Source organism: Hyposmocoma kahamanoa, unplaced genomic scaffold, assembly GCF_003589595.1.
Source record: "Hyposmocoma kahamanoa isolate Upper Pololo Valley unplaced genomic scaffold, ASM358959v1 87, whole genome shotgun sequence".
Taxonomy (NCBI): domain Eukaryota; kingdom Metazoa; phylum Arthropoda; class Insecta; order Lepidoptera; family Cosmopterigidae; genus Hyposmocoma; species Hyposmocoma kahamanoa.
Genome location: NW_020654422.1, coordinates 4,277,492 through 4,340,848, shown reverse-complemented (window position 1 = coordinate 4,340,848; position 63,357 = coordinate 4,277,492). Strand labels below are relative to the sequence as shown.

Genomic DNA, 63,357 nt, shown 5'->3' with positions numbered 1-63,357 from the left:
CCTGCTATGTTTTTTTTTTCATTTGTAGTTTTAGTTTCAAAATTGTCAATAAATTTTAGACATAAATTTTCCAATGCCTTTTTTTTCAGTCGATTAGAATAACTGGCGGAACTGATATCCCATATTGCAAGGTGTTGTTCTGCATTCTCTATAAATTCTTCAACTCGATTTTCGTCCATCGAAGTTAATTTGAAAAATTAACACGTGCACCTCACTAACCATGACCATGATGCAATCGAGTGTGGCTGCACCGCGACTGTCGCGCGGCTACCGCGCGGTTGCAGCGCTTCTAGAAATTGTATGAAAAGTAACAATCGCGCGGCCGCATTTTACTAATTACATTAATGAAATAAAATTAGAAATAATTAATGACAAAACTAAATAGAATTTTAGGCAATAACAACAATAAATAAATATAATAACATTAAAGTCTCATTCATGATATATTTATATTAAATATTTAGGTAGGTACCTACTTAGATAGAATACTTACAAATTATATGCTTTGAAATTCGTATAGTTCTTAGGTACTATTTTCTAAAAAGAGTTTCTTTTAAACAATAAAAAGCTTTACTTTGAACATAGCTTTTAAGATATTTTACAAAAGCCTTTGTGTATCTTATGTTTTTATATTCATTGCGATCGCTTTGTATATTTAAATTAACATACATCGAGGCCTCCCCTGAATGGTATAGACTGAGAGTACTCAAAGAACAACATGTGTAGACCTCTATTGTTACGTTTCACTGTCTTTACAGGCGAAAAAATGCTACTACATTCAAGAAAGTAAACGAGGTTAATGTCAAAATCTTGTGTATAGGTAGTAAGGAGAGTTTAACAGGGAATACCGCGTCTCCCATTTAAAAATTCAAAGTTAATCTTTTAGGCCTGAAGTCATTCAAACATAAAACTAATCTACCTTTACTAAATAACTTGATAACATGATTATCACTAATATCAGGTTTCTTACCACGGTATGACTTCTTTTTATTTTCCCGATATTTCGGAACGTGACCATGGGCGTGTCGGGCAATGACTTACAATTATATGTACGTCGGGTCCGCGCTAAAAAGTGTCCGCACTTGTAAGGCGCTAAAATCGTATACAGAGCGCCAAACTTCGCTTTAGTCTTCATTTGTTCGACTGACAGCGCGATACTGCGATGACATTACAATTTAAATTTCGAATAGGTTGACTTGGGACATTTTTTTCGTGGTTTTTGTATTAGACCTTCGTCCATTTATTTGTAAGTCAATGGTGCCGGGTAAGAAACCTAATATTAGTGATAATAATTTAGTGAATAACCACGAAAGTCTTAAAATCTATATAACTTGATAATATTCCCAAAATCAAATCATAGGTACTCGTAGATAACCATTTGAATAAGGTAACGGATACTATCAATAATTTACAGGTATCTCAGAGTATCATACTCTGAGATACCTGTAAATTATTGATACTAGTGATGGCGAATCGAGTTATTTAACTCCGTCAACCCGAGTTACTCCTATAACGAGTCAACTCGAGTTAATTTTTTATGAACTCGAGCTACACTTTGTGAACTCGAGCTAGCTCGGTGGGTTCGGTGACCTTCGGTTACGCTCGAGTCGCGGTCGGCCGGCCGATCGAGTCCAACTCGGTGAATCGTCGGTTCGAGTTCTACTCGCGACTCGCTGTTGCACCGAGTCGAATTAACTCGAGTTAGCAGTGAAGTCTAAAGCCTGAGTTGAAACAAATACAACTCGTTCCATCGCTAAGGGTATCTCCAAGCATGCATGATTATAAAATAATACTTTTTTCTTCGTTCCGTTTCGAACAGGCGAATAGTTTCTCTTTTTCTTCAGTAGATATGTTTCGATTTAAGTCTTCAGTGTAAGCTACAGCGCGTCTGCGACCTTTGTCGGCGACTCTGCGGCGTATACATATTAAATACTAAATACATGCATACTAAATTTATTATACATATACGTGCAGACGACACGCGTTTACGGTGCGTAACGCGCGTCGTCGGCGCATTTAAAACACAAACTTACTAGGGATGTTAACGCATATTTAAAATAAGCTGTTTGCATGGTCGAGACCAGGTTGTCAGTTTCCGTACTCGCCAGTCTTGTAATTACTATTCATTTTGTCAGTTTTATTAATTTCCTCGCTATGTTGTTTGAAAGTTTCCGTTGGTCGTTAGTCTTTTATTGCTTTATGTCTTAGATTCATGAAAAATATTTTCTAAATGACAATCATTTTTATGTACTACCACACGCAACTCATTTCGCATATTATTAAATCAGCTCAAAGAACTTATATCCAAGCCAAAAATACCCAATATGTCAGCTGATAAGGTTTATTCCTAGATTACTATCTTAATTGAGGTAATATTAATTGTTTGTCTCGTTCATGACGTCATGCAATTGCCAAGTTATTTTGTGTTGTATCAATTTTAATTTTGAAATAGCAGTCAAATCGCTTAAATTTATTTTCTTTCTTTCGATGTAATAAGAAAACTACTTTTAAATGAGGTTTAATGTGTTTATCTAATATTAAGCTGGGCCAGAAAATGTACCACTGCGCGGACAACTGGGCATACCTATGGCGTCATGTAATTGTAAAACAGATACAACTTTTATTCAATAGCCACCATAATAGCCACAGTTTTTCTTCGCTAATATTAACGAAAGACAAAGATAGCGCTACGTAAGTCAATATATATGTTTTCTCTGTTTAACACAAAAATATCGTTTCTAGCGTTTCTAATGATTAGATGTTTTGCAATTTAGGTGGAACGAAATTCGAATGGACAATTTTATCCCGTTATATTTCATAATTCCGTTACTCAGTAAAGTGATTAGTATTAGTTTTGGTAATGTTGCGACGACATTCTAGTCTGCACGAGTTTGACGTTCAAGTAAGGGCAAAATAACTACGATGCTAAACATATTAGAATTTATTTTCCTAAGTTTGGCATTTACAGTTACGTTCACAGGAGTTTTAATTTCAAAATACGAAAATCATTTGCCCGCGTTTGTAATAAAAGGCTATAAATATGGTAATTTTGCTTACCAAGGCTCTGGTGGGAATTTCCTACAAATTATAGAAATTCCTAAAGCATATTATCGACATTTTTACCTATTTTCGTCAGTACTGAGTGTGTTCACATTGGGGTATATGTTTGTGGTATATTACTTCGACTGTGGTGTCAGCAGATATATACAATTTGTATTGAAGCTTTTATTAGAACAACATGAACCATCAGGTAAGATTTTGATAGAATATTTTAACATCCTCACTGAATTTTCTACTTACTGTGACAAGCAGCAATTACTTCCCTAATCTAATAATTAAGACAATAAACGTTAGACTTATTGTCACTTTCCTGGTGTGTCTAGGTTTTTATTTAATGTTTACACTCAGTGGCCCAGCCGTTAGCTGTGCGGCATTACTTGTTATTATTAGGTAGCTTTCAAGGCCTATGCAGCTTCTCATCACTGTGACCACTAAACTGTTCTATTGTGATCACCACTAATTACACTTCGGAGCAAGACCAACAGCATTAAAGAACTGAAAGACTTTCCTGGCTCCGACAGCTTTATGTCCTCTGGTTGTGGCCTGTGCCTTCACAGTATGGAACTTCATACACTACTGGGTACACTACTTTGTACACTTCAGGCGGGAGCACGTATAATATAAAGGGTTCAGGACCAATGAGCTTCCCTGGCATCAGCTTTTGCTACCTCATTCCCTCGATGTTGGAGTGGCCTGGAACTCAGTGCAGGACTACTTTATTTCTTTCCCTGAGAGTGTTGAGTATAGTTACAGAATTCTTTATATCCCTCAATGTTAGGGTGACTGAGCGGTTAGTTGAGAGCACTAGTCAAGGAGGTCCTATGGTCAACATCTGGTAGAATTGATCTTGTCTACACTTCGTTTTTTTTTACCATTAGATAGAAAAAAGTTTTGGGAATTTTGTCAGGGGCATTAATAAATACCATTAAACAAAATTCTCAAATCTACACAAAATTTATGTAATTATTACATTTCTTTTACTCATGTTATACACTAAAGATCAAATGAAAATGTTCTATTATTTTCCATTTAATGTGTGTAACCTCTGTTTCTTTTAATTTTTTTATACTGCAAGTTTTTGAAATAGGTTAAGTGTATATAGATAGTGCAAGTTTTTAAAATGGATTAAGTATGTATAGATCTGTAGATCTAGAAAAGTTTGCACTGTATAAAGAAACTTTTTATAAAATAATAAATTTATCATGATGCTGCAACGTTTTGTCTTTCTAAAGAAAAAGTTTACGATCACTGCTGCTTTGTTTACAGTAGTTTTTCCTTAAACTATTAGTACCAACGTGTCTTTGGAGTTATGGAAACTACCCAGAACACCCTGGACAGATCCATTTATTTCGAAATCTTTGTTTCTTATATTAATCACTTTAAATAGTTTCAAACCTTTTCATCTGACACCACAAGACCTCTGAGCCACAGAGGTCTTAGTTCGTACATTGAAGTTAAAAGTTATAGTTAAACTATCTACCACTTCAAGGTTTTAAAGTGATAACCTTTACATATGACTTAACTAGTTAAAATTCTAAACAACATTCTAGCAACTTGCGGTACCTTACCTTGGCGTCAATTATTGTAAATAATGAAAGTAGCTAACTCAATCCCCACAACCTTATTATTATTTTTACAAAAATATTCATCAATCATCTTAAAGCCTCCAATTAACTGCCCCAGTGGCCGAACAGTTACCATGCTAGACTGCCACGCAAGAGGTCCCGGGTTCGATTCTCGTGACAGGAGAAATATTTGTATGGCCTACACTTATTTCTCTCGTGAGTTTAGGTGTAATTTGTGGTTATCTATGCTTTTTTTATATTATCAAGTTGCAGGACGGACATGTCGTGCGCCTTATAGGAAGCTACACGCTCCCATAACAGTTGCATTGCAACTCCGAACTTTATATCGCAAAAATTTGAAGGGCACTGCCACTGCGCCTGTCACTCTGAGACATAAGTTTGCAAGTCTCATGTGCCTGTAATTTCACCAGCACCCTTACCCTTCAAAACCGGAACACAGAAATGCTGACATTACAGAAATAGGTAAGGTGGCAGCACTTCCCTGGACGAACTCTTTCACAAGGAGCTCTACTGCTAGTATCTATGTATGTCCGTGGCACCCGCGATACAGGGTTTCCCTAGTGTGGGACTACGATTATGTGCGCGTTATTATAAAGCTTATTTAATTATGACTATTATTCAAATATTCAATAGATTTATGTAGTATCTATTTAGGTAATAAAATGTTTTCCTAAAATAATTGTAACATGGCAGCATTCATTGATGGGTGATTTAATTTTTATCGTTTGTAATGTTACCTGTATACAGTAAATTAATAGGAAATGGCCTCAACATTTTACTTTTAGTTACACCTTACTTTTATTCAAATTTATATAATTTGTGTAAACACCAAACTGAGGTACTCTTACCCTTAACCTATGAGCGTGTATGAAAGCATTAACCTATGAGCATATATGAAAACATTGGTGTGGTGAAAGCATTGGAGGCGAAAGATGTTTCAGGATCGTAGCAAGTGGCAGACTATGTCCTATCCCGATAGAAAAAGGGCGTGAAGTGTATGTATGCATAAAAAATAAATATGGTGAACGGTATAATTATGACTCCGGGATATATTTAACTGCCTCCTTGGCCGAATTCTCGAATCTAAGAGCGCTTTCCGTGCTATTCAGAACATTCCGATTTAAACTTTCGATTCAGATTCGGATTCGGATAGATACCGTTATCCAACTGCGTTTACAAATTTAATCGGCGAAATAGATTATAAGAAAAATGAAAATCCTTTTATATACATTTACCACGTGGCCGAACGGTTACCATGCCGGACTGCCACGCAGAGGTCCCAGGTTCGATTCCCGGGCCGGGAGAAATATTTGTATGGCCTACAATTATTTCTCTCGTGAGTTTGGGTGTAATTTGTGGTGGTCTGTGTGTGTGTTCATGGCACCCGCGCACCCGCGACACGGGTTTACCTTAGTGCGGGGTTATGAGTGTGTGCGTTATTTATTATTCATTTATTATATTGGGTAGACATCTCAAGGTAAATTAAACTAGTTAGTTAATATTCCTTTTTGTAATCTGTTTCAGTGTCGGTCACGGCAGCCATCATTGCAATGTGTCTCCTCACAATGCAATGCAGCAGACGTTTATACGAAACATATTTCTTGCAAGTATTCGCCAAGTCCAGTAAAATGAATCTGAGTCATTATTTAGCTGGTATCATACATTACTTTGGATGTATAGTCACCGTTTTTGGACAGGCACCTTTGGTTCTAGGTAAGTTTTTTTTGTAGCGAAGTAGCCGACATAGCCCAAAGAATTGCAAAGATTTAGTAACAATGAGCGGGGCACATTGTTCGCAGATCATATAACCGATACCGGGCCAAAGAGCTGTCAAGGTACTGGGTAGACCACTCACAAAGTGGACTATTGACCTGGTGAAGGTTGTAGGAATTCACTAGATGCAAACAATGCGAAACAAAACACGTTTTGTGGCGATCTTTGGGGCACGCCTGTTTTCGGAAATTAAATCTTAAGTGTAATGCTCGACGTGCTCTTGACGCTACAATATGAATATGATTTTGTATTAGTATATACTAACTTTTTGGTGGTAATTGTACAAGTATGGACAGGTAAATAGATGTAACCTAATTTTTGTAGAAATCTCAATAATTTGTTGGTATACATACAGCAAAAGGTCCAAGTAACATCAATAAAAAACATAAGTAAGCTACTCAATATAAAAATATATTTTGACTGCTATTTTTATCCAAAAAACTTTGCGTTTCGTTTTTTCGAAGGCAGAATAGTCGTCCTAGGATTTATTAGTACGAATCTTAATATAGAACTTGTTATATAAAACAAAAAACTTTTTTTTAACATCTTTTGTTATCTGCATTTCAGACACACGACCTAAAGAAAAAGTAAACTGGACGGACACATACACAACAATACTCTCCGTGCCTTGTGTACTCGTATTTCTCTGGTGTTGGCAAGAACAATTAAAAACAAATATTATATTCGCTAACATGCGTAAAGACAAGAAGAGTGGCAAAGTGGTAACTGAAGACCATGGGATACCACACGGGAGAATGTTCGAGAAGGTTTCCAGTCCGCATAGGTTGTGTGAAGTGATCATGTATACTGTTCTGGTGCTGTTGATACCCACTAAAACTTTCTTCTGCATTTATTTGTGGGTTTTAGGCAATCAGGTATGTTCTTTATAGATTTGAAATAGTCATACTGTTCACCTGATAGATAATAGTATTCACCATCTTTTGCGATATTTAAAAGGCTCCTTTCAAATGCTCCATATAATGTAGTTTCCGAGTGATCGAAACGAAGAATCGATAGTGTCTTTTTATGTTGTTAACGAGTAACTTGAACGTCATCCAGAGGAGTAGCGACATATTGATACGATTATCGTGCTGATCGATCGAAATGAGGGATCGTCTGTATGTGAGGGCGTCTGTAAGGGCGTCACCTCGATCATCGAAATCGCATTTAGCTGGTCAAGGCAAAAGGCTTTATGATCATGTTATAAGACATGTAACGACGTTGACCATTTTCAGAAAGAGATAGAGAAAATGTTGCATGTTGAAATATTAAAAGACTTTTGATCGGATTTACTTATGATAAAATCGCAAAATATACTTTATTTGTGGAATAGCGCTGTGTTAGCCCAATGCGCGAACAGTTGCTTCTCATTTGATAGCCGATTCGATCCCCTGTGACAGACGTCGGCGATAAATTCGCGAAGTCTTTACTCAGCTTTCGTATTGATGTTTATGGGTAGTGCCGGCTATTCTTTATTTTGTTAGGATTAGCACCATCTATTGACACCTAGTCTGTAACACACAATGCCATCTATTAGACACGCATATTTGTCAAAGCTCAGAAAATAATTTTAGCCCATGGTCAATATTTGAATAATATTACAAGGAAAAAATCTAACTACTTATATTTCATGTTAAAGAGGGATTAATTGTTATCCACTATATTGATCAGCGCCATCTAGATGTAAGACGGAATATTGAACTTTTCCACAGTTACGACGTGTAGCATGGAGATTAGCAATTCTCTCGAGTCATTGGTCCATAGTAGAACTAAGTTGTAAAACAATTGTAGAGCCCGTCGTGGATTTTGTAAAGAAATAATTTAAAGTTACAGACCTAAATATGTAGCAATGAGCCCTCACAGACCTGAGGACCTGAGACACTGAGAAACTACAGACCGAAACTGAGAAACTATTTTCTTAAATTTTTTTTGTAATGCGTCTTTGAAATACATTCATCATGTAAAGATATAAATATTTCATTTAATTTATAATAATGAGTACCTACTACGATTTAAAAAAAAGGAATTTAGTTTCACAGTATTATTAAAATTGCTTGAAATGAATGAATGAAATGGTACCTGATAAAAGAGCCAAAACTTCTTTCCGTTGCATTACGAAGATTTAGCAAATATATGTTTTAATGTTTTTACAGCAATGTTTTAACAGTGTTTGACAATTATGATGTGTCTTATAATATAAGTCATTACTTGTGTACTCCGTCTCCATTTTGTGTAAAAATAAAAAAAACTGATTTTAATAGATATAACATGGATATAACGCTTATTTAATATATAATTTTCACTTGGACTAAATACACTTACTATGACTTAATTTCATATTATTCTCGTTTGTAATAATATCAACATTTTATATAAATATATTTTTATATAACAATCACTTTATATAATATATTGTCAATTTAGATATTTTTTACGAGCTGTTTACCTGTAGGTAATATGCGCCCCTTTCCTTTAGTAGGTTGGTTAGGTTAGTTCAAGAAAAAGCAGCTCGAGCCAGGGGGGCTACTCTCGATCTCCGTCTGACATCCGTCCGAAACAATTACTGTGGAAATAAGTAATATTCGACAAAATTAAAAGACAAGTATCCAGTATGAAGCTTCATTCGCATCACGCGTCTTTTCATTTGGTCAAGTATTGCTATTTGGCAGTAATTTTTCGGACGAAGATCGAGAGTAGACCCCCTGAACCGAACTTGTTTTCCCGTACTGAATCGATTCCAATGCGCGGGGCGAACGGCAGGGACACTGGCTTTATATCAGAATTTATTTTTTTACAAACGAAATTAAATCCATTCCAAAAACGTACATCGTATACTACACGTGTTCTATTTAGTTTAGTTAGTATAAAAAAAATCATCTATTAAATACGACGGTTTTCAAGTACAATTTTGAGGTAAGTTTATATTTCTTTTCTATCGTGAAAACTTTTAGGAATCGTGTTTTCACACCGTATATTAATCAGTGAAAATATGCTCAATTTTACCATATATTTTTTGCCAAAGAGATCGATTCAACACTTTCACTGTTATACGGAACCAGCCATTTGAGGTTGTATCGACTTAATTGTTATTTAAAATGAGTGCTAGGATTAATGATTGTTATCAAAAATGAAATTAGAGAATGTAAGTTAATATTAAACGTTCGTTGTATTAAGTGAATTGTTATATAAAACAAAAAATATTAAATGAGCGTTAGACTAAAAATATTTATATGATACATTCATTACACACCATCTTTGTTTTGTATTTTCAGATCCAAACGGCGATCCAGGCTCACGAATGGTATAAGAAGACGTTCAAGAATTATCCTGTTAATAGACACGCTATATTCCCTGGTGTTTTATAAGACTCACTTTTTATTTCAGCTAATAATAATATTAAGTTACAAATAATATTTACTTACATTTAGATCACTTAAAGCTTGAAATGCACTGAGAGCGGGTGCGGGTCGGGCCGCGGGTCGTGTGTTGTCGTCCATATAAATACACGGAATTAGACCCGACATGCGCCCGACCCGCACCCGCTCTCTACGTGTTTCACGCTTTAGGGATGGCTATATTTATATCAGCATTGCGTTTTAAGTGAACAAATAGAATGTTATTATATGTTATTATTGATACAAAGATCGAACAACACAAAGAAAAATTCTTTCGATCTAATTTACTTGAACCACGGGATGGCTTCTAAACATTGTGCCAATAATGAGGCTTTGGCTGTTGATTAGTCGGAAGTTTTAACACATGTTTATTTATTGTAAGCAAAATGTTCGACGCATTTATTGTTATAAATTTAAAGAATTTTATATTTTGTAAAACATATTTATTAAATATGTACAGTTAAGAGCACATCAAGCTTGACACTTTGGACTTAACTCATAGTAAGCGGCATTGAGTTGGATTTCAATCTTAAGTGTCAATAAATCAATTATATTGCAATGCAGCATTCCATTAATGTGTAATCTTTTTCATTTAGTTTTCACTTATTCGAACAAAAAACTGAAACAAAATCAACCAGTTAGTAAAAAAGATTGGTATGTCCATGTATGTACAAGATGAAATCGAAGCACCTACTTACTACTTAGAAGTACAGTCAGCATCAAAATTATTTGATCGTCCAGTGTTTAAATTTGAAATAAATATCTTTAATACTTTAAAGATGAACTTTCAATAGCTTTTAGATTAATTTAAATTTCGATCAAAACCTTAATTGCATTCGTACTTACAAACGTTTTTGTTAGTACACCGGCAATAGGAGACCTAAAAGTACGATTAACGTATCCAGCAGCAGTATTCGTACTATGGCACAGGTCATACCTGTCAGGGTTTCGATCCTAGTTGATCGATATTATTGCTTTCTGTAAGATGTGCTCACAGATGGGTCTATATTTTGTAACTATACCCAACTATTACTATCTCTCCACCATCTCTTAGTATCGACCTCCCCGACCTGAAAGATGTGCCCTGGTGCCAAACTATGGAATAGACAACACATGTCCATTGATAATGCCCATCAAAATTAGAATTAGAACACTAATTGCTCCCAGACCAGAACCAACTTAATAAATGATTAATACATAGATCGAGCACAAAGCAACAGTTCATTCGATCCGGCTGGTCTCAAACCAGCGTCTGCCATACCGTGACTGACGCTCTCCCAAGTGAGCTATTTAACAAACGAGCAGACCACGAATTTTTCTATATGCTTGTTGCCGTTGCAGATCTTTGTTTCTGGTTCCACTGGGATTTGAACCTGTCGTCAACTTACTTGTAAGGATAATGATTTCTCTTAAACTTCAGCATAGACAAGAGCAACGAGAAGAAAACGCATATAAGTAAAAGTCCAATACAAGATTGTAATCTTCGCAGCCATTTCTTTCCCGCTTGAGGTGGTTGTGTGGGTGGTTCTATAACTCTTACTCCACCTCCTCCCTCAATCACTAGGATCATGCCTACCGTTACTGCTGCATCTGATACACTGATTTAGGATAACTTTAAGATTATAAGAAGAAACACATTTCCGATTTGCTCCAATAAGAATAGTCTGGTATCTCTACCAATGGTGAAAAATCTTGGTACTCTTTGGAAGAAATAGATACTAATATAAACTTGCATTTTTAAATCTCGTTCTTTTAGAATTCTAGATCAAAGTCGATAAAGATTTTTCCAAACTTGGAGCATTACCATACCCCGAATACTCCATACAACGGTCGAAAGTTATTTACCTATTACTATTACATACAACAAGGCGCTATCTGCACACGCGCAAATCCCATTACCCCATTACGTTACCCATCACTTTCTCCTATAATTACGTTACGTAGTCAGAGCGGCAACATAGCGAAAATTCTAAAGCGAATCTGTTTTCTTTAATTCTATAATAGAATTCTAATAACTACACATGTTCATTAGGTATTTATAACGATTAGATAATATTTTTCATTAACTCACCAACTAGAATAATATTGAAGATTTATTTTAAAAATATATTAAAGCACTTAAAATGTTATATTTTGGACAGGTATTTTTAAATAAGGTAACCAAGGTATTTGAAATTGTGTGTTAAAGTTTATCATTACCTAGTTAATAATTAGGTATAAGTTTTTATCAACTTCGTTTCATCTTTCGGAAAAGAAACAGCCGTACACAGCACTATTCACGACCATTATAAATAGTAACGTACACTGATGTTTTATAATAACGTACAAGTTTCGTAACGAATAAATGAATACTATATTCAAATATCAAAGCCGTCTTAGCGCCAAAACGGCTCGCCAAGAGCCTTGATGCCTGCCGTTCAGTCAATGTATAGAGCGTGTGGCGGTAGGTATCTAAAACCAGAGTGTCCATTCTCGTTGCTTTTTTGTTTACCTATAGGTACTGCTTTAAAATGCCATAATATTATGCTACCTATACCTACACGAAAATAGATAATGGACTATGATGAGTAATACAAAAAGGATACTCGCAATAGCGACTACGTAACTCTCCGCTACATATTGTGCCCTTGATCTATTATAGATATAGTTCCGACCGTTAACAGTCATTTGATAAAACGGTGGTCTTCTCATATTATTCCATACCGGGGCTGAGACCAAATAAGAGCAGTACAAAATTACCAAAGTCGCTAACGTTTGTTTAATAAAGACAGCGAAGCTATTTTTGCGATAGTGAAAGTATCCAGTAATTATTGCAAATATTGTTATTAATGCTACCGCATAGTTGTAGTTGTGTTGGATCTGTGGATATTGGAAATCTGGAATGTACGTATGTTATATTTAACGAAGCGATTGGCTTTTTGTAATCTCTTCAGAAGTGTGACTTTTTTATATCACAATATTTTAATAATAATAATATTAATTCGTTTATTCGCTTAAAACATGGTATAACAAAAGAGACAGTGCCAGTACAAACAAGTTTCGCATTATATGAAATAGCACGCAAATATCTATGTCAATAAGATTACCAGAACACAATAATAAAGTAAATATCACAAACATGTCAAGTTACAAATTAATTTGGTCAGAATGGTAATCTTCAATTCAGACAGGTCATTACCCATCAATACGAATAAAAAGAATAGAAACTACCACAAATTACGAAAAAAAGTAAGCATCAGCTGTTCTTTACTCGTACCTACTCGACCAGAATGTATGGGATGGCGGAATATTTTCAGCGATTAAACCATAATTAAATGGTGATTGGAACCGCCCGGTAAAATTTAGAAATATAAAAACACACCACAGTAATGGAATCGGAACATAGTATCCCGGTCTAAATATTCAGCTATTCTTATTCTGATCCAGTAATTAACGCTCTCAGTAACCCGCGCTACTAAGAACGGAATAAGAATAGCGGAATAAGTGAATAATTCAGCGTAATCACATTTTGTTTAAGACGTCGATAATCAAATATCAACTCACTGTGCAACCCTTTTTATATCAGGGTTATTCAAGTTCAAAACATTTTATTTCGCCAATATTACAGCATACACGAGTCACAAAAATGAAGTGAAATAAAATAAAAACATTATAAAATACAATGCATTAAATTAAATTAAAATTATATCGCACTTGACAACTAACACAGTATTATCTCAAAAATGGCGTTATATTATATTTTATCTCAAAATTGCGTTATATTAATAATTAATTTCCAAAATTTTGCTATACTGATGTGTCATTCATATACGATTTAATTTCAAAGAGACAGGACAATACTGTCGCTTTAAAACTAAATAGGTAATATTAATATAAATTAAAGCCATTTTGAGATAATACTATAGTTGTCATGTGCGATATATTATTGAAAATTTATTGTATAAGAGTCATGGGTCTCAACCGCTACCACTATCCACCTATGTGCTTGTCCGAAACAATCTTACCGTTCTGCCCAAATAAACTACAATGTCGCCGATTTCATTTAATAATATTTTGTGGCTACCAAGAATCATCTTGATTATGAAATAACTACACAGGTATCAATAAACATTACACACAGAACAATAATTTATGAGTGTGGATTCAATTAACATTATCCTCACTTCACAGTAATTTCATTTTATGATCGTTTGCTAATTAAGGTAGGTACCTAATGCCACCGATAATGGACAGTGCATCAATCAATGAACATTTTTAAACTAAGTAGGTACTAAAAATAAGAAAACATAAATTGTTTTTTATTTAATTTGAGGTCCTTTTATTATTCATAAATAAAATTTACGGTCAGTTAAATTTTGACAACTGGCGGCCATTTTCATTCGCCATTACGTATCGTAATAAGACTGTTATGTATGTATTTACTTAAATCTGTATGCCAGTGAGTCTAGGATGAAATAGGAATTCATTTTTATGTTAGAAGCTTTAGACTCGTCTTTAAAAGAGGGAAACGTTTTAAAGACAAGTCAAAAACTTTGAAGTGGCTTAAAAGACTAACCAAGAAAAAATAAGACTGCACCATTGACATAATAGCGGGCATTTTTTATGGACCGCGTTTTAAGTAGGTAGGTAAGGTACCTATTTTTTATCATGTTTGAAAATGGTTTTCACATGTTTGGTGACTGTTGTGTGTTTCAGTATTATTATAAACATAGAAAATAAAAAGTGTTTATTACTGTATTTAATTTCGCATTTTTATCATGGGCATTTTTGTCCATAATTGGATTTTATCATTAACGGATATTAGGTGCCTACTTATGTTTATCCACTCTGCCAAGCCAGACTTTTAATTAATATTTGTAATTTATTATTGATATTTGTAAGTTATTACACTATTTTAAGTCCACACAGTAGAATCATTAACGATTCATTGCCCGTGGTCCTACTGCGTAGTACTGCTAGTAGTGCCAAGGGCAATGTTTTTGCCCGTGGTTCTTCCAGTAGGTCTACGGGCAATATTAATATGGTATTATAATATGGGCATTGGTAGTACAGTCACCGTCGATATTAATAATGTTACTGCTTCTAAGCTAACTACAATTGTTCTCTAGGATGATCCCTGTGACAGTTCATAAAAAAATCGCAAGATATATTGTAATAACGTGCATTGTTTAATATATTTTATAAATTATTTTTGTAAGTATTGCTTTTAAGTGAAAATATTATATGGTGCGTGCAGTCACTGAAGAGTGCCGCTGCTGGCTTTAAAACCCAACTTTATGTCCACTTTGGAATGGCGACTGATCAGGCCAGCAAATTCGGTCTAGGGTGAAATAAGACTGTAAATTCTAAGTATTCCAGTTATCAGGGCCCCATACCAACCTCGCCTGCACGCGGTGCATCCTGCACATAGCGAAAGGGGCTCAGGCCACACTTTAAACAGAGTATTCCCATTGCAAATTTTGATTTACAAGCCAAATTAAAACATAAAATTAAAAACCAAAAACGATTGCAAGTGTTGATTAAGAACTTATAATGGGAGTTTCAGATGGAACTAATCATCCTTGAAAACAAAATTGTAGTTAGCTCAGAACCAGTAGTATTATTAATATTGAAGGTGACTGTACTACCCGATCAGTAGGTCCAATGCCCATACAATATTGCCCGTAGCCCTACTGGTGGAACCATGGGCTAAAAACTTCTCCCTTGGTACTACTAGTAGCACTACGCAGTAGAACCACGGACAAAGTACCTAATTAACAGTGACCAGTGCTGGTTGTCTAAACTAAATTACAGAGAATCAAATGCTAAAAGCTTTCGAAAAAGTAAGCTTTTTATACCTTCCGAATACAATGTTTCACAAATAACACTCAGAAACAGTGTTGGGAACACGTCCAATGAATTGCTATCCGCCAGCAAAGAAGATAAGTTGTTGTTATGAATTTTTATGTAGGTATTTATAATACATATAGTAGTGCATTGTGGGGTGGTAAATAAGAAATTACGGGTGCGTTAACTTAATTTACCTAGGTGCGTTAAGTACACTTTTAGTAAACTTAAATCTCCTGGGTGCATTAGATAAACATAAACTGTATTCACCACGATATAAGGACGTCAGGATTCAACTCTTTACAGGGTACAGATACGGTGATGAAAAACTTCGTAATTAAACCTGCATGTCGAAGAAGGTTCACAATGAAGTTATCAACCCGCATTGGATTCGTATGGCGAGCTATGGCCTAAACCCTCGCATGAGAGGAGACTATACTCAGCAGAGGGCCGTACAAAGAGGTTACAGTATGAGTGTTCTGAGTAATGTTACCAACCATTATTCTGATATGTATACTCATAGAAACTCAAAGAAATTTGAAGAGCTCCTTGTGAAAGAGCTCGTCCAGGGAAGGTACTGCCACCTTATCTATTTCTGCCGCCAAGCAGTAATATCAGCATTACTGTGTTAATTTAAACAGATATTTACAAAATATGTCTAAAATTTACAGCATATATTTTTATTACCCGGGGGTGATTCAGCATCCTTCTTCTGGGCAGTAAAAACATTTTCCTCAGTTTGGTCCACCAAGTAATGAGTGTAGGTCTCTTCCGAAGCGTTCCATACCTTCTGAATTTCAGCTTTCAGTGCCCCTCAGATTTTGCAATTTATGGCTCTGAGTAACACTGCAACCGAAACACAGCCATGCCGACATTACTTACTTACATACATCATTCGAAATTTAGTAAGCTAGCCAGTTACTACATTTTCGCTCGATGTTATGTAAGTTCATCTCATCTAAAATAGAGGCCACAGTTTTAACCGCAGGGCCACTAAAGTCGTTAAATTGTACATAATTGACTTGTTTCAAGAAAATGAGTTTAAAAAGTTGAAATAATCGCTACACATCTACAGTGACTACGATAACAGACTACTGTTTCTGCATATTCAGATATAAGCGATACTCACTACCGCTGTGGGTAGCGAACAATACCGTTCGTTATCCCGCTGGGTATTTGTATGAAGTTCCGTGGCTATAGCGAAACTAGCGATGCACAACTTTGAATGTTACTAATACTAATCATTCGAATGAAAAGGCTAGACATGGTGAATAAAAAAACTTAGTATATAAACCTACCTTATTATATCATACAAATACTACGACAGTTAATAAAACAAGACAGGTTTCACTAAAACAAATAAACAGATTATTTTTCTTATAAATAATAACAGATTTATTATTTCGGTCACACTAAAAATTGAATTATTATTGTAATAAACTGCACTTATCACAATGTGCAATTATCTCTTACACCATCTATTTATTATTTTATTTGAACAGGAAACTGAAACAAAAAACAAATTAATCAGTAAGTATTTTATCATTATTGTAAATGTAACTATTTTTTCGGATCCAAATCACGTATATATGTATCCGGATATGTGAACAACTGTAACATCAGGTCAGCGCACTTGTATTCGCAGCAGAAACATGTGTCCCGTGCATTATAACGTGACCGCTGACAAAATTATTATTTTACGTACAAATTCTAAGTTACTTTTCGGTACAACGTCCTAACATCACACGTTGCCTAAATTCCTTTAATTAAGATCTCTTTGGTGTAAAGTATGTTCCTGAACATTCCTAACATTGGACGTAGACTAAATTCCTTTAGTTAAGAAATCCATTGTGGAAGTTTATTATAACTATTATCTACATATTTTCACGTTTTTACTTCACCTCCACTGCGGACAACCTATATAATTCGTAGGTATATTTGTTTTTCAAACAAACCAACGTTTCGACGGGCCCTTTATAGGTCCCATGGTCACGGCTGACTGAGATGGTAAATCATCAACAAAAAGTCATCAACCAGTTATGTCTAATATTAATTGCAAAATCTATTTTTGACTATTTTAGGATTTAGATCTGAAAAAATAGTTTCATTTACTATGTGTAACAATCACGAAAACTAAAAAAAAGTCGATAAGTACATGTCAAATTTTAAAAATTAAACATGGAAAACGTTGGTACGTCGCCGTCGGGTACGTTGATTTTATTTCACTATTTAGAAATGAAAGTTTAATGCGGTCAATTCTGTATGTAACGTGACTGTCATCTAATAGCCTTACATTATAATCATACGCACCTGTAAGGATAGCCTTGAGTTTTAGCCCTGAATACAGAAAGCAACAGTGAGAAAAACACGCAGACCAGTACAAGTCCTATAACGGACTGGAATCGCCGCCTCTTTCCCTCCTGCAGCCTCTGCTCGGAACCTCTCACTCCACCTGCCGCTTCTATCATTAGAATCATGCCTACGACAACGGCTCCATCTGAGATGACAGTTAAGGAAAATAGCTCATATTATACTAGACAAAATAGTAGCTATATATATATTCAGCTGTAAAATAGATGTGAAGATAATTTGATTCACGATGACGTGGAGTCAACGTCTTTATTGTTTAATTGAGTAAAATTACGAGTGTATTTTAAAAAGGATACTCAATATAGCAACAATATAACTCTCCAACACAAACTGTCCATGAGATCCTCCATTAATATACACTGGACCATTCTTTGTTCTATGGAAGAAGGGGGGTCCTCTAATTTGATTCCACATCTGTCCAGATACCATGGCGAAGCAGAAAAAGACTGCTGCTACAGCCCACATTTGTTTGTTGTATAGAAATTCGAGGTTATTCCTGCGGAGGTACAGGAAACCTCCAACAAGAGTGAAGAGCATTATAAAGGCTACAGCTCCAGAGTAGTTAGGCGGACGGAATACTCTCACCTGTAAAAAGAAATTGTAGGGATTCATTTATGTCTATTATAGAGTAGGAAAATTGTTTAGTTAAAAATATATAGACAATGCTTTACCAAATGACATAAAGGACATTAGTGTCCATCAGGACCAAATCAAACCGTGCTCATTATTTACTACCTGTTTTCTACTATTCAGTACCTTTATTGACATATTTTCTGCCTTAGCCCTAAGGGAAATATTAAAGAAATAAAATGGCCAGCCATTCTGACGTCGGGTTGGCTGACCACACGTTTTTCATGGTTCTAGCAGTATATAGTTTACTTTTTTATACATATAACTATTTACTACCTAATTTTTACCCAAACATACTTTGTTTCACTATTTTAGGAAACTTATATAAAAAGTTATTTAAAAAAATAATAAATTGCCTTTGCAATAGTTATTCTGTAAAAAGACAGTTTATCTTCGCCGTGTAATTGCTAACATTTTTTTCAGGCGCTTAGAATATGCCAAAAAATGTGTGGTGCTGCAACTGTTATGGACAAGCGTATAGCTTATCATCGGGCGCACGACTTGTTCGTCCCGGCCCTTTATATTATAATTATTACATAACTTAATTTTTTTTACAAAAGGGAAGATGGCAGTTTCCTTGACAAACTCTTATACAAGAACCTCTACTGCTATTAAAGCTACAAGTCCACTGCTATTAGATTGGATCTCGGAAGGAGAGAAGTGAAAGATGATGTTGAGTGAAATGGATAAAGTGAATAATGTTATAATACCAATGATGAGAACACTAAACAATGTGAAATAAGAATTTAAAGAAAGAAGGCCTTTGATGAAGTAATTGGGGATTTTTAAAAAACAGTTTCAACATAAAGGTGTTTTAACACCAGATTTAACATCTGGTATTTACTTACTGCTATGAAGTAAAGTAGACCGAAAATCCTCTAAATTTCTGCTAAGAAAGTCTTATCACATACATTTAGTACATACATTCTGAAAACATTACAACACAAAACGAACTACTGATATGTTGAGTGTGTGCGTTATTAGAGCTCCTTGTGAAAGAGTTCATCCAAGGTAGTACTGCCACTTATTTCTACCACCAAGCAGTAATGTCAGCATCACTGTGTTCCAGTTTTGAAAGGTGAGGGTGCTGGTGAAATTACAGACATATGGGACTTATCAACTTATGTCTCAAGGTGACGGGCGCAAAGGCAGTCCCCTCAGATTTTTGCGATTTGAAGCTCTGAGTGCCACTGCAACTGTTATGGTCATGCGTGTAGCTTACTATCAGGCGCACGACTTGTTCATCCCGTCACTTAATATTATAAAAAAAAATATGCACAATTTTTTTATTATATTTGGGACTCAACGTAATAAATAGCTGAAACATACCTGTACATCAGTCCTGTCCTGGATCCACTTGGCAATAGCTTCAGCATGGATACCCGTCCTCTCAAAATCCATTGAGTCAGCGGGTTTCGGTTTACCCTTAGCTGGGAAGTGCATGATCACGGGAGCTGTGTTGAGACGTAACTGTAATATTTTTGAAATGTCGTTAGTCCAATAATTCTTTTATATAGTTCTTATTCACTCAATGTTTCATCTCTTTGTGTCAAAATAATACAATCAAAATCAATTTTATAAAATAACTGATTATCAATTATTTATATTGTTTGCATGCTGTCATAGTATTACAATATATTACCTACAGTACAGCAGTACTGGTAGGCACTTATGCTGTCATATGCCAATTGTGTGATTCAAATTCCACACTATTTACCAACTCAAATAATTTCTGTTAAATTTTGTTTCGTAACATTAGTCATATTTGGATGTCAAATTACTTGTGTATACAGAACATTACATATGTGTGCACCATCATATATGCATATGAATTTAGTGGATTTCGCTGCATATATTCAAAAATATTTTAAAATCACACACACATCTACCATTAGTATTCAATCCCATAAACTTGTTTGTGGGATGCAGTTCACGCTACACTTCCTTGAGGGTATTCCACAACTGTATGTTTTGTACAACTGTGACCAAACAACACTTTCCTCACATTCAAACGCAACTGATTATAATGGAGGTTTGTTATTAGTAATAAGCTAATAAGTATAAAAATGCTAACCATCTTTAATATGAAAGCATTCATAAAGATAAAACTTCTGAATTTGATAGAATAGAATTAAAGACTAAAGGCAACTTAAGAAACCAACAGTTTAAAAAAATTCTAAATGATAAAATATTACTCATTAAACTAATGCAATGATATTCCAATTAGCTACCGAATAGGCTACCGCACCAAGCACCAAGATTTCAGAAACGATTACTAAGACTTACCATTTGGAAGATTTCTGATCCCTCATCAAAATCGACCATACCAAAGAAAAGTTTGTTGTTATATGCTGGTGAATATCTAAAAGAGTTGGCAACAATTAAATATTCATCATACACATGTTGACAGATTGCACATCGTCTTGCAGGTGCCATTGCAGTAAACATTATTATAAAGGAATAATCCCTTGGCGGTGATTTTACATATTCCTTAAATTTGTTCATATTGAGCGATATTATAGATTTCTTGGCTGTTAGGTCTGTTAGTTGTTGCACTTTTTCTTCCAGCTGAAAAAATAAAAGTTATAATAAATTAAATAATGCATGAATATTCGTCATGCCTAAGACGAGAGCTTATTCCCAGTTGTCACCACAGGGTTAAGAGCAAGTCAAGCTTGGCACTTAAGAGAAATCCAACTCTATGCTGTGTATGATAACAACGGTCCAAAGTACAAAGTGTCAAGCCTGATGTGCTTTTGACTGTACCCACTGGCGACAAATTGGAAAAAAAATCCCATATGTTATTATGTCCCGTAGGTGATGACAAACAACATAAAAAATCTCAGTTGTTGCCAGTGGTGATTTTCACTGGCGACAAATGCGAAAAAAATCCCGTATGTTACCAGGTCCAGATTTTCTGAATAATTGTAAATGATGTGATTATTTCGTGATTTTTAATTATTATATAGTTTTAGAGATATTTGATGTTTAAGACTAATTTTCTTACCACCGGCAACTACTGTTAGTGGTAAGAAAAGATAAGATATATCTTAAATTCCATTTGTTGTCAGTGGCAACAACTGAGATTTTTTTATCCCATTTGTCACCACCTGGTAACATATGGGATTTTTTTTCCATTTATCGCCAGTGGGGACAAAGCCAGTGGTGACAATTGGGAATAAGCCAAGATGAGGCTGTTTGAACCTAGCACGTCATTAATGATCAAAATACATAAAAGTACATATACTATTTGCACAGTATCAACTTGATTTCCACTTATAACCAGCTTACTTAGATTAGAATAACTTGGTAAATGAATACCAGCGGTTGCTGGTCTTGTTAAATCGGGGGAAAAATAGCTGACTTGATTACCGCGCCTACTTGATTTGATATTGTTCTATTAAAAGTAGCTATTTAATAATTCTAGGTTCTTTGTGTTTTGTGTCGTAAAAGAATAAATCAATTTTGTTAAAAGCCTCGATAAAAGCATAAACATGATGGGTAAGTAGCCGGTAGGCGAAATACTTTAGAAAAATCTTACCCCTTTGGCTCGAGTTTGTGCCTCGCCCTGATAGTACGTTAGTAAAACTATAAAACATAGCAATAATTTAAATTTCATTTTGCCAGTTTAGTAAAGGAACAACCCGGAAAACTACAAATTTAAAGGTAATCCCAATTTTCAACGAAATCGCGAAAAGGTGACGTGTTCTTTACTGTATTATTATAACTTAATACAAGCGAGAAAATGCTATACAAAATCGCTATCTTTTATCTCGTTCTAATTTTTAATAATAATCCGTGCGTTCGGAAATAAAGCAACTATTTACTTTTAATATATTTTAACGATATGGGATTCTTGTAAGCTATTTATTCTAGTATCCTTACCAATGATGTTATATACGTAGTATCTCTTATTAGTTTGTGATATTATATAAACTTGTATTATTTACCTCCTGGCCTGCGGCGCGTGGTCAGCCTCAGATTACGGAGTGTACTTATGCTCTTCGGTGGCACAACGATTAGTACTATGGATGCTTGATGAGGCGGTTCGAGATTCGATTCCCGATTTGAGCCAATTTATGAAACAAACATTTTTAAGTTGGTTCTGGTCAGGGTATATTGGCCTTAGAGTTATCGTTACTGTGGTACTGTACTATATACTTATGTGGTTCATAGTACAGGAAATTCCCTAGTTTGAGACCAGAAATTTGGTGTGATTGTATGGCAATTTTTTTTTCTTAAATACTTCTCTTTGGCATAGCTTCCAAGAAAAAAGAATCGAACAGAGAGGCGGTCGAGATACAACAACGCGATAAGTATCCCATTCCACTACATCGGAAAGTATGCCTTACATTTTGAACAATTGTGAGATCTTGTAATCGTAATAGCGCCTCCGTATAATACGTACGTACGGTGGAGTGTCGACGCTTCGGGTTCCGCCCTCCACTACATAAAGTATAAAGGATTCCATATTATTGTTTCATAGCTTTTTTATAGTATCGTTGTATACTTTAGGCATATTAATATTGCAGTGAGCGTTACATTTGATTGGGTAACTTCTAGAAACACTATTTACCGAATGTTGTTACGGACATTCGCCGCGCAAGTATGTGCAGCTCGATTTTTCGCTGGAAAGCTGTGAAACAAAGGTATCGATATGAAAATTGCAAGATCATTCAGCGGATCATCAAAATTCTAACCGGAAAATTGTAACTGTGGAAATCTTAATAGTGCTTGCGTGTTCTATTTACTGCTATAGCTACTATAAAAAAAAGAACTGTCACTGTCAGTTCCTGTCAAAAAAAACTCGACAACACTGTTGCCAGGTTAGGCGATTTATTTTGCGATTACTTTGACGGGGTGCGCGGCGACTCAAAAAGTGAACGGCGGCGACTCGGCGATATTTAGCCTATGTTTGAAATAGGAAAAGGCGATTTTAGGCTACATAATAAAATGTCTGGGGAATTACAAATTTGATTGGGGATTTTGTGAGGAATGGAGTTGTAAAATAACTAATTTGGGGGTTTGAGTATTTCTACGTGTGGGGAATTGGGGAAATAAGAGAGTTAATATTCTACAATATTCTGCGGCAAGGAGAATTGTAAAATAGTTTTTCTTGATTTTTAGAGATTTTATGGCTTGGACGAATATCAGCTACTTAACACACATAAATTGGCGAATTAGCTTCGCAAAAGTCTGGCAACACTGCTCGACAATTTAATCATTTGTTGCAATCTAGTCTGTGGTTGCAATTCACATGTTTTGGTGCTGATTGGATTCGCTCTGGACCTTTTGGAGGGAAAAGTGTCGTTTTTATTTTGACTTTCAATTATTTTGTGAAATCTAGGTTAAAGTGGAATAGGATAGTGCTATTGTGCCTTAATCGAAGATTAAAACGCGAAATTATACGAATCTCGAACTAAAATACCCCTATCGGCCCGTTTTAAGAAATCCCGAGTCAATCCAAGCACGCCGCCTCAAATTGCCTATCCTCTTTGTGGCGGCCATATTTACAGAAACATAATTATTTAAACTTCATGTTTAGGCTTATGGCTTTGCCAAAGCCTTAATAAATTTAAAAAAAAAAAATTTTGGTGCTGAGTTCTATTGCGTGTGAAGTTAATATTAAAGTTTAATTTAAACGTTTTTTTTAGAATTTCTAGCTTTTAAGTCTAAAGGAAAATGCAGCACGATGATGTAAGTACTTACTTTCAAGTTAATTTTATGACGTAGTAAACATATTCATAGATTTTATTTCATTTCAGGTGGTATGGGCTATCATTAACAAAACACACTGTTCTCATAAAGTAACGTGAGTATTTTTTTAGGTTTATCTTCATTATATCTAAAGGTATTTAAAATCAGTTATAAGATATTTATTATTGTGTATTTCAGAACAAAAACTCAACATTTCTGTCGCAATGAATATAACCTCACTGGTTTATGTAGCCGGGCTTCTTGCCCGCTAGCGAACAGTAAATATGCCACGGTTCGAGAGGAGAATGGAATTATATACTTGTACATGAAGACGGCTGAAAGGTACCCTCATTTATCTTGTCCTTAGCTTTTCGCGATTGGTTGGAAACTTTTTCGGATTTAAATCGTATGTTTGAAAAAACTAATATATGCGATTTAGATTCGAAAAAATAGTTTCATGACGCATGCTCAATTTTGTTTGTGGAACCCTAGGTTGCATGGAAGTTGATGGTAACAAGTATTTTAATTTTTCTGTGCTCAGTCAAACAATATGTTGCACCTTTACATTTAAAGTGACTGAAAACAAAGGGAAGGACCATGAAAATGAAGAAAAAGCCAGAATGCAAACCACTCCTTATTTCGTTTCAATAAAATCAAACAAAAGACAAATCAAAATAAAATTCTGTCAGTCCGCCGCCTGCTGGCTGGCTATACCGAGCAGCTGGTGTCGAAAAAGTTCATAACAGTGACCTAATAAAAAATAGTAAGAAAATGAGTTAATAATGTAGAATAACTTTAAAAATAATTGTTTACAAGGTTGTTAATTTGGAACTAACTCACTAAGGATGAAATGGTACAGACAGTGTTGTGCACAAGGTTTGTAGTTGGGATAGGCACAAAAAACTAAAAAAATTAAGCATTTACCAAAATCAAATCAAGTGTATTACTGCATTGTCTTTCCAAACGTTTGGAGAGTTTGCAAATAAAATACAAGAAAAACAAAACAAATCAGTGTGCCCACATTCAGTCAGCCAACTAAACATTGTGATATGAACTGTGGAATTGACGAGTTACATAGCCTTTAGTTTGAGATGATGCAAGTCTGGTACACATTGCTCTTTCTTTACTACTTCTCGCCCATTTGCCAGAACTATGTGTTATTTCTAAAACATTGATATATATATATATATATATATATATATATTATATATATATATATATAACACGTTGTTCTGGCAAACGGGCGTTATCATTAAAAGAAAACTTGTTAAATTCGCCGTTAATTTACTTACGCAAACGCTCACCATCAACACAACAGTCACTGCTAAAACACATATTTATTGAATTATTGTCATAATTGTAAAAAAAGAGTGACTATCTGACAACTTCATTATATGAATAAACTAAAAATATCACGTATAAACCACTTAGTTTAGAAATAAGGTCACATCAGGTCACAACAAAAAAGAAATTTATGATTGTGAATAAATTTCAAAATTACGAGAAAAATATGGTAATATAAGACGTGCTAAAATTACATAGTAACAGCAAAGGGTGAATTTCACTTTCCGAATTTCAATGGCCCTTTTTGAGTGATTTTTGTAAAACCCTTTTTTGTTTTGGTTTTAAGGTCTTAAATGTATAAATAAGTTCAAGAAATGTCAATAATTATAAAATCACAGAAATATTTAAGTAAAATACAACAAAAAACGATATTTTAGGTCACACGAATGAGATTGCAGTAACACAAATGATTTTCTCATAAACATAAATGAGCATGACGGCATAGTAAAAATTCCCGGACCCGGTGCGCTTCCGCGGCCGCCTCGGTTATGACTATCTATATACATCTCAAATCTATGCACAGATCTCCTGTTTATGTTACAATGCAGCTCCTCTAGGTTTCAAATTAAGGAATGAGTGTAAAAAAATTATATGGGTTTTTACATTATAGCCTGAATGAAAGTGTGACTAACTTTTGAGTCAGGAAATTGTGCCCCCTGGTCTGAGCATGATATGAGTTAGAAAATTTTTCAACAATGAAATAAAATCTTTCAGAGTAATGTTCCCAGCTAAAGCATGGGAGAAAGTGAAGCTATCAAGAAACTTTGAGAAGGCAATACATCAGATAAATGAGAACCTGCTCTATTGGCCTGGGTTTATCAAGGCCAAGTGCAAACAGAGATTCGTTAAGATCACTCAGTATCTCATTCGGATGAGAAAATTGAAACTTAGAAGAGTGTAAGTTTTTATTTCAACTTTATTTTATTAATTATTGTTTTCTATGAAATATACTTTAAAAAATCCTCCAGTTTTAACAACAGTGGATTTTCGCAAGGTCATGGGTTCGATTCCCGGTAGAACCAATTTGGGAACAAACTTTTTTAAATAGGTTCTCGTTTGGATGTGCTGTGTACTGCATAGAAGTGAATTCTTTTGTTCTAGTACACTTAGTATAGATAATTCCTTCGTTTGAGACTAGGTAATTTGTGTAGCACATTATTGGAAGTCAGTAGTTTTTAAACTTTGTAGGTTGTATATTATACATACTATTTTTAAATTTCAGAAAAGAGCTAGTACCAATACAACGGAAAATCGAAAGGCGCGAGCGCAGAAGGGAGGAGAAGGCGTTAGTCGCTGCTAGAATAGACAACGCTATTGAGAAACAGCTGCTGGAGAGATTGAAGAAAGGAACAGTGAGTGACAAACATTATAACAAGTGGCGCTAATAATAGACTTCAACATTCGCATTACTTTAGGGTTATACGTATTAAAATCGCATAATTTCGATGACCTTTTATCGGAAGAAATTTTTTCCAATATAGTGTTGATTTCTGATTAGAATATGACGGTAGGCGTCGTCTGTACGCATCTAAATTGCAGTACGTGTAGTGCTAGTCTTTGTCAGTATTCGTTCTAGAAGAGTTTATCGACAGTTAGTCATATAGTAATTTCAGCTGTTAATGTTCAAAACCTTTTTCAGTACAATGACATTTACAACTTCCCACAAATGGCGTTCGACGCGGCTCTCAAAGCAGAAGAGGTGTCAGGCGAAAGTGAGAGTGAAAAAGAAGATGAAGAAGAGAGAGAAATTGAAATGGAGCCTGAGCTAGAGAAGGAGCTTCGGAGAGTAGGGGACGCTGATGAGTTTATTGAGGGAGATAGTGATATGGACACTGATGAGGTGAGACTTGTATGTTTAGGGCTTTGGTTACAGTTAAACCATAGTATAGTATTCTATTCCATTTCCTTAATGGCGGTCACTAGGCATGGGCCAGTGTCAGTTTCTATTAATGTTGTCAGTTAATACATAGTATAGTAAAACAAGTAGTGCAACTTCCACCTGTTCGGCCTGTTGCCACATTATCGTTTTAGTTACTTAAGAAATACAATTGAAGTGCCGTAAGTCTCGATTACTATCAGAACCACTGTCGCTAAAACTTACACATTTATAATTTGAAACATTGAAATCTTCATAATGGTGGGCGTCAAATTGCAAAAGAAATAAATTCGGTATTGTTCATATAATTTAAAGTTTACTTGAAAGTTCAATACCATCAACACCTATTATTGCAAGTTACGACGTTTTGATTTTATAATGAAATTTCAATTATTGTGCTTCCATCTGCTTATAACAACGGCGCATATGACAACCCGCGCATATGCAAAGCGTGTACACCGGGAAATTATGTGAATGTTAGCGTCCGTACACGGCGCGCGGAGGGCGTGCTCAGTTACAAGTAATGTTTGTACGGAGTTAAGGTGGTTTTTAGTCGAGGCGAGACGATGATAGAAATTTGTATTACAAAATTTAAATTCTCTCCTAGCCCATGTTCGGTGGAAATGGTCTGGATTGACGATGATGGGCGAGAATTGAAATATTTGTTGACGTAATATTGAACTGTATTGCTGCCTACATAGAATTGACGGAAACACGATCTCTCGCGCGAGCTCGCGCGATCTTGCAGGTGCCCGCACGGTCTCCCGCGAGTTCGCGATGGCTATTAATGTCAATCACGATTGTGGGGCACGTGCGACTTGAGATTTAATAAAAGATGGTTTCATCCAAGTCTTCCGTTAACATATTTAATAATAATAATAATTTACTGGACAAATTACTTCAGTTGCGTATTTATCGCTAGAAGAACTGAACAGCACTGAATCTTCACTATCCACAACCACAACTATTAATGGAAATTTTTGGAGGAAACAGGCAGGGGAGATTTTAATTTTCGTCTCTTCTCGTTTTGTCTCGTCTAGTCTCGCCTCGCCGGTGGAAAACCGCATTTACACTCCTTGTCTCAAGACTATGGTTGAACGTTTTACTAGAGAATTTTGACAAATTTCCATACGTTTCCCTGTGCCGCATCGTGATCGTACCTACTGTATGACGTTAAGCAGTAGTACTATCTAGTAGGCTACAGTAGTACTAGGCACCCACGATACAGGTTTTCCCTAGTGCGGGGCTATGTTCAGTGTTTGCGTTATTATTATTATTATCTACAAAGTTGTTTTAAGTTTTGTGTGCAAGTAAAGATTGTAGTTAGCTCCATCTCTTATTTTGTTGGTCCTTTTTGTAATGACCTTTTGCAATAAAAATATAATCAAACTCTTAATCATAACCTCACCATCAGCCTTAAAAATAACGTTCAAACACCATGGGTTGAAAAGAACAAATCAGTTGTAAAGAGAATTCTGTACATAAACAAACCAGGAAAGAGACCTTGTAGGTAACCAAACAAAGAACAAATTTGTTTATCAGAGCCTGAAACCACCATCAAGGCATACTAAAACTGTTTTTTAATATGGACATGTTGCCTTAATGTTTATAGTGTTATTTGCGCTATGTGCTTTGGCAACTCGTGTACTGTGTACTCGTGTGCTCATTGCGAGTTGGCAGTGACACACGTGCAAAAAAGAAAAATCGTAAACATTTGATTCAAACCATACACGTGCACATGGTAAAACCAAAGAAGTAAGGGTTTGTTATGTTTGTATAATCGAGTATATAACCAGAAATAGAGACGAAATGTCATTTAATTTGTTTGAAAACTATTCTGCTATATCATTACTGTGACGGGTTGACGGGTGTCATCAATTGTTTCGCTTCAAATCGACCAGTTAACTCGAGTTTTGCTATAATGGACACTGATGATATAATGAACACATTACATATTTAATGTTTAGTTACCGATGAAATTTGATTCCGTTTGTTTTGTAATTAGATGTTTTGCTGTTTGTCCCCACACGACCAAATGAAATGGCACGCCATTGTTAGAGATATTGTCTTTGTTACAATAAATACAGAATATTTTACGAATATACGGAGACGTACACACAGGTCAGTTGTTAGCGTTTCTATATTTCAGTGCAAACGAGAGTTGATGTTTATAAGTGATGTATCACTGATGAGTTACCAGGAATGTATGGCCCTTATTTCGTCTCCATTTCTGGTTATATACTCGATGTGTTTTACTTCATATTAATTGTTACAAATAAATAATTTCAGGAAAGTGACTCTGGTAGAAGGGAAGGTGCAGATGTCGCAAGCGATTTCGAGTCGGAAACTTCTGATATTGAGGTAAATAATTGATTGTCGCTTTTAAAATTTAATTTGTAATAAAAAGCTACGAGTACGAATTACTATAATTACTATTATCTCTTGCGTTTTTTCGATTGTGACAACACTTAATGTAGATTTTCTTCATCTTTTGGAAATTATACCAAAAAATTCAGCTACGATATAGATTGACCGGAACAGCTGATCCAAGTTTGTACAGAATGTCAAATTATTTTTCAAACTTCAAAACAAGGAGGAGGTTCTCAATTCGACAGTAGTTTTTTTTGTATGTTACGCGATAATTTGTGAACCGATTTTGATGATTCTTTTTTTTTTGAAAAGTGGATACCTCAGTATGGGTCCCATTTAAATTTGAAGAAAATACTCCACCTCGAATGGTGGCAACTAAGGGGATGAATCCGGTTTCGCGCACTTGTCGGTAACCGATTACAATAAAACTTGGCAAATAGATGTCATTCCACGAACGAACTTTTGAGGTCTGTTTTTTTAGTACTCTACTGAGATTATTTTAAATTCTGATTCGAACAAAGTAATTATTTTTTTCTGTCGAAATTGTATAAGTTATGTTAATTCGTGACAAATGCGATGATATTCAGACAGTCCCACTCGCCTTCCTTTGCTTTAATTTTTACTATACTTATGTCCTTCGCTATTGTTCATTGTTGTACTCTTTGCATTGACATAGCCCACGTATGTCTTTGAGCAAATGCAGCACGTAATAACAAATTTTATATATTTTCAGGACGTCGCGCAAAAGGTGGTAAGGATAAAGAAGCCGCGTATGGAAATCGAATACGAGACCGAGACCGCAGTATCAGTTTCAAGAAAGAAAATAAAACACTGATTATTACATTTTTTGTTTTATTTTGGTATTTATCAATTTATATAACAGCTTCATTGCAAAAAAAACATAAATGTCAAAAATAGAAATCGAAACGGTTTTCGAAATGTATAGTCAGATGGGATAGAGGAACATACTTTATTAACCGAGTTCAAAAAAAGGAGGAGGTCTCAATTCAATAGTATTTTTTGTATGTATGTTACGCGATAACATTTTGTGAACCGATTTTGATGATTTTTTTTTGTTGGAAAGAGGGTACCTCAGCATTGGTCCTATTTATATTTGAATAAAATATTCCACCTCTAAGTAAGTGGCAAACTAGGGTATGAATCCGGTTCGCGCATTTTCTGGTAACAGATTTCAATAGAATTTGGCAAATAGATGTAATTTCACGAACTTTGGAGGTCGGTTTTTTCAGTAGGTACTATGTACTGTGATGTTTTTTGAATCAAATTTTTTGAGCTATAGAAAGAATAAACAATGTCTTATAAGAATTTTGAAGTACACGAAACTTGCCTTTATCAGCTTTACATGTTTTGACAATCATTACGCTCAATTCAATACTTACGGCGTAGGTATTTGCCGATGACGTGCAAATTGTGCTAACGTTTCTCTTTCCCCAAAATATGGTGAAAGAGGACCAGTCATTTCATATAAAGATAATGTATGTACATACGCAGTATACCTCGTATTCTCAAGATTTTGTTTTTTTCCACCTATTGGATTTGAAGCATCGCGATGCATCCAAAATGCATCGTAGCGACATCTTTACAATTTGTTTAAACTAATTTGTCTGTTTTATCGACTGAAAGATTATAGTCCTAAACTCTAGATTACCTATGTGTTAAGGCTTCAAGTCCCTCTTCCCCCGGTGTTCCTCTTACCTTACTTGCCCCTACAGGATTAGACTTTTTTTATATAATAATGTTGCTCTCTGAAAATCAAGCAGACGCGACGAAAAGTCGTTCTGTTATTCCGGACTGTCCGTTAGCTAGTTGCGATCGATAGCACACAGACAAAATCTGGCTTATAATATAATAATCCTAACATTCCTTTATTGCGGCAATTGACAAGCATAGAGAACAGCACAACTCTTTTCTTAATGTCTATTGGCTGTCTTCAGGATTCCGAATGCACCTGAATACAAATTTCCCTGTCCTATTATTATTTTATCATATCAAATTATTTTAATTCAGAACTACGTACTTTTTTAAACTAAATGACACTGAAATTCCTACTTTGTGCCAGCGTCATATTTTAATAAATAATTAACAGTGCCGCCTTTGTACAGTCAAGAGCACGTCATCCTTGACACTTTGTGCTTTGGACCATTCTTATCGTAAGCGGTATAGAGTTGGATTTAAATCTTAAATGTCAAGCTTAACGTGCTCTTGACCCTGTACCTGGACATGCGGGCCCTTTACGGGCTACGTAGATAGGTATTACGTAACTGGAACTGTATTTATGTGGATGCTTTAAAGTGTGAATTAGGAAAAATTGTTGCAACATTAAGAAGCACGAAGGAAAAAAAACATTGAAAGATGAACTAAATAAGCAATTGGCATGTTGATTAGATTCTATTATAATTTGATGAACTGAAGGTCTTTGACATACATTAAGACCATTTCAATATAGGCCCCGAGTTTATGCACCGATATCCTGATTATCACAAAACTGGAAAATCTTAAGTATCTAATATCCTTAACGCTTGAATTTTTAATATAATTCGCTAACAATAAAATGAGCGTATTAAGTAACTAAATTCCTATTTATGCGTCTCAATACGCTAAGCAGTCGTCTGTGCTGAAGCGAGTGCGTGAGAGAGGCAATGGCATCCTGAGGTAGTTTGCCCATCGTAATTGTGTGTGTCTTGTGTTGGATATAAGCAACCGGCAACTAGAAGCAAATATGCTATTTTCATACAATTGATATGAAATCGACACAGTCGCCGGTTATGGCAGTCGGACACTGTCGCTGGTTGCCGCAACCGCATTTTGTATTTAAAATTACGTAATGATTTGTGTAATTTCTTAATTTTCGTATTTTAATTATCATCCAATATTTCCAAATTAATTGGTTAATGGTTATTAAATGGTATCTACTAACATAGTTTTAAGTTTTTCTTTTGTAAGCAACACCATGGCCTAAATGGCCTGAATGATTTATTATTACATATTATTATAAGTTGTCAATCCTCGTACCTTAGGGTGCGTACAGACCTGGCGAATGCGCCTGTTTGCGAAAGGCTCGCGCGCTATATAATAACATGACGTATTTAATTCTAACTGCCTCTGTGGCCGAACGGTTACTATGCCGGACTGCGACGCAGAGGTCCCAGGTTCGATTCCCGGGCCGGGAGAAATATTTGTATGGCCTACATTTATTTCTCTCGTGAGTTTGGGTCTAATTTGTGGTTGTCTATGTGTATGTTCATGGCACCCGCGACACAGGGTTTCCCTAGTGCGGGGCTATGTTGAGTGTGTGCGTTATGTGTGCGAGTGTGTAATTGTACGCATGCAGCACGCGTGCAGCGCGTTCGCGTCGCATTTGCCAGATCTGTACGCACCTTCACGGAACGACGTTAGTCATGCATGGTTATGATTTAAGTCAATCAATTAGAATCAAAGAATTAGATTCAACAAAGAAACGAATGTAAGACTTGTGTGGAAACTTATAGTAACCTAATGTATTAAGCGTTGGTGAATTTAAATAAATGAATAAATAAGACTTGAGTTTTAAAGGCCAAATCAGTCATTGGCAACGTTTTTTGCCAAATCCGAGAAATGGTAAACTTGTTAGCTTTGTGTCAGGGTGACGGACGCAGTAGCTGTGCCGTTCAGATCTTTGTGATTAAAGCTCTGAATGGCACTGCAACTGTTATCGGTTGTATTGTTATTCATTTTGTGTGAAAAACATTTTGTGAAATTTGACCAGCTTCTGCGGTCCCGATCTTTTCATCACATATAATAAAATGATCCCTTCATGAAACTGTGTCGACCACCACAAAAAAAATTTTGAACAATTTTAATAATTTTTATGGACAACTCACGCTTGACCGAAAAATTGACTATGCCAAAAATGTTTTCACAAAAAAAAGAGTTCCAAAGACAGTTTCCGTCTAACTTCTATGGTTCCGGATTTCCCTATACTGTCTTTCATTTAAGAAAAACTCTGTATACCTACATATGTAGGTATAATAAAGCTATATGTGATCATGTCAAAAGTGTCTTTATCACATGAAATAATTTCACAGTGTCAGATAATGCCGCCAATATGGTAGCAGCTGCCAGAATACAAGGAATTCCTCATTACGGATACTTTGCACATAAATTGAACTTAATTATGCAGGCAGCTTTGGCTGATGAAGCACTATTTCACAAAATTACGAAACAACTGTGTACAAAGAACTGCGTCACATTTCAAGCGCAGCACTATCGCCAAATAAGACTACAAAAATATGTACAAACCGCACATAACATAACCCAGCGAAAAAGTTTGTTACGGTTGGTCCCTACACGCTGGAACTCAACATACCAGATGCTGGAGAGGTTCAGTTCCCTAAAAGAAGCTTTAAGGGCCACGATACTCAATTTAAATACAGATCTTCCTGTAATTCCTCTGGAGGAATGGAAGTGTACTTATTAGTAAGTAACTGGCCGAATTCAGTTGATCAACTATTACAATTTTTTTGATATTGTTAATAATTTAATATTTAATTTGAAACGTGGCTTTTTTGAACGATTCGGGCAAATCGAAGAAAATGAGTCAATTCCTCTTTGCACTCTTCTGGATCCCCGTTTCAAGCACCCTGCCTTCGAAGATCTAGCGGCGATGTCAGCTGCAAAGGCGAAGTTGTTGGAAAAAATTACGACACTCCATAGGTACCGAGGACGTTATAGGAACAGGTATTGGTACCGGTACTTCTGGATTACATTCCCTTCCTAGCACATCTTTGTGGCGAAATTTGACAAAAAAGTTTTATCATCTCGTCAGCCTAAGACTGCTGAAGAAAAAACCACAGACGAAATAAATATGTATTGGAGAGAACCGGTTTTGCTTCAAACCGAATGCCCTATAAAATGGTGGAAAGAACATAAAACGGTTTATCCCACTAAGTATAGACTATATTTATTTGTTGCTCAAATATTGTGGTAACTTCAGTTCCCTGTGAAAGAGTTTTCTCAAGAGCAGGATATGATGTCTAACAGAAGCACTTGTTTAACAATTACAAAAGTTAAACAACTTATGTTTTTGAACACTTTGAAACAAAGCCAATGAATAAAACGTTAATATTATTATTAATTATTTATAAAATTAATAATTTACAAAAACTTACTTTAATTACCTCAAATTCCGTCGGTAGGTAAGTGGCTACATTCCCTTCCCGCTGTCAACACAATTGTTCTTCTTCTTTTAAATGTTATGGCCCCATCGACATAATCAATGATTTTGCCAATGTCAAATAAAAATAACTATGTACGGTAGTTTAATATTATTATAAATATTATACAAAAAAAATGTCGATTTCGCCAATGTCCTGTGAGATATAATATTTTGAAGAAATATCAACACAATTGTTGTAAACAAGCTTTTTTAAACAAAAGTTTATGTGCTTAATATTTCCCTAAACGATTTTATAAGCATCAAACTAAAAAGCGTTTAAGTAAAAAGCACAACGTTTAAGAATTATAAGCCGTTTTTCCCATCTCTAATTGGGTTAAATATTATTATTATCACATTGACGTTTCGTTATAACATACATAAAATGTATGTATGTATTTCTTTGGAAATGGTGCTTTCTTTTTGCTAGGCTGTGAAATAACACTGATCCTCTTTTATTCGTGAAATTTAATTTTCTAAATGCGAGTGGATCCTTTTGGCAACAGCTCATTTTGTCCCTTTGCTTTTGTGCGAACCCACACACAAATGTACTACAGTGAAATAGTTGTGTTCTGTGAGATCGATCATCTTATTTCGAAGTCACTATGTACCATTATACTATAGTATGTAAGTATATATATACATTCCTTTGCCAAAAACGGGCACAGGTTTGTTTATTTTAATCAGAGGAGCTGCCAATGCGTTGTCAGCCTTTGAACAGCCTGTTGACTCGCTTTTTGAAGAATCCCATGTTATAGTATAAAGAAAATAGATACTTCAGGAGACCACATCTTGCATGTTCAAGGAAGGAATGAACGTAATGCCCACGTAGTCTTACAATGCCAGGTATCATTGTTTAAAAGGAAATATTTTTTTACAAATATTACAAAGCTTTGGGTATGTAAATTAGCCTTACTTAATTTGATTTTGTTCCTTGTTTTGTGCCTCGTTCCAATTTTACCCTTTTCCATCCTCTAAGCGTTCCAACAATAAAAAGACATTTAACTGACAATATATCTGTCTTTCATAAAGGCTTCTTTTTTTCTCTGATATTGCTTAAATAGATAGAAAAAAATGTCGATACTAATTTTCTCTCGATAGAGTAACCTTGGACGTCGGGTCTAATATGGGTCTAATACAAAAACCACGAAAAAATGTCCGAAGTATACTTACACGAACGTAGTGACTTGTGACGAAATTTAAAAAAACTAAAACATTTAATTTAAATTGTAACGTCATTGCAGTACTGCCTAATTTTGGTTGCAACAACTTAAGGGCCCAAAAACACCATATTCAGCTTCTACTGGAAATTTAACAAAATGCACCATATTTAGCTTCTACTACTGAAAATTACTTGAACACAAGAGTAATATAATGGAGCAGACTTTATTGTAAATATTAGTTAACTTTTATATGTAATATTATGTCCAATTTTGTACAAATTCTCTTTAAGAAATAATAAAAAATTGGGCAGATACATTCACACAAATATTATAAATGTGAAAATAAGCAAGTATATAAGAAATGTACCGATTGTCCAAGTAAACGTAAACTCAAATATTCGTAATTCCGAAAACCGAATTATAATAATAAAACTGTTACGTTTTTAAGTAATTTTGATAGATACTTTTCACATAGACAAAATTAGCTTTTGTTTTGTAATATTCCTCCTAAAAAATTTCAACTCCACGGGGGCTGTATAATTTTGAGCAAACCTCAACCTGCTAGATACTCCCCAAGGAGTAATTTAAACCTTCTAACTGGTCTTCGGTTATATATTTCAACAAGAAGTTTTCTTTTGATAGTTCACGGGCTAATACTTATGTCTCTCACTTCTTCGAAAATGTTTTTGATGTTTGTGTAACTGTGTAGGTAGATTTCGATTACGTAAAGCTTGTGGCTTAGTACACTGGTTTCTTCCATCGGGAAGGTCTCCTTTTAGAAGAGCCGATCTCGTAAATTCGTGTCCAGGTCCTCTGAACAGTAGAATGGCTGACACCAAAGGTCAACCGGTTTACTGGAGTAAAACCGTCTTCAACAAGAGCCAACAATGTAAACCCTTAGGCCACCGGTGTTGTCGTCGTTTGAAATATATAACAATCTCTATGAATCAAAATATAGTACTATTTGACACTGTTTAACAAGTTAGAACACAATGGTATACAGGGTCCTCTTTTGGAGTGGTTTCGGAACTATCATGAAAATAGATACACAATAGTACGCCTAGGAAGTAGTCAAAGCGATGAAATACCTACTGCTCGAGTACTGCCCAAGGCTTAATTCTTGGTCCTACTGAGCACTTGTTATAAGTCAACGACATGTGCAACATGTTTTCGGAAGGTTCCATATACCAGTTCGCTGATGACAGTTGCCTGATAACTCATAGTAAAGACATAATAGAGGCGCAAAAAACAATGCAACATAACTTCAGTAACATTTGTAAATCGGCTCATGATGTAGGTTTGGTCATCAACGCTGACAAAACCAAAATCATCCACATACATTCCCAGTACAAGAAAACAACTCATGTACCCGCTATAATCGCGCATGGTCACCAGTGCCTGCATCACCGGTCCACCGTTGGCATATGCAAAGCGCTCAGCGTGCACTTGTCTAGCCCTACAGGTACGATCGACAAACACTTCTACTGGGGGCCACATATCGAAAGTGTCACAAACAAGCTAAGATCTATTAAGGCTAAACTTTCCATATTGAAGTACAAATTACCATAACATCATACACTTAGAATGTTATATACCTTGCTTTGGAGAACACAGTCATAGGTTACGGGCTTAGTAGCTACGGGCTACGGGAATTAGACAAATTCGAAAATATTAGTGTCTTAACAAAAACGAGTAGGCAAAATCGATTACGTACCTTAACGTGTCTACCTACGTTTCAACTGCCTAGAAGTACTAACGTATACGGTATGAGGACCGCGGAGTACGTATTGCCTGACATTCTAAATAAGATGTCTGTGCAGCTCCTTGTAGATATGTGAGTATTAGGAAATGCAAACAAGAATTAAAACAATATTACTTGGGTATGTCATTTTGTAACAAAAGCGATGCATTTTCCCTTCGCTTAAGCCAAAGGGCTTAACCCTTTAAAGAAAGGGTTTTTGAAAGGAGTCTTATTGATAAGTATAGATTAAGTAGTCTGTGTATTTTGAATATATAAATTAAAAAAAATCTAGAATATTTAAAATTAACCATGTTACCATGCCGGATTGCCACGCAGAGGTCACGGGTTCTATTTCCGGGCCGCCGGGTTATATTTGTGTGGCCTACATTTATTTCTCTCGTGAGTTTGGGTGTAATTTGTGGTTGTCTATGTGTGTGTCCATGGCACCCGCGACACAGGTAGTGCGGGGCTATGTTGAGTGTGGGCGTTATTATTAATGAAATTAAATTTTGCCGTGGAGTTCCATGTATGTCGTCGCTTGTAAACAACACAGCCCAAGTTATTTCGATTAATTTTAAAAGGGAATTAAATAACTGTATAATATTGTACATACGATTTTTTAGTTATTGGTAATAATTCGTAAATATGTCGGCAATAAGTCCTCTATTCACGGATAACAAATCAACTAAGTTATATAATTTTTATTGAGATACACGTTTTATTTTGACGTTTTAGTAGCAGTTAGGAGGTGAGCTCCATGCCAAAGAGTTTATCCAGGGAAGTACTGCCGCTGTATGTATTTCTGCCGACAAGCAGTAATATGAGCATTACTGCGTTCCGGTTTTGAAGGGCGCTAGTGAAATTACAGGCCTATGGAACGTGTCAACTTATGCCTCAGGGTGTCAGACGCAGTGGCTTTACCCCTCAGATCTTTGAGGCTTAAAGCTCTGAGTGGCACTGCAACTGTTATGGACAGGTGTGTCGCTTACCACCAGCCACACGACTCGTTACAACCCGAGTAACGTTCAAAGATGAAACCGGCAATTTACTGTTTTGCTAAGCGACAGTACCGAAGGTCCCACCAAAAAAACGCGTATAATACGTAATAAAGTTGTAAATAATACATGTTTTGTGTGGCTCTGAAACTGCTATAGACAGACGCGTCGCTTACCACCAGGCGCACGAATTGTTCGACCCGTCACTTGATAACAAACAAGATTTAATTTTTTTGGATTTTTAAAACTAGCGAAATAAAATCTCTGATAAGTGGCATAACTACCAGCTCAACGTGTTTAGTTTAAATGTGAAGGAATTTTATCAATTTAGTTGCCTCTTAAAATATTTGAATGTGTCAACACTTAAGTGTACGACTTTGTCCACTTAGTCCTATAAATGATGTGAACAGACTCAAACTTATTAGAACACTTCACTTTTTGCACCGAGTCAAAAAAACCTGTTCTAAACAAAAAACAAAGAGAAAATATAATAAAAACAAGCAAAGTCCGTAAACGTGTTATGATGCTGTGCACACCAAGTCTCTTGACAGGGCGCTACATTTTAATTTGCCTCAAATATGAGAAGGGTCTCGCACCACGTATAATCTTAGGACGTTGCTTGCTAACGACAAGGTGATATAAAGCAATCCGTCTTTAATTCAAATAAAATTTACCTTATTAGTAATGGCCGGATATTCGGATGCTCTTATCTACCTAAAACTTTGTATTTGCTGTCGAAATGTGGTAGCAGCTTCTTAAAACATTATATCTTTTTAAATTTATTTATTCCACTTTTAAATTTACAATTAAATCCTTTTTAAATCCCGGTAGGTATGCCAAAATGGCGTCACATATTACAATACAATACCAATACAAAACGTGTTTGTGTAATTACATTTCACGTGTCGGTACTAGGTTGGAGACCTGTGTTACAGATCACCAGGCTCACTCCCTCCGGGTTTATAACGATTTTTATGTTATGAATGCAGAAGATTTTGCCTCACTATTATATTAATGGTCTGCTGATGACAAGAAACGTGACTACTGAATTTAAGTTCTGTGAACATAAATAAATAAGAATAAAATAAAATAAGCTGGTGTAAAATATAAACTTTAAAAAAATTATTACTTTTTTCACTTTCTATTACATGATAAATGGTAATTTAAATCTTATATAAAATTACTAATAACAATTCAACCCTTCATTTGTACCTATACTTAATAATTTAATGAAACCCGTTGTTGCGGGATTTTTTCAATACAAAAGAGCATTCCATCTAAGCGAGAAATCGAATTGTATGATTTTGCTGCCACTACACTTCAGATGTTTTGTTATAACTGTAATTGGAATTACAATATCGAGCTCTAAGTTTTTGCGATTGTTACACTTAGGAAATTTAACCATTTACCACAGTTTGTATATGGCATGAAACATTGGTTTGTTTAAAAAAAATGTCATATAGAACCGAAAAAATTGTTTAATTTCATATGGAATTTCAATACTTTTTTATCTTTTGCCTATCACCAACTTGCCAATAATATACAAAATATCTAAGGTAGAAATGGTATAATTCACATAGGTGCGATAGGATAACACAATTAAGAAGGTACCTAATGACGTCATAGTCTCGGCGGTCTCTTTAAAAAGATCCTTCTTCTTTAGATACTTTACAGAACACCAAACGACGTGATTCGATCACAATTAATTTTACGACACGTTATTAGTTGTATTCAACGTTAAGTTGGCGTACTATTTATCAGTAAGCTGTGACTTCCAGGATCCCTTTGGAGTCGCCTGTTTTGTTGAAATACTTACTATTTTTGTTGTTCCTGACGCCGACCGGAAGGACGTGAATATTGTTTTATGTGAAACGTAGCTGACCTACGTAGTTGAATGCGGGTGGTTACCAAGGAGTTTCCTCATACATGAAAATTTTAAACTTTATGATGCTTCAGGGAAGAAAAATCCAAACAACAAAGTTTGTAAGGCGAGTAAAATAATATCTTTATAAATGTTTTGATTCATATCGTAATAAATACATTATGTGATTATTGGTTTGTTTTACAATAAGAGAGTATACTTTACTTCTAAAAGACATATTTAAATACCGTGCAATGAATATGAGGCGCACCTCTCCACATCTACCTTCAAAACCCACGCAACTGCGATTGCAAAATAAGTTCGATTTAGGATATTTTTTTTGTATTATATTGCTTATATTAACTTTACCTTATTTACTTTATTCTTACTCTTGCTTTTTAATTAATAGTTTAAGGTTTTAACTAAAGTAGTCTATCACTTATGTAATGTTCGGGTCATGTCGAAAGTTCTTAAGTGACGGGCAGTGTCTTCCAAGTCAATATCTTTTCTTTTGAGACTATTAAACTATTTATCTTAAGCGCGTTCTAAATTTAACTCAGCGCATTCTAAACTTAACTGACTGTAACGAGGACAGGATCCCTTTTATATACATGATAAGTTTTGTTTAAATACAATTAATCAATGATTTAAATCAACAATATTTTCTAGAAAGCTCATGTTAATTGTTAGTTATACAGAGATCAATTATAGTGAGAAAAGGCAACACTCGTTACATTACGTGATTAGTAAACATTAAATATTCCGTGGAATTGTTTATCATAATTACTTCTAAGATGTTCCTACATTACACTTAAAAAAAGATCATTTATTGCAGACAATGGACATTTCATTTTGTTAATATACTTACTTACAAATTAATGGTATTCTATTGTTAGTACAATAATTATAGATAAAATAAAATAAAATAAATGAATGCAGTAAATGCCGGCTCCTAATACTAAATGATACTTACTAAGATCACCGAGTTCCTAGAATTTACATTATGGTTTTAAGTTGTTTATAAACTAGTTTTGTACTGCGGGCTTTGTAGACAGGTACCTTTTTATAAGACGAAATTCGTGCACAGCAGTAGAAGACAAGTTAAACGATCCTCCGATTTATAATAATTGATTTACGAGATACTTTAATAACCTAGTTATTAAATTGCACTTACTCGTGAAGCAACAGTGCACATAAAGGCTTATCTCATGTTTTTGAAACAATAATGTAACAAAAAGGAAAAACAAATAGATAAATTACGGAATTACCTCGAAATCACACTTATGTGATGTATTTGCGGTGATTCATAAATCATGGACGTATTTCCTGGCGAAGGCTCACGCGTGTTCGTGAAAAAACACCAAGTTCTTCGCGAAAAATAAATAAAGTCAAGGCTGGGGTCATATTTCTGTGAGACGTAAACAATATTAGGAGCAAACATCACAACGGGGTCGATAGTAATCTTGTTAGATAATAATAGGCACTTTATTACTACCTATAATGTAATAAACGACCCCCACCTATTATTTATGACTTCGAACACTGTCTCAAATTACAAGTGTAATAATAGGTATCTACTATACATTATGAAACAAATAATTCTACCTGTCATTTATTAATTGATTACTTTAATGTATCAATAATAATTTATTAGCAGAAGAGCTATTAGAGAGAGAACTTGTCCAGGGAAATATTTCTGCTGCCAAGCAAATAATGTGAGCATTACTGCGTTTCGGTTTTGAAGGGATGCTGGTGAAATTACAGCTACAATGGACTTGTCAACTTATGTCACAGGGTCACCGGCGCAGTGGCAGTGCCAGATAATTGCGATTTAAAGCTCTGAGAGGCACTACAACTGTTATGGACACCGTGTCGCTTAAAAGTTCCAACTGCCTCCGTCGCCGAACGGTTACCATGCCGGACTGCCACGCAGAGGTCTCGGGTTCGATTCTCGGGCCGGGACAAATATTTGTATGGCCTACATTTATTTCTCCTGTGAGTTTGGCTGTACTTTGTGGTTGTCTATGTAAGTGTGTCCATCGCACCCGCGATACAGGATTTCCTTAGTGCGGGGCTATGAGTGTGTGTGTGTGAGTATGTGTGTTATTTAAAAAAAAAGACTCTATACAACCTCGAATGGCTTTGTTTGATTCCGCATAACGGTGAAAGTGTTAAGTCAATCACTTTGAAAAAAACATTTAGTAAAATTGAAGATATACGCTAATACAGGTGTAAAAACACGAATCCCCAAAAAAAAAAAACACAAATTTACCTCGAAATTTTACAAGAAAACCGCTGCACGTTCAATAGGTATTTTACATAAGCCAATATTTTTTTAATATCAACTGAACTAGATAGAACACGTATAGTATACGATATTCATTTTTCAAATGGCTTCAATGTCGTTTGTAAGAAAATAAATTCTGAAATAAAGTCAGTGTCCCTACTGCTCGACCCAAGCAAAATGAGCCGTATTAATACAGCAAAAACTTGAATTCGAGCTGAGGTAGTATCGACTGTGACTAGCTGCTCTTAACAGCAGACGTACAACTTGTTCGTCTCGTCACTTGGTATCATAAAGAAAAATAGTGTAACGTGGATCATACTTTATGTTTTTACAATAGTGAGTAAGTGCTATAAAACTATAGATTAAAAGACTGTGTCATAAGAGTAATGGTACGTGATTAGATAAATATAGTTATATGGCTTTAGACGAATTAATAGCAGCACAATCAATCATATAAAATTTTGGATCGCTACTAAAATTTGACACTTAATATTCAAATTATTATTGCAAAATATGTATACGATTGCAATACAACTGAAGTAAATAAGTTAGTGATTCGTACTTTCGGGTAACACAACAGCATTATGTAAAATTCCTTCTCCATAAAAGTATATAAGTTAAAGATTATGAAGTACATCAAGTTTGGTACTTCGGACTTTGGACCGTCGTTATCCCTAGCGACACAAAGTTGAATATAAATCTTAAATGTCAAGCTAGACGTGTCTTGACTAAGTGCTAGTACGGCTCTGTATGCTTATATACATAATATAGGCATAATTTTGCACTATATCAAATAGTATTTCATAGATATAGGAGATTGCCGAATTTATTTGTTTAAAGATGTGACAACCCTCGTTCTAAGTGACGTGTAGCTTTGACGTGAAGAACAGGCGGCAGTTGGACCAGGAACTTGTCTTATTATCAATGGTCGGAAAAAGGTGTTCCACATAGATACATTACAAATAGATATAGCTACAAGGAGTGACATAGAGTTGCGTGAGAGACAGTGCGGTGTCTAAAGTTAGGGAGTGGCGGATATGCGGGGCGCGTTGCGGTGTCTAAAGCTAGGGAGTAGCGGAGAGTGATCATTCTCGTTGCTTTTTTAATCTCTGCTTTGGTATAAGGTCAGTTATCTACTGCATTTTTTACATGGCACCATTACAATTACTTTAAAATCCGACTTTGACTTCCTGGGTCCGTTTTGTCTTACGATGCAGTAAAATCATTTCCGGAAATCGGGAATTAGAAAAAGTAATTATTTAATATTTGGTGGTTTTAACAACTCTATGTCGCTCCTTTTAGCCATATCTATGCATGTATCTACGTATGTGGAACACTTTTTTCCGACCTTTGCTTATTATGCTATTCTTATTGTGGCATACTCGCGTATTATTCCACAAGCATATTTTATCAATCAATATAACAGAATAAGTTGTTGTTTCGTTCACTAAACTTATTTTAAAATACTTAGGTACTACAGTACAAATGTGGTAAAAAATGCTGTGTATTATATTATTATATTTAATGAAGACGGTGGTGGTGCCCCTTATGGAAAATAAGACGGGGGATGTGTCCGACAAGAACAATTATAGACCCATATCGTTGGCCACTTGCATGGCAAAAGTGCTGGACAGTTTGCTTGATCGCATATTGACTAAACACCTTAAAATACATGATGCACAGTTCGGGTTCAGGCCTGGTCTCTCTACAGAGTCTGCGGTGTTATACCTCAATACTGTCCGGTATTACACGGACCGACGAACACCAGTTTATGCGTGTTTCCTCGACTTGTCCAAGTCCTTCGATATGGTCTCATATGATGTGCTTTGGCACAAATTGCGTTGTGGGACAGACCTTCCGTCAAATGTTATAGGGCTCTTCAAATACTGGTATAGAAACGAGATGAATAATGTTAAGTGGGCTGGTTCTCTATCGAAGTCGTACAGGTTGAGGTGTGGGGTGCGGCAAGGGGGTCTGACGTCGCCAAAGCTCTTCAACCTGTACGTGAATGCGCTGATTGAGGAGCTCAGCGGCACTAACGCTGGATGTTCGTTGGACGGTACTATAGTCAACAACATAAGTTACGCCGATGACATGGTGCTGCTGAGCCCGTCAATTTGTGCCGTCAGACATTTATTTGGTATTTGTGAGAACTATGCTGTGGCTCAGGGACTCAGGTATAATGCTAAAAAAGTGAGCTTCTAGCATTTAAGCCGCGGGGTTAAGTAGTGAGCGTTGTACCGCCGGTCTCCCTTTGTGGTTGTGAACTCGTGAGAGTGTTCAAATTTAAATACCTGGGTCACTGGGTACCTGACGATCAGTCCGATCTGGTGGACATTGAAAGAGAGCGGAGAGCCCTCGCGGTAAGAGCAAACATACTTGCCCGGAGGTTTACACGTTGTAGTAAAGAGGTCAAATTAAGGCTTTTTAAAGCATGCTGTCAAACTTTCTACACGTGTACCCTAAATAGTTTGAGGGTGCAGTATAATAATGCGTTTAGGATGTTGTTGGGACTGCCGCGGCATTGTAGCGCATCAGGTATGATCACAGAGACGCGCACTGATGGCTTTCATGCCATCATTAGAAAAAGAGTAGCTTCCCTGTGGCGACGTGTGCGCAGGGGCTCCAACAGCATTCTGGCCATAGTGGGAGATAGATTGTGCTGTCCCATGCAAACCCACTGGATGAACCTACAAATTTATAAGAAAGCATAGTGCATGATTCATTGAGTGTAGTGTTTGTTTTTATTTTATTGTTCTTTATTGATTTAACTTAATTTGTATTTAAATTAATTTATTTTATTTGAATTTTGTATAATCATAATATGGATGTAATATTCCGAAATAAATTATTTGAATTTGAATTTGAATTGATTACAAGTTAGTTTAACTTGGTCACATTGTTACTAAGTACATAGAAAATGTTATTAACAAAAAAATACGAATTTATTTTCAAAATTAATATTTAAGATATTTCGTTTTTATTTTGTGCGTAAAGTTAACAAAAATCTTTGATATAGTTATTTGTGTGCGTCAACTTTGTAGATCACATATGTTTTGATTTGATTAATGAAAATTATATATTTGAATTTGTTAGGGCTAAAATATTGTTTTATCAATCTCCTCCCGTATCTGATATACCTGCAGACTTTAAAAAAAACAGGACTATTTAACTCAAAAACTAAGATTCCGGACTACGGTGAATGTGGTTAAAGTACTTGGAATGTTTTAAAAAAATCTATAATTTCAAAATTCCAATTTACTGCAAGTGAAACGAGCAATTCAACATAAACTACAAGGTAAGGCAAAATTTTTTAAAAACAAAATATGAAAGGGAAAATGAGCAAGCGGCGCCGCGTGGTTTTACTCTTTTGTTATTTTGCTTTCAAAGAAATGTACACTTTATGGAATAGGTAATTTTTTTGTTTCTTTTGTTTACAGAAATATATAAAGTTTATGTAGCATTGTTCGTTTTAAAGCAACGCAGCGTCGTGTTGCCTGGCTGCGGCATTTTTTAAATTTATGGGGTTTTTCGCTTTTGATTAAATATCAATATGTAAGTAGGTTAGTTTATGTTAGATACGATTAGTAAAAAAATATATTACCTACGTGAAATTCACATTGCGAATTTTACGAAATGTAAACTCGTGTACGTAATCGATTAAGTAGTATCATCTAATTAAGAAATAAAGCGATTATAATTTTTTTATTTTATTAAAAAAAAACCAGGATATTTTCTTTGTAAACAAAAAGCAAGAAACAGACAGTTCTTAGTTTTAATGTCTTTAATGCCCACTCGGTTATTGTGGATGGAAATAAATCAGGTCGTAGCGTGCAGGCCCTTATTATGGATACACGACCTACTAAAACCGTCGACCATGATCACTTCACCAATGATTCTACCAGAAATTAAAGCGACTTGAACGTCATATTCAGAGCATTCACTTCAGTCCTGAGCTACGAGGTTTTACAATAACTTCACAAATACGAAATACAACCTCAGCAAACACATGGAACGTTTTCAATATCACATTGTAGTTGTAGAAACAAAAAGAAGAGAAAAATCTACAAACTCGATAAGCCTACGGCCCAGGTGTCTTAGTTGCCTATGCATTATACACGGCGCTGCATGAAATTTGGTACCTATGGAAATAGTTCAGAATTTATGCATCTGAGGATTATTGTTTGTTTGTTGCAAGTAAGTGGTACTATTTTTTTTCTCTGTTTCAACTAATTTGATTTAGTTATATTATATATTGTCCAATAGTGTGTTGTGATATAGAGGTGGGTAACTGCAATAGTCTGAGTGAAAGTCAAATAATCATTAATTCCATTGGTAAAATAAATTTACACTTGAAAACGTCACATTTAAGTTACTGTTCGTTACCTATGCTGACTTCCCTGAGAAGAACTAGCAAGAAACTCTAGGGATTGCTCTTTTCAAAACAACTTAAATGCTATGGTATACACTTTGAATCAAATTTGTGTGGATTCTAGAGTTATGTCGTCTTCCTCTAAACATCTTTATCTAGCACGTGGTCTTCAATTTTGTAACATTGTAATATGACTTTTCAATTAAAATATTTTTAATGTTGTTTTTAGATTTAGGAAATGATAATCTTATATATGCTCCGGAATCTTATTGTAAAAACGTCTACAGTTCCCCATAAAAGAGTCTTTTACCTTGATTTAACGAAATCGAGGTACTATGAGTTTGGACTTAGCTCTAAGGTTAATATTATGGATTTATTCTTTCTTATTCAAATTATGTATATTTTATATAAAAAGTAAAAACACATAAAACTGTAAAGCATATAAAATATTTGAGTAAATGTACTGTGTCACAGCCATGATACCAGTCTCCTTATACTTTTCCCTGAGAGAAATATGGGTAATGTTAGAAATAGATGTGGTACATTATGAACGTCAAAGTTCGTTTGCAAAAAATTAATTACCAGTTAAATACCTTGCTAGGAGTACTCTTTATTATTTTATTAAAGTACTTAAGCTTTAAATTATGTATTTTAGATACATTGTGCAACAATGTAGTGTGTTGCAAGGTAGGAACTACAAATACTTTTTGTGTATCTTTTATGCCATATGTAAAACTTTATTACAGAAAACGCATTACAAATCGAAGCTTGGACTTAACCGTGGTGAAAGATCTGGTGTACTATGGTACAGTCAAGAGCACAACAAGCTTGATACTTTGTACTTTGGACCGTTCTTGTCATAAGCGGCATAGAGTTGGATTTAAGTCTTAAGTGTAAAGCTTGACGTGCTCTTTACCCTGTACTAATCTCTTGTAAACATAATGTAAATATATTTCATTGTGTACCGTAGTAGACGTGAGTGTAAAGTTTGGTAGAGTAATTGTTTTTGGTCGTGACTTCTCTGGTGTCCTCTAACTTTTTAATTATTATTTAATTTTTATAAAACTAATTAGTTAGCATTTTGTAATAAATTGTGTTGTTTTAGGTTTATCGACACTGGATTAATAAAAAATGCCATCGAGTCTCATTGCTATATTTGCATTAATTGGAATTGCAAGTGCTGGAATTGTAAATATGATGCGCATGAAGGATGAAGTGCCATACCGTATGTTTTTCATTTCTTTATTTTAGTCTAAATCATCTTTTTAAGGGGTAGTGGGACCTACAGTTAGCATTAAAATGATCAGAGCGTTCAAAGATCATGATCCACCAAAGTATGAAAACCATACCCATGGCGTGCAGAAATGATATAAGGCTAGATTTATAGAAAAATATATGATGCTGTACTGGGTTCTGAGAATTGTGGAATAAAACAATAGTTTGTCATGCAAAGCTGCAAAGTTGTTGTTTGACGCGAGTGTTTGTATTGAAACCTGAGCAAGCGAAGGATCCTAAGATTGAACGAGCCACGAGCGGATGGATTGATTCAAAAATAGATTCCTGAGCGTAGCGATGGTTTCAGGGCACGGTACGCAAAACAACTTTGCTGCCGAGAGAAACACACAATTTTTCACCTCACTACAGCGAGGCAAATGGTAGAAGAAAGGAAAACAGTTGAGCTATAAAACATCAGTTGTTTTAATTAAAAGAAAAAGTTTATCTTCAGATGAGTTTTAAATTTACACCTCAACAATTTTTATTCTTGCTTGTACTTTTAATTTTGTGTGATTAAGTGATTATTGAAATTATTTTAGTTCTTCGACGAATCAAAATAATTTAGGTAATAAAAGCAATCAGTTGTCGTTGTCAATTTAATGTCAACAATAATAAGAATAAAATATGCCAACGGATTTATATTACATAAATAAGTAATGTACGACAAATCACGTAGTTGAACGTATCATTATCTGTTTTTTCATCTAAAGAAAAAGTTAGGTGCACCACAGTCCATCGCAAGTTCGAACATCGACATCATAATGTTATGTGTGTAATATGTATAATATGTGTGTAATGGTATATATATGTCATAAGGTTATGATGTTGATGAGTTCGAATTTCAAAAACCTTTAACACGCTAGCGTGAAAAAAAACTCTTTTGCGCGCAGATTTCTAATGAGAAAGAAAGCCTTTCCGAGCTAGTGAGGTGAAAAATGCATTTTTACCTCACTAGCTCGGAAAGTCAACACAAAGAAAGACACAAAATAAAAGTATAGGCAAGTATAAAAATTGATGAGGTGTAAATTCAGAATGCATCCGAAGATAAACTTTTTCTTTTAATTAAAAAAACTGACGTTTTATAGTTCAACTGTTTTTCTTTCATCTACCACTTTCCTCGCTTTAGTGAGGTGAAAAGTTGTGTGCTTCGCTCGGCAGCAAAGTTGTTCTGCGTCTTATGCTTTGAAACCCTCGCTACGCTCAGGAATCTATTTTTAAGCCACTCGCTCGCTCGTGGTTCAATCTTAGCATCCTTTGCTTCCTCAGGTTTCAATACAAACTCTCGCGTCAAACAACAACTTTGCGGCCTTGCATAACAAATAACAATTTTATACAAAAAATGTACGTTAGTGAAAAATATTTGTGTGTTTTCTATTTATTGTTGATTACCCAGAGTACAAATACGATCGTATTGCTAATAAAACTGACCGCTCAGGGTTCATGCACGTGTGTGAATATACCTATTTTGACAGAAAGTCTGACTAAGTAACCCAATTAGAGTTATCAGGTTATCACACAATAAAAAATATGATTAATATCAAATCTTTAAGCCCCGTAGATTTTCAATTTATTTTTATATGTATAAAAAGTGGTATATTACTGTATATTTTAAAATTCATGTGGTTTTTGTACGCAATCATCCGTCAATAGACAGCAAAACATGGAATGCATTGAAGAAGAGAGATAAATTGAATTTTTGTATTGAATCTATGGTGGGAAAGAGGTGTTCCACATATACATATATAGATACATGTATAGATATAGCTACAAGGAGCGACATAGACTTTTTAAAACCGCCCAATATTTATTAAAACTGTTTCGAATTCCGGATTTCCGGAAGTGTTTTACTGCATCATAGGACAAAACTACTGACCTAGGAAGTCGAAGTTGGATTTTAAAGTAATTCTATGTCATGTGAGAAACGCAGTAGATAACTGTTCTTGTACCAAAGCAAATAATAAAATAGTAACGAGAATGGTCTCTCTCGCCCCTCCCTAGCTTTAGATATCGCACCGCGCTCCGCATATCACATTGGCACCCTACCAGCGCACCTGCGTTTTGCACAGAGTTATCACCGTTTAGTGCGATATATTTTATAATTTTTATTAATTCTTGTATGAAATTAAAATGTGATGAATTATAAAAGTCGTGGAATAAAAGTATGTTATTTATGATGTTCTGCGAAGTTGTTGGGTTATTTTTTTTCCAAACTGCTTTTTGTTAAGATTAAATCTGAATAACATAAGAATGGTTACACATAGCGACTTTTACTAAAAGCGCAATTGCATCGCTACACTTGCGATTTATAGGCGATTGCATCGATGCAGACGCGCGCCTGCATCGATATAAACGTACACTTGCAACGATATAAACGCGCGAGTGCATCGATACGATCGCCTATAAATCTCAAGCTATTTAGTGTTTTACAAATAGCCACACCCCGGACAGTCCATAGTCGAAAGTTATTTACCTACTACTACTACAGCGAGGCGCTATCTGCACACGCGCAAATGTGTGCGTGAAGTGGCAGGGTTAGCCATGCTTTCCCGTACCATTACGTTACGTGGTCAGAGCGGCAACGTAGCGAAAATTCTAACGTGAATCTGTTATCTATAATTCTATTAACAGAATCCTAATAATTACACATGTTCATTAGGTACCTATTTATATCGTAATAATTAGGCATATTCACTACATAATATTTATCGGCAATACAAATTGAAAATTCGAGAACCCTTGTCTACTAGGTCACGAACTCGTGGCGTCTCATTATTTGTTATAATAAATCTGTATTATATATTACTCGGCACTAAATAAATGAAGAAAACAATAACTAAATAAGTGTCAGACATTAGTTTTTGTTTTACTTACTTCGTTTTATCTTCCGGAAAACGAAAGAAACTCCTCACTTTATGCCGATTAGATGACCATAAACAGCCGTACACAACATAATTCACGATCATTATAAATAGTAACGTACAATAGTGTTATATATTAACGTACAAGTTTCGTAATGAATAAATGAAAACTATATTCAAACATAAAAGCAGTCTTAGCGCGAAAACGGCTCGCCGACAGCCTTGTTGTCGTTCATTTAATGTGACCGTCAATGTGCGAGGCGTGGTGTGGTAGGTATCTAAAGCTAGGGAGAGGCGGAGAGTATCGATTCTCGTTACTTTTCTGTTCTTTGAAATAGCCCTGTATTGTAAGGTTGTTTTATTCACCTCTACGTACGAACATAGGTATTATGATAAACAATAAAACATATCATCATAATATGCATTTAATTTTTCAGATAAACCTGCAGATAAAACTAAATCAGATCACTTTTTTCTTCAAACGAAATCTTGCAATAATAAAAGGTGTGCGGAGATGAGCAAAATCTTAGGCTTTAAGCACGGGGAATGTTCTAGTTCTAGCATTTGTCATTGTTACGATGAGTATTTTTCGAGTAAATTCGGGGACTTCTACCGAGGCGCAGTAAGTGTTATCGATTTATGGTCGCAAGGTCGATAGTATACTAATCAATTTTATTACTCGTTACAAGTAGCTACTAGCTGGTGTATGTATTGATCTGTTATATTAAAAACTGTGTTTTTAGAATGATTGGTAACTTATTTCTTAAATTTATTAGCAGTAGAGCTCCTTGTCAAAGAGTTTGTCCGGTGAAATGCTGCCACCTTAACTACATATTTCTGCCGCCAAGCAGTACTATAGTGACAATTACTACGTTCCGGTTTTGAAGGGTAAGGGTATTATTAATTATAACAAACTAGTGAATATCATGGAAATAAAATATCATGTACATATATGTATTCTATAATTGTAACATTTTTATTTGAAAAAACCGACCTCAAAAGTTCGTGGAATTGTATCTATTTACCAAGTTTTAACGAAATCGGTTACCGGTAAGTGCGCGATACCGGATTCATCCCCTAGTTTGCCACCCTTTGAGGTGGAATGTTTCCTTCAAATTTAAATGGGAGGCACCCTCTGTCCAACAAAAAAAGAATGGTCAATATCGGTTCACAAACGCCGATTTGTGGACCGACTTAACACACACGTATAAAAAAAACAAATCGCATTGAGAACCGCCTTTTTTTGAAGTCGGTTAGTAAAAAAAACAATATTGTTGTAATATATTTAATTTGTAATAATTTTAATTTATATATGATTGTTGTTCATTATTTTATTGTAAGCTTTTACTCAGGTGATCATATTTTCTGTACTTTACTTAATTTTGTAACAGTGTACTTACCATATAATATAATATAATATTGCCTGGATGTAACAGGTTTGCCTTTATGCACACCTTTAGAACTATATTTTAGTCCACTTTAGTAGAGTCCACTTTAGTAGTAGACACAGAAGAAAATTTTGTTAGCTTAGTCATAGGTGTTTAGACTTCATAACATTGTCATGGACCTGCAAAACTAGTACACTAACTAATTGGACATTAGCGAGATATTCATAGAACATGATTCATCACGATCAACAAAGTTTTTCTCCACAAACGCTTTTTAATCTGACAAATGATGTTTTTATAACTTTACGATAAATGTGCCAGATTACCAGCCTAAAATATGAAATTCAATTAAATTTCATTGTTCATCTGATGCCATTTATCAGATGTCCATTACTTCAACACGAAGGACAGGGATTTAAACAAGCAATATTATGTATTTAATATCTTTATTAATCATTACCTTACACGCAAAATAGGCGCTTTGTCGTCGAGTTGCGGATATCAGCCCGTTGCACCAAGTACCAAGTAATCATTACCTTAGTTAATCATAATCTTTGTTGCTAATTACAAAAGGCAACAATGTGTACAGTAAATCTTACTAAGTAAAATAACAATGCTTGATGTATATTGTACTAGGTAATCAACGTAGTATATAGTCCTAGATAATTACTTCATGGACACCGTTGGAATGTTTGGATAATAAAATAAACTTGCATTTAATCTCAGTGCACTGAACAAGCTAAGGGTAATATTGAACGAGACGTAAAACAACTTTTCACCTCACTATAGTGAGGAAAATGGTAAATGAAAGAAAAGCATGTATGTTACGCGATAACTCCGGTATTTGTGAACCGATTTTCATGATTCTTTTTTTGTTGGAAAGAGGGTACTCCCATTGTCCCATTTCATTTTGAAGAAAATCATCCACTTCTAAGGGTGGCTGATTACGCATGAACATTAATTTTTATTAATAGCGCCTAAATTTTACTTAAGGAGCAATTATTTTAATGGTTGGTTTTGCTATTCTCCAATTCAAGGCGTTTTTCTCGCTCAATATACTTTGAGTAGTGAGAACCGATTTTTATTATCTCCAGTGTCTAGTCCTATATAGTGGCGAACTAGGGGATATTTCAATAAAACTTGGCAAATAGATGTTATTCCACGTACTTTTGAGGTCGGTTTTTTTAGTACTCTGTACTGAGATTATAATAAACAAAATTAGTTATCGTTGTCACATATCGACAATAATAAGAATAAAATATAACGAACGAACGAACGAATTTATATTACTTACATAAATAATGTACGACAAATCGCGTAGTTGAACGTGTCATTAGGTTTTTTTTCATCGAATGAAAAAGTTTGGTGCACCATACCCATCGTCAAGTTCGAATTTCAAAATGGTTTTTGTGCGCAGATTTCTAGTACGAAAGAAAGCCTTTCCGAGTTAGTGAGGTGAAAAATAATTTAAAATAGGAGTAATTATGATTTGAATTATGGATTAATGCAATTCATGAAGTCGACACATTTATATTAATTATACCTAAATAAATACCTACTCTGTCATAATATTCTAGACATCTTAATAAGCCTATCTCATAATTATCTTGACTTTTTTTCAAGGTTTAATCGAGTTATTACTACTCATGACAAATAAAATAAAATCGAACTTAAGTTTGTCAAGTAATTTAACAATTACCTGTAAATGTTTCATTCAGAAACTAACATAACACCTACTGTCAGTTAAATGACATTTATTACAAGAAATATATTTATTTTAAATGTATCAAACTGATAAACCGTTATCAAATACAAAAATATACCGTATGACATATATTACCGTAACGTACGCATTTGTAACATAATAATATTAACTTAATAACTCGCATACCCAGGAGATAGTGGCCTCTCACCTATTACAAACCTCTCGATGTGGCTTCAACATCAGGAACTGAAGGCCATATCTGCTCTGGATTCGAACTAGAGATCACACTCGCGATCATCGATCTAATTATCACTACAAATGCAGGTACCTAATAGGCACACATATAGTCCATTTAACTAAATGTATACAATCTTCATATGTCTATTTAATGAAATTTATATTTAGAAAATGATTTTTATTTACCTTCAAATACAAAATGCAAATATTTAGCTTCACGTGAAATTGCATACCTATTTTTACACGTTTCTGTTTCAATAAAAAGATTTATCAAGATTGTTTACATTTAGTTAAGTACCTAAAACAAATGGACTATAGTTGCCTTGAATTATGTCACAGAAAATTAAACTTTATTAAATAAACACGCGTTGTCTCCTAGGTTAAGTTTGACTATCCTAAATTCTAGATTATTCTGTAACTACCTATGACACTAAATTCTTAATACCGTACCACATGCACAATCGCGATCACAGATCTAATTATGAGTACGTTGTAGGCAGTTGCCTATATTTATAAAACGTGACAACGTATAACATCAACCTATGGATAGACGCCCCACAATGAAAATACTAAGAAGGATAGATGCCGTTTAGAATAAAATAGTAAAATTCATAATAAAATGTTTTATTTGTAGTCTTTAATATATTGTATATACATATTACATCTTTAATATAAATATATACGTATTTAACATTAGTACCTACTTCACTTCGTTTTTTTGTAGCTATCAAAACATTCTATACAAAAATTTTCGCTGTTTGAACTGTGAATAATTTGTCTTTTTGGTACTTTTACTTAATTTTAAACTATTATCATTTACATGTCTTTTTCACTAAAATAATGTATTTTTTTTATTTTCTGTTCCTAACTTTCTTGTATTGTCGTTCGCCCCTAACCTATACCGCGAAAAATCGAGGCGACTATCCTATTCGATATGGATAGATGACCTTTTATTATATAACTAAGCTATATACAAAAGAGCTATTATTGACACCTAGGTGAGCAGTTAATGAACCAGTGTATAGTTGTAATAAAAATAAAACGGAATTTGTCATAACTTACAAAGTTATGCGATAGTAAATATTAGGGGTTAAAGTATGAAATTGCCGTTTTATTGCAATAGGTTCTTTGAATTTTCATAGAATCTTCATGGTTTGAGGTTTTCGAATGAAACTTTTTTCAAATGGTTTCTGTGATTTTTTTTTTTTTTAAATTTGAAACATTTGAATATCGACTTTCAATTGTTTTTGTTATTCAATTTAGACAAGAAAGATGGATACTGCGAAAATTCGAGTGATTTTTGAATACGAGTTCCGACGCGGAAATAACGCGGCAGAAACAGCCCGCAATATCAATGCTGCGTTTGGAGAGGGGTCTACTAATGAACGCACCGTGCGATTTTGGTTTAAACGCTTTCGTGATGGAAATTTCGACTTAAAGAACGAGCCACGAGGAAGACCGCCCACACAGGTGAATAACGATGAATTGAGAGAGATAGTGGAAGCCGATCCTAGTCAAACTACCCAGGAATTAGCGGCATGGTTTAACGTTACCTTACCCACAATATTGACTCACTTGCGTCAAATCAATAAAATAAAAAAACACGAAAAATGGGTGCCTCATGATTTGACTGATCTGCAGAAAGAAACGCGTGTTAAAACTTGTGTTGCCTTGTTGAACCGGTACAGAAATGAAGGAATATTGGATCGAATTGTAACATGTGATGAAAAGTGGATTCTTTATGATAACCGGAAAAGAAAAATGCAATGGCTGACCCCAGGTCAAATGCCACAACAGTGTCCTAAAGCAAAACTTACCAATAAAAAGGTAATGGTAACTGTTTGGTGGTCTCAGCATGGTGTTATTCACTATAGTTTTCTCCGATCTGGTCAAGCAATAACGGCAGATGTCTATTGTGCCGAACTCCGAACCATGTTGACAAAACTAGCAGTAAAACAGCCCCGACTCATGAATCGATCTTCACCATTATTGCTCCACGACAACGCGAGACCTCACACAGCACGAGAAACCATTTTGACCCTTCAGGAACTGCAGTTAGAAACCATTCGTCATCCTCCGTATTCACCAGACCTTGCTCCAACGGACTACCATTTTTTTCGTGATTTGGACAATTATCTACGTGACAAGAAGTTTTCTTCCCAGGAGGCAGTACAAAATGCTTTCACACAGTTTGTGCAGTCTAGATCTATCGCAAAGGCATTAATAACCTTCCCATTAGATGGCAGCAATGTATAGATAATAATGGCAACTATTTTGATTAAATAAATTTGTTAAAAATTTAAAAAATAAACAATTTAGATTTTCAGTACAAATCGGCAATTTCATACTTTAACCCCTATTACTTGCGTCTGAAATTTTGAACCGTTTATCGTGTTCGTCGCGAATATAAACGCATGCACAAGCCAAACGCGTCTATTCCACATGAAGCCCTACAGGAACTTTAATGAGTGGTGTCTATACTCCTTATTTAAACTAATTATTCTTTGTTGCGATTTGGGGAAGTTAGGTTTTTTGAAAACGAGGCACCTATCCCATTGCAGCATCTGTCCCGGTTTTACCCTATATAATGAATCTTTTGACATCACACAGAGTAAATCAACGTGCACTTTCTCATGTTATTTATTTAGATAGATAGATAATAGATATACATTTTATTGTTCACACACAGCAACAAAAACAGAACATAGACTGCTTAAAACTAATGTCGGCAAAGGCGTCCTTGTCGCTAAGAGCGATCTCTTCTAGACAACCTTTGAGATATAGGAAAGCTAATCAGAGCGGGATACGATGCGCCAATAAAAAAGATTTGAATTTCATTATCGTTATTTTGCTATTGGCAAAATTCAAATTTCTTATATTTACATAGATACTTGTATGTATATTTAATTTCAATAATGTTTTTATTATGTACCAAATGTTACGGAACCCTGTTTCTATCTAAAGCTTAACCGTGGCGACAATTTCAAATGGGTCGCACATGTGTTTAACACAATATGGGTTCTTTCAGAGAATAGTTCAAGATGACCATATTACACGTTGAATTATGACCTGACATTGTTTTTGATAAAGTTATTGTGCCACACATTTCGTTCGCATATTTGTCCCTTCTAAGAAGTATATGAAGATTATCATAATTATTTCAAACCGAATACACGTTTTAGAGATTCCAGGTTCGCAGAAAGCCACTTGAGTAAGTTGGTTGTGTTATTTTGAAGTTATTTAAAGTGAAATTACCTACTATGATAGTCGACTGTTATTTAGTTTTTATGAAAACGTACACCTGCAGGGATATTAGAAAAGTGTGATCTGTACCAAGGCCCATTGTGGTAATACGTACTACGTACTTATTACCTCAATGACCAAGGCCCCCGGATTCGATTCACGGTGGAACCAACCAAGGTAGTGGTTTCGATATTTTGGGTTAGTTTTGGCACTTCTAGGAGTTAGGTTCGTTGCTTTGGTACTCATATTTACTTCCTCCATTGACTCAGCGACCCGAAACGGGTCTTGGTACCCATAGTACACGGAATTTAATTTCCTTGTTTGAAACCGATTAATTAATGTGGTTGTCGGGAACAGGATTATTGCAGGGTCGGATACTGATTTTATGCAATAAAAAAGACGCAAAAAATAATCAAATTTAATCAAATATCCTCACTGAATCCATCTACATGAAGTTTTCCATTTTCTTGGTATTGTAATATTTTTATTTTTATTTTGATTCTAGCCTTTATTGCTGATAACTTCCTAAGTTATCTAACACATTGCATGACATGTGTACTGATTTATTATTACTCAATTTGTTGACGCGGTACCTTCAACTTGTCCTAAGATATAGGCCTCTCCCAGAGATTTCCCTTTCTCCCTATCTTTTACTGTTTCCTCCATGCTCCTCCAGCAACGTATTTAAAAACGTCTTCCCATCTAAAAAATAGTCTCCCTTCCTTCCTTTTATTGTAATATATAATAAAATATTATTTCAATGATATTATGTAAATAAAAGATCAATCTGCATAAAAAAGCCGTGGTAGACTAATGGTTTGACCTACTGCCTCTCAAGCAGAGGGTCGTGGGTTCGAATCCGGGCTCACACCTCTGAGTTTCTCCGAATTTATGTGCGAAATTTAATTTGAAATTTTGCCGTGAGCTTTTCGGTGAAGGAAAACATCGTGATGAAACCTGCACGTTGCAGAAGGTTCACAGCCCTCGGAAAACGTGTGAAGTCCCCTACCCGCATTGGGCCAGCGTGGCGGACTATGCCCTAAAACCCTCGTCTGAAAGGAGACCTGTGCCCAGCAGTGGGACGTATAAATGGGTTGATGATGGTGAATCTGCATGAAAACAATCAATTTGTCTAACTTAATCGACGTGGAGTTTTATCAACGTAAAGTGTAACAATAGAGCTTCTTATGAAAGAGTTCCCCGACGGAAGTACTGCCACCTTACCTACTTCTGCCGCCAAGCACTAATATCAGCATTTCTGTGTTCCGGTTTTGAAGGGTAACGGTGCTGGTGAAATTACAGGCAAACTTGTCAACTTATGTCTCAGAGTGACGGGCGCAGTGGCAGTGCCCCTCAAATTTTTGCGGTTTAAAGTTCTGAGTGGCAATGCAACTGTTATGGACAGGCGTGTAATAAGATCATAAGGCGCACGACTTGTCCGTCTTGTCGCTTGATATTACATTTAAAAAAAGTTTCATTATAAATTTAAAAACAATAGCTCAGCTCACAGAAATCCAAATTTAGATTTCTGTGGCTGAGCGACTTTTTCGGCGAACAGTCTGTTTCTGGAAGGTTCGTAAATCATTCCAGCGTGTGTTTTAGGTCATGTCACGCCTTGAACATAAGCATTGAATATCACCATCGATGAATGCAGATCCCGATGCAGTGCTGATATTCGCAACAACCTTGGTCGGAAACATTCTTATTATTAATAGTGCTGTAAATCCTCTTTGATGAGTGGGTCATGACATGACACTAAAGTTGAAACACTGCCTTTTGTTTTTTCAATTTACTTTCTAAATATATATTTATCTATAAAATGTAGGCATAGCAATGGCTTTGATACTACATTTCCATTGAAAGATGATACACCACGCCATTAGTGACCATGGCAACACTAGGTCTGTTAAAGTTGTTTACACTGGTAGTGCATAGCCCGTCCGAGTACGATGTATTTAAAATAATAACATATATATTATTTTAAATACCGGGAATCTTGGACTATTCTTATAAACAGTTAAATGAGACAGTTTTGATTTTTTTGTTTCTTTGTTATGTGAACATAGACCATGTAAAAAACACATATAGTAATGGTATTTATCACTAATAATACGGAAATCAGTGTCGCCAAACCCACACACTAGTATCGTACATACCTATTATGTATTAAGTTTATACAAATAAAATGGCGTTTTGTACATACTATTTTTAATTAAAATGTTTTTTATTTAAATTCTCTTGCATAATATAATTATCAAAAATTAGCAAAATTACTGCCTTATGCAATTATCTACCATACAATTATCAAGCCAAACATTTAAAAAGTAGGCTATTTAACTGGTTGTAAGTACTTAATTGGTTGGTGCAATAATTAAAAAGCCAAAATTCAAAACTCATTCCACACAAAATTAGTAAAGTCACAATTTGACAGGTAAGAAATACGGCATAAAATATTATATGTACCTATAATATGACACAATAATTCTTAGTATACGTAAATAAATAATTAACTTTTAAATATATTATAATATAATATATGTAACGTAATATATGTTACAGTGGGTTTACCCACTGTAACATAATTCCGCAACTTACGCTTGAAAAATAATTTGCTCTGCGCTCGTGTCACATGGAACGGGAACGCGTTCCAAAAATAAAATTGCCTGAAGGGCGAACAGTTAAACATAAAACCATTGACTTACAAATAAATGGACGACGGGTCTAATACAATAACCACGAAAAAAATGTCCCAAGTCAACCTATTTAAACGTAGTGCCATGTCAAGGAATATGAAAAAGCTAAAACGTTGAATTTAAATTGTAATGTCATCGCAGTTCTGTCTAATTTTGCTTGCTTCGCTGTCATTCGAACAAACGAAAACTAGAGCGTGAATGACGCTCTGTATACGATTTTAACGCCCTATAAGTTCGGACACTTTTTAGCGCGGACCCGACGTCCATATAATTGGAAGTCAATGCATAAATCGAGTTCTTAGGTTTTCGCGATTGTTACACATAGGAAATGAAACTATTTTTCCGGACTTAAATCGCGTATATTTGTTTTTTCAAACAAACCGACGTTTCGGGCCCTTTACAGGTCGCATGGTCACGGTTGGCAGTCAACCGTGACCATGAGACGGTCGGTTTGTTTGAAAAAACAAATATACGCGATTTAAATCCGGAAAAATAGTTTCATTTTCAATGCATAAAACCAATACGTTAAGAAAGACGAGAGTTGAAAAGCACGGGAAGATCGGAGTTCGCATCCCAAGCGGTTTGAAATTGTCATGAAAATCTTAGGTAATTAAATGTAGCCGGGTCGAGCAATATTAAGAAAAAAATAGTTAAAATTAGCAGGCGTTGTACCATGTTCCTTTTTTATGATACCATGTGACGGGACGAACAAATCGTGGACCTCCTGGTGGTAAGCGACACACTTGTCTATAACAATTGCAGTGCAGTGCCACTCATAGCCACTGCGCCCGTCACCCTGAGATATAGATTCCAGGTGGGTAACAGCTGCAGTCCCATGTGCCTGTAATTTCACCAGCATGCTTACCCTTCAAAACAGGAAAGCAGTAATGTTCACATTACATTACATCTAAGGTAAGGTGGGAGTATTTCCGAAACAGGTAAGGTGGGAGTACTTCCCTGAACGAACTCTTTCACAAGGAGCTCTACTGAAATTCTCTACTGCTTCGTGTTTTTACGTTTTCTGCTACAAACCGCTAGAAGTCGTTTACTATAAAACGTCATTGACGTATATTTAGTAAGTTACAATGACAATTGACAGCAAATTATACCAACCTTGCTCGATACAGTGATGCTGCCAAAGTTACTTATTTCGAAATGTTGGTAAACAGCGAGATAAATAATATTTCGCACTAAATGAACAAAATGAATAGTTAAATAACGTAATTCATTGAACATGAAGCTTTCATGGATTTCGGAAACTTAAGATACGTAATTAATATTATGGTCACGTACTTTACGGAACTTTATTGGGTATTTAAGGACTTATTCAATGTGGTTAATTCGAATGCAAATGATATTATTTCGAAGTAAGCTGTTTCGATTTGCTACCTAACAACCACTAATAAATGAAAGCTTTGTTGAGATAACACTTAAATTTCGGAATCTATCGCTTCACTATTTTAATAGGTCTAAATACGCCGCGCGGTTTTACTCTTTTGTTTTTTGTTGTTTGAAGAAATCTTTATTTAATAAAGAATATGTTCTATATATTAGTAGTATTGCATTTTATAAACTGCGCCCGCCGCAACTCTCTGCAGCGCGCCGCCGCTTGATGCAGCTTCGTTTTCATCTGTTTGTTTAGTGAAATAAGTTTATAATAATAATAACGCACATACTCAACATAGCACCGCACTAGGGAAAACCCTGTGACGCGGGTGCCATAGACACACGCATAGATAACCACAAATTACACCGAAAGTCACGAGAGAAATAAATGTAGGCCATACAAATATTTCTCCTGGCCCGGGAATCGAACCTGGGACCTCTGCGTGGCAGTATTAAATGTTGCCTTATTTTGTTGAGGATAAAGTTTATGTTGCATTCCTCGCTTTAATGCAGTGGCAATATGAATCAAGCTTTGGAATCATGAATAGTTTTGCTTTAAGGTGAAGCGAGACCCAAAATAGACGTTTTGGCGTACTTCTTTCGGACAAGAAATCGTCTGTGTATCTTTAAGTCTTTGCAATTTAAAGCTCTGAGTGGCACTGCAATTGTTAGTGATAGGCGTGTCGCTTACCATCAGGCGCATGATTCATTCGTCCCGTGTCTTTAAAAAATGTGACAACTTTTTAGTGGGCTCAACTGTATTACATTGTTTAATATTTAGTCCATAAATAATATAAACGGACTCAAATGCAAAGTTATATCATAACACTTCAATTTTTAAATAAATAAAAAAGACCCCGAAAAAACACTCAAAACATGCAAAGTATGAAACAGCGTTAACACTCTGTGCACAGTAATCCCCAGACAGGGTTCCACGTTTTAATTTGCTTCAAATACGAGTGAGTCTCCCGTCACGAATCTCTTACGATATTACGGTTGGTAACGACGAGTTGG

The 63,357-nt window shown here is 35.2% G+C and overlaps 4 protein-coding genes across 4 annotated transcripts; 2 read left to right on the top strand and 2 right to left on the bottom strand.

Moving 5' to 3' along the window:
• The first annotated feature begins 2,787 nt into the window (after nt 1-2,787).
• Nucleotides 2,788-9,909, top strand: LOC113235059 (polyprenol reductase). The gene is made up of 4 exons (XM_026470609.1): nt 2,788-3,250; nt 6,171-6,359; nt 6,987-7,294; nt 9,692-9,909. Exons 1-4 carry the CDS (start codon nt 2,923-2,925, stop codon nt 9,782-9,784), a joined length of 918 nt encoding a protein of 305 aa, XP_026326394.1. The 5' UTR covers nt 2,788-2,922; the 3' UTR covers nt 9,785-9,909.
• A 225-nt stretch (nt 9,910-10,134) lies between these two features.
• Nucleotides 10,135-14,802, bottom strand: LOC113235058 (tumor suppressor candidate 3-like). The gene is made up of 4 exons (XM_026470608.1): nt 13,819-14,802; nt 12,400-12,673; nt 11,203-11,404; nt 10,135-10,433 (listed from the first exon to the last, which is right to left on the bottom strand). Exons 1-4 carry the CDS (start codon nt 13,885-13,887, stop codon nt 10,418-10,420), a joined length of 561 nt encoding a protein of 186 aa, XP_026326393.1. The 5' UTR covers nt 13,888-14,802; the 3' UTR covers nt 10,135-10,417.
• Nucleotides 14,803-16,980: 2,178 nt separating this feature from the next.
• On the bottom strand, nt 16,981-22,323 carry LOC113235057 (tumor suppressor candidate 3). The gene is made up of 6 exons (XM_026470607.1): nt 22,182-22,323; nt 20,927-21,208; nt 19,970-20,110; nt 18,307-18,595; nt 17,951-18,137; nt 16,981-17,146 (listed from the first exon to the last, which is right to left on the bottom strand). The coding sequence occupies exons 1-6, from the start codon at nt 22,257-22,259 to the stop codon at nt 17,131-17,133; spliced, it is 993 nt and encodes a 330-aa protein (XP_026326392.1). The 5' UTR covers nt 22,260-22,323; the 3' UTR covers nt 16,981-17,130.
• A 1,930-nt stretch (nt 22,324-24,253) lies between these two features.
• Nucleotides 24,254-30,762, top strand: LOC113235420 (protein MAK16 homolog A). Its single transcript, XM_026471101.1, has 8 exons — nt 24,254-24,337; nt 24,406-24,452; nt 24,536-24,679; nt 26,396-26,578; nt 26,904-27,033; nt 27,321-27,521; nt 29,847-29,918; nt 30,661-30,762. Exons 1-8 carry the CDS (start codon nt 24,323-24,325, stop codon nt 30,760-30,762), a joined length of 894 nt encoding a protein of 297 aa, XP_026326886.1. The 5' UTR covers nt 24,254-24,322.
• The last annotated feature ends 32,595 nt before the right edge of the window (nt 30,763-63,357 follow it).

What these genes read in the sequence shown, in the direction of transcription:
- LOC113235059 (XM_026470609.1), top strand. Translation starts at nt 2,923, where the DNA reads ATGCTAAACATATTAGAATTTATTTTCCTAAGTTTGGCATTTACAGTT. An exon ending in ACAGGCACCTTTGGTTCTAG is followed by an intron (nt 6,360 to 6,986) that starts GTAAGTTTTTTT and finishes TCTGCATTTCAG; the next exon opens with ACACACGACCTAAAGAAAAA. An exon ending in TGTGGGTTTTAGGCAATCAG is followed by an intron (nt 7,295 to 9,691) that starts GTATGTTCTTTA and finishes TTGTATTTTCAG; the next exon opens with ATCCAAACGGCGATCCAGGC.
- LOC113235058 (XM_026470608.1), bottom strand. Translation starts at nt 13,887, where the DNA reads ATGATTCTTGGTAGCCACAAAATATTATTAAATGAAATCGGCGACATT. An exon ending in TAGTTTATTTGGGCAGAACG is followed by an intron (nt 12,674 to 13,818) that starts GTAAGATTGTTT and finishes CAATATCCACAG; the next exon opens with ATCCAACACAACTACAACTA. An exon ending in TTACGTAGTCGCTATTGCGA is followed by an intron (nt 11,405 to 12,399) that starts GTATCCTTTTTG and finishes TCAGTGTATCAG; the next exon opens with ATGCAGCAGTAACGGTAGGC.
- LOC113235057 (XM_026470607.1), bottom strand. Translation starts at nt 22,259, where the DNA reads ATGAAATTTAAATTATTGCTATGTTTTATAGTTTTACTAACGTACTAT. An exon ending in CACAAACTCGAGCCAAAGGG is followed by an intron (nt 21,209 to 22,181) that starts GTAAGATTTTTC and finishes TTATTTTTTCAG; the next exon opens with CTGGAAGAAAAAGTGCAACA. An exon ending in TTATATTGTTGCTATATTGA is followed by an intron (nt 18,138 to 18,306) that starts GTATCCTTTTTA and finishes CTGTCATCTCAG; the next exon opens with ATGGAGCCGTTGTCGTAGGC.
- LOC113235420 (XM_026471101.1), top strand. An exon ending in AGAGATTGAAGAAAGGAACA is followed by an intron (nt 27,034 to 27,320) that starts GTGAGTGACAAA and finishes AACCTTTTTCAG; the next exon opens with TACAATGACATTTACAACTT. An exon ending in GTGATATGGACACTGATGAG is followed by an intron (nt 27,522 to 29,846) that starts GTGAGACTTGTA and finishes AAATAATTTCAG; the next exon opens with GAAAGTGACTCTGGTAGAAG.